The 72,089-nt window shown below is 45.7% G+C and overlaps 2 protein-coding genes and 1 long non-coding RNA gene across 5 annotated transcripts; 1 reads left to right on the forward strand and 2 right to left on the reverse strand.

Moving 5' to 3' along the window:
- Nucleotides 1-14,462: 14,462 nt before the first annotated feature.
- Nucleotides 14,463-49,569, reverse strand: LOC123056944 (uncharacterized). Its single transcript, XM_044480154.1, has 8 exons — nucleotides 48,631-49,569; nucleotides 47,772-47,865; nucleotides 44,172-44,181; nucleotides 15,710-15,806; nucleotides 15,551-15,612; nucleotides 14,952-14,994; nucleotides 14,678-14,740; nucleotides 14,463-14,597 (listed from the first exon to the last, which is right to left on the reverse strand). Exons 1-8 carry the CDS (start codon nucleotides 49,216-49,218, stop codon nucleotides 14,463-14,465), a joined length of 1,092 nt encoding a protein of 363 aa, XP_044336089.1. The 5' UTR covers nucleotides 49,219-49,569.
- A 13,213-nt stretch (nucleotides 49,570-62,782) lies between these two features.
- Nucleotides 62,783-68,301, forward strand: LOC123061766 (protein PLASTID TRANSCRIPTIONALLY ACTIVE 7). 3 transcript variants are annotated; one of them, XM_044485022.1, is made up of 4 exons: nucleotides 62,783-63,010; nucleotides 63,110-63,199; nucleotides 64,139-64,491; nucleotides 67,911-68,301. In XM_044485022.1, the coding sequence occupies exons 1-3, from the start codon at nucleotides 62,879-62,881 to the stop codon at nucleotides 64,469-64,471; spliced, it is 555 nt and encodes a 184-aa protein (XP_044340957.1). In that variant the 5' UTR covers nucleotides 62,783-62,878; the 3' UTR covers nucleotides 64,472-64,491; nucleotides 67,911-68,301. The 3 variants fall into 3 exon arrangements, with proteins under 3 accessions (XP_044340957.1, XP_044340958.1, XP_044340959.1); XM_044485024.1 differs by having other exon boundaries at nucleotides 62,798-63,010; nucleotides 63,119-63,199; XM_044485023.1 differs by lacking the exon at nucleotides 67,911-68,301 and having other exon boundaries at nucleotides 62,794-63,010; nucleotides 64,139-64,492.
- Nucleotides 64,689-65,747, reverse strand: LOC123061767 (uncharacterized). Its single transcript, XR_006429268.1, has 3 exons — nucleotides 65,635-65,747; nucleotides 65,502-65,554; nucleotides 64,689-65,084 (listed from the first exon to the last, which is right to left on the reverse strand). It is a non-coding gene; the product is annotated as an uncharacterized lncRNA (long non-coding RNA).
- Nucleotides 68,302-72,089: the final 3,788 nt, after the last annotated feature.

Raw genomic sequence — 72,089 nt, forward strand, 5'->3', positions numbered from 1 at the left:
GGAGGGCTTCTACATCAACACCATAGCCCCTCCGATGAGTTGTGAGTAGTTTACCACAGACCTTCGGGTCCATAGTTATTAGCTACATGGCTTCTTCTCTCTTTTTGGATCTCAATACCATGTTCTCCCCCTCTCTTGTGGAGATCTATTCGATGTAACTCTTTTTGCGGTGTGTTTGTCGAGATCTGATGAATTGTGGGTTTATGATCAAGTTTATCTATGAGAAATATTTGAATCTCTTCTGAATTCTTTTATGTATGATTGAGTTATCTTTGCAAGTCTCTTCAAATTATCAGTTTGGTTTGGCCTACTAGATTGATCTTTCTTGCCATGGGAGAAGTGCTTAGCTTTGGGTTCAATCTTGCGGTGTCCTTACCCAGTGAGAGCAGGGGTTGCAAGGCACGTATTGTATTGTTGCCATCGAGGATAAAAAGATGGGGTTTATATCATATTGCATGAGTTTATCCCTCTACATCATGTCATCTTTCTTAATGCGTTACTCTATTCTTATGAACTTAATACTCTAGATGCATGCTGGATAGCGGTCGATGTGTGGAGTAATAGTAGTAGATGCAGGCAGGAGTCAGTCTACTTGTCACGGACGTGATGCCTATATACATGATCATGCCTAGATAATCTCATAATTATTCGCTTTTCTATCAATTGCTCGACAGTAATTTGTTCACCCACCGTAATACTTATGCTATCTTGAGAGAAGCCACTAGTGAAACCTATGGCCCCCGGGTCTATCTTTTATCATATAAGCTTTCAATCTACTTTTATTTGCATCTTTACTTTTCCAATCTATACTATAAAATACCAAAAATATATTTATCTTATAATACTATCTCTATCAGATCTCACTTTCGCAAGTGGCCGTGAAGGGATTGACAACCCCTTTATTGTGTTGGTTGCGAGTTCTTTGTTTGTTTGTGTAGGTGCATGGGACTTATGAGGAGCCTCCTACTGGATTGATACCTTGGTTCTCAAAAACTAAGGAAAATACTTACGCTACTATTGCTGCATCACCCTTTCCTCTTCAAGGAAAACCAACGCAAGCTCAAGACGTAGCAGTAAGCAATTTGAGCATCAAAACCCACAACTCTTTGTGTTCTACTCATGCATATACATCTATGCATAGACCTAGCTCATTATGCCACTATTGGGGAACGAAGCATGAAAATTAAAATATTTCCTACGAACACCCAAGATCTATCTAGGAGAAGCATAACAACTGAGGGGAGAGTGTGTCTATGTACCCTCATAGTCCAAAAGGAGAAACGTATATATCGCAGTTGATGTAGTCGTACTCTTTGCGATCCGATCACGATCCAACCGATCTAGTGTCGAACGGACGACACCTCCGAGTTTAGCACACGTGCGCCCCGATGATGTATCCTCCTCCTTGATCCAGCAAGAGAAGGCGAAGAAGTAGATGGGATCACAACCAGCATGACAGTGTGGTGGTGATGGTGGTGGTGGATTCTGAATACCCGCAGGACTTCACTAAGCAAAAAAATAGTGGACGAGAACTATGCCGGGAGGGATAGATGGAGCACCAGCCAAGGGAAATGTATTGGGGTGCCTTTCTGCACCCCCTTCTCTATATTTATATGTGTGGGACAGCTGGGAGTCCATCCCTACTTCTAATAGGAGTTGGCACCACAGGGGAGAGGACTTGGACTCCAAGTCCAATCCTATTCCTACCAGGACTCCCCTTTTTTCCCTTCCCTAACCACATGGGCTTTTGAGGACCTGGTGCGCCTAGCCCAATAAGATCAGGAAGCCTCCCCTCAGCCAATGCCAGCCCTTGGGATGTGGTGGGCCCACTTGTCGACTTCCAGCCCCTCTAGAATCCTCCAGAACCTTCTGGAAGCTTCCCCGTACAATACCGAAAAAACTGCCCCTTTTTCCGGAAGCCAAAATATGACTTCCCTATATAAATCTTTACCTCTCAGCCATTCCGAGACTCCTCGTGACGTCCAGGTCTCATCCCGGACCCCGAAAAACATTTGGTTACTGATGTTTGCTTGAACTATGTTGGTATTTCCCCAAAGAGGAAGGGATGATGCAGTACAACAACGGTAGGTATTTCCCTCAGTGATGAGACCAAGGTTATGGAGCCAGTAGGAGAACCACACAACACAACGTAAACAGCCCGTGCACACAAATAACAAATACTCGCAACCCGACGTGTTAAAGGGGTTGTCAATCCCTTTTGGGCAACGGCGCCAGAAATTGGCACAGAGACGGGATAAAGTTGTAATAGATTGGATAAATAGATCGCAAATAAAATAAAGTGCAGCAAGGTATTTTTGTAGTTTTGGTTTAATAGAACTGAAAACAAAAGCAAAGGAAAATAGATCGCAAAGGCAAATATGATAAGAAGAGACTCGGGGCCATAGGTTTCACTAGTGGCTTCTCTCGAGAAAAATAGCAAACGGTGAGAAAACAATTACTGTTGGGCAATTGATAGAACTTCAAATAATCATGATGATATCCAGGCAATGATCATTATATAGGCGTCACGTCCAAGATTAGTAGACCGACTCCTGCCTACATCTACTACTATTACTCCACACATTGACCGCTATCCAGCATGCATCTAGTGTTTTAAGTTCATGGAAAAACAGAGTAATGCAATAAGAACGATGACATGATGTAGACAAGATATATTTATGTAGAAATAGACCCCATCTTGTTATCCTTAATATCAACGATACATACATGTCGTTTCCCCTTCTGTCACTAGGATTAAGCACCGTAAGATTGAACCAATCACAAAGCACCTCTTCCCATTGCAAGATAAATAGATCAAGTTGGCCAAACAAAACTCAAATATCGGAGAAGAAATATGAGGCTATAATCAATCATGCATATAAGAGATCAAAGAAGACTCAAATAACTTTCATGGATAAAAACATAGATCTGATCATAAGCTCAAATTTCATCGGATCCCAACAAACACACCGCAAAAAGACTTATATCATATGGATCTCCAAGAGACCATTGTATTGAGAATCAAGAGAGAGAGAGAGAGGGAGAGAGAGAGGAAGCCATCTAGCTACTAACTACGGACCCATAGGTCACAAAGAACTACTCACACATCATCAGAGAGGCACCCATGGACATGATGAACCCCTCTGTGATGGTGTCTAGATTGGATCTGGTGTTTCTGGTACTTGTGATGGATGGAATTGATTTTCGTCGACTCCCCTAGGAAATCAATACCAAACAGAGTCCAAACGCAACGAAACTTTTTGTGGATTTTTTTGGACCAGAAGACACCTGTTGGGCCAAAGAAGTACCAGAGGGGTGCTCCAAGGGGAGCACAACCCACCCCAGGCGCTGGGGTGGGTTGTGCTCCCCTTGGAGCACCCCTCCAAAGACTACCTTCAAATCTTTGACCATATCATGTACATCAGCACCAGTACGGTGGCGAGGCTTCGTACGGTGATCCGCCTCACCTTTGAAATGCTTGCCTTTCTTTCTTACGGCATGCCTACTCGGAAGAAATTGATGATGTCCCAGGTACACATTCTTCTTACAATTAGCCAAATATATATTGTTGGTATCGTCCAAACAATGCGTGCATGCGCGGTATCCCTTGTTTGTCTGTCCTGAAAGGTTACTGAGAGCAGGCCAATCATTGATGGTCACGAACAGCAACGCCTTTAGGTCAAATTCTTCCCCCATGTGCTCATCCCACGCACGTACACCTGTTCCATTCCACAGTTGTAAGAGTTCTTCAACTAATGGCCTTAGGTACACATCAATATCGTTGTCGGGTTACTTAGGGCCTTGGATGAGCACTGGCATCATAATGAACTTCCGCTTCATGCACAACCAAGGAGGAAGGTTATACAAACATAGAGTCACAGGACAGGTGCTATGGTTGCTGCTCTTCTCCCCAAAAGGATTAATACCATCTGCGCTTAGACCAAACCATATGTTCCTTGCATCATCTCTAAACTCATTCCTGTACTTTCTCTCAATTTTTCTCCACTGTGACCCATCAGCGGGTACTCTCAACTTTCCGTCTTTCTTACGGTCTTCTCTGTGCCATCGCATCGCCTTGGCATGCTCTTTGTTTTGGAACAAACGTTTCAACTATGGTATTATAGGAGCATACCACATCACCTTGGCAGGAATCTTCTTCCCGGGGCGCTCGCCCTCGACATCACCAGGGTCATCGCGGCTGATCTTATAGCGCAATGCACCGCATACTGGGCAAGCGTTCAAATCCTCATACTCACCGCGGTAGAGGATGCAATCATTAGGGCATGCATGTATCTTCTGCACCTCTAACCCTAGAGGGCAGATAGCCTTCTTTGCTTCGTGCGTAGTCTCAGGCAATTCGGTGTCCTTTGGAAGCATATTCTTTATCATTACCAGCAACTTTCCAAATCCCTTGTCAGATACACCATTCTCTGCCTTCCATTGCAGCAATTCCAGTGTGGTGCCCAACTTTTTCTTGTCACCTACGCAATTCGGGTACAACAATTTTTTGTGATCCTCTAACATGCGCTGCAACTTCTTCTTCTCCAAATCACTTGCGCAGTTTCTCTTTGCATCGGCAATGGCCCGACCTAGATCATCAACGGGCTCATCCGATGCCTCTTCTTCAGCTTCTTCCCGCATTGCTGGCTCAGCTTCTTCCCGCATTACCGGCTCGGCTTCTTCCCTCATTGTTGTATCATCGTATTCAGGGAACCCATGGCCAGGATAGCTGTCGTCATCCTCTTCTTCATTGTCTTCCATCATAACCCCTCTTTCTCCGAGCTTGGTCCAAACATTATAGTGGGGCATGAAACCGGACTCAAACAGGTGGACGTGAATGGTTCTTGACGTAGAGTAATTGTGACCATTCTTACAGCCAGCACATGGACAAGGCATAAAACCATCCGCCCGCTTGTTTGCCTCGGCCGCAAGCAGAAAAGTATGCACTCCATTAATGAACTCGGGAGAGCATCGGTCATCATACATCCATTGCCGGCTCATCTTCAATACACAGCACCGAAAACACCAAATTAATACAATACATAAAGTTCATACATAAAGTTCATACAACACTTAAATGCAACAAACAAATAACTCTCTAGCTGAAGAATTTAAATGCAACAACAAATGCGATCAAGATCGCAACTAAGGTAACAATTGATCCAAGAGCATAATGATACCAAGCCTCACTATGAATGGCATATTTTCTAATCTTTCTAATCTTCAAGCGCATTTTCTCCATCTTAATCTTGTGATCATCGACGACATCGGCAACATGCAACTACAATTCCATCTTCTCCCCCTGAATTCTTTTCAATTTTTCTTTCACTTCCTCGTTTTCTCTTTCAACTAAATTTAACCTCTCGACAATAGGGTCGGTTGGAACTTCCGGTTCAACTACCTCCTACATACAAATATCTATGTCAGCTTGATGGGCATAATTTGTCATAAACACGAAATGCAACAAATAGTTTTAAAAGAGAATATACCACATCTGAATCATAACAAGGATGAGGGCCGACGGGGACGGATATCAAAACCATGGCACTATGTATAACAAACAACATACGGGTAAGATAATTATACGAGTAACTATATACCCAAATCACACAAACATCAATTTTTTATAAAAAAATTCATGAACAAGAGGCTCACCACAAGGTGGTGCCGGCGACGGGACGGTGCAGGCGATCGACGGTGGTTACGACGGAGATTTAGAAGGCACTAAGTAAACCACACCTACATATGCAAACTAAGTGTTATTTTGACCTCAATTTGCATATAAATCAAATACTACCACATATAATTCCTCCCACATTACTAAAACCCACAATTAATCACTATATAAACCAATGCAAGAGCTAATCTAGCAATGAGAGACGGAAGGACAAAGTTGCTAACCTTTGTGATCATTTGAATGGATGGGGGCATGCAAATCTTGACAAAGGGGCAAATTTTGTGATGAACTCGAGAGGAAGAAGGGAAGAACAGAGGAGAGGGAGAGGGGAAAGGGGGAAGAACAGAGTGCTGGTGGACGAAGGGTTTATATAGGACGACCTTTAGTACCGGTTCATGGCACGAACCGATACTAAAGGTGCTGGAGGGGCCCCACTCTGACAACATCCTGCCACCACTCTCATTAGTACCGGTTCGTGGCACGAACCGGTGCTGAAGGTTCGCCACGAACCGGTACTAAAGATCTCCTCCCGCCTAGCCGTCGGAACCGGCACCAATGGACACATTGGTGCCGGTTCTGTTACAAACCAGGACTAATGTGTCTCACATTTGACCCTTTTTCTACTAGTGGGAGGTGTCATACCTCTCAACCCGGGCATGAGCTCGAAATACCAATTTCAGCTCCTCGAACATCTCATATGCTCTATGGTGCTCAAAACGTCTTTGGAGCCCTGGTTCTAAGCCGTAAAGCATGGCCCACTAAACTATCGAGTAGTTATCAGAAGGTGCCCGTCATACGTTCATAGCATCTGCAGGCGAGCCTTGAGGGGGTGCATCACCAAGCGGTGCATTAAGGACATAAGCCTTATGTGCAGCAATGAGGATAACCCTTAAGTTACAGACCCAGTCCGCATAATTGCTTCCATCATCTTTCAGCTTAGCTTTCTCTATGAATGCATTAAAATTCAGAGGAACTACAGCACAGGCCATTGATCTCAACATAAATTTTGCAAAGACTATTAAAAATAAGTTCATGATAATTAGATCAGTTAATCAAATTACTAATGAACTCTCACTTGAATCAACAACCTCAAGTTGTTAAGTGATACATGATCCAAATGAACTAACCCACTTCCGATCATCACGTGAGATGGGGTAGTCATCAATGGTGTACATCTCCATGTTGATCATATCTACTATATGACTCATGTTCTAACTTTTGGTCTCCTATGTTCTGAGGCCATGTATGTACATGCTAGGCTCATCAAGTTTAACCCAAGTATTTTGCATGTGTAAAACTGGCTTACACCCGCTGTATACGAATGTAGAGTCTATCACACCTGATCATCACGAGGTGCTTCGAAACGATGAACTTTTGCAACGGTGCATACTTAGGGAGAACACAATTTCTTGAAATGGAGTGAAGGGGTCATATTATAATACCACTGTCGTTCTAAGCAAAATAAGATGCATAAAAAGATAAACATCACATGCAATCAATATGTGACATGATATGACCATTATCATCTCGTGCCTTTGATCTCAATCTCCAAAGCACCTGCATGATCTCCATCGTCACCGGCATAACACCATGATATCCATCATCATGACCTGCATCATCGTGTCATCACGTGGTCATGTCGCCAACTATTGCCTCTACAACTATTGCTAACGCATAGCGATAAAGTAAAGCAATTACATGACGAATAATAAATTAAAGACAACCCTATGGCTCCTGGCGGTTGCCGTACTCATCGACATGAAAGTTGTGAACCTATTACAAAACATGATCATCTCATACATCAACATATATCACATCACATTTTGGCCATACCACATCACAACATGCCTTGCAAAAACAAGTTAGATGTCCTCTAATTTGTTGTTGCAAATTTTAAATGGCTGCTATGAGAACTAACAAGAACCGTTCTTACCTACGCAAAGACACAACGGTGATAATCAAGTTGCCTTTTAACCTTCTACAAGGATTGCCTTCATCAAATTAGATTCAACTAAAGTAGGAGAGACAGAAACCCGCTGGCCACCTTATTCAAAACAAGTTGCATGTCTGTCGGTGGAACCGGTCTCTTGTGCGTGGACAAGTAAGGTTGGTCCGGGCCGCTTCATCCCATAATACCGACGAATCTGAATAAGATAAGAGTGGTAAGAAATTTGAGCATCAACACCCACAACTCTTTGTGTTCTACTCATGCATATACATCTACGCATAGACCTAGCTCATGATGCCACTATTGGGGAACGAAGCATGAAAATCAAACAAAATCCTACGAACACCCAAGATCTATCTAGGAGAAGCATAGCAACGAGAGGGGAGAGTGTATCTACGTACCCTCGTGGACCAAAAGTGTAAGCGTGTATAATGCGGTTGATGTAGTTGTACTATTTGCGATCGGATCACGATCCAACCGATCTAGTGCCGAACGAACGACACCTCCGAGTTTAGCACACGTGCGGCTCGCTGACGTCTCCTCCTCCTTGATCTAGTAAGAGAATGTAGAGAAGTAGATGGGATCACAACCAACACGACAGGTTGGTGGTGATGGTGGTGCTGGAGTCGGAATACCGGCAGGACTTCGCTAAGCAAAAAACCGTGGACGAGAATTATGCCGGGAGGGAGAGACGGGGCACCAGCCAAGGCCAATGTATTGGGGTGCCTTGATGCGCCCCGCCTCTGTATTTATATGTGTGGAAGGGCTGTGAGTCCAGCCCTACTCCTAATAGGAGTTGGCACCAAGAGGGAGAGGACTTGGACTCCAAGTCCAATCTTATTCCTACCAGGACTCCCCTTTTTTCCCTTCCCTAACCACATGGGCTTTTGAGGACTTGGTGCGCCTAGCCCAATAAGTCCAGGGAGCCTCCCCTCAGTCCATGCCAACCCTTGGGACATGGTGGACCCACTTGTGGACTTCCGGACCCCTCCAAAATCCTCCAGAACCTTCTGGAAGCTTCTCGTGTTAATACTGAAAAAACTGCACCTTTTTCGGGAACCCAAGACTTCTCATATGTAAATCTTTACCTCTCGGGCATTTTGAGACTCCTCGTGATGTCCAAGATCTCATACGGGACTCCGAAAAACATTCTGTTACCAATCATCAAATATCCCAATACTACTCTAGCGTCAACGAATGTTAGGCATGCGACCCTGCGGGTTCGGGAATCATGTAGTCATGACTGAGACCTCACTCTGGTAAATAACCAATAGCTGGACCTGGATGCCCATATTGGTTCCTACATATTCCACAAAGATCTTTTATCGGTTGAACCATGATGTCAAGGATTCTGTTAATGTCGTATGCGATTCTTTTTGTCTGGCGATATGTTACTTGCCCAAGATTCGATCGTCGGTATCTCCATACCTAGTTCAATCTCGTTTTTGGCAAGTATCTTTACTCGTTCCGTAATACAAGATCTCGTGACTAAGTCATTAGCCACATTGCTTGCAAGCTCTTTATGATGGTGTATTACTGAGAGGGCCTAGAGAAATCTCTCTGTCATACAGAGTGACAAATCTCAGTCTCGATCCGTGCCAACTCAACAAACACCTTCAGAGATACCTATAGAGCACCTTTATGATCACTCAATTACGAAGTGACGTTTGGATACACTCTAAGTATTTCTTCGATGCCAGGGAGTTGCACGATCTTACGGTCTTAGGAATAGATGCTTGACATGAAGAAAGCTATAGCAATAAACTGATACGATCAAATGCTAAGCTTACAGTTGGGTCTTGTCCATCACATCATTCTCCTAATGATGTGATCCCATTATCAAATGACAACTCATGTCTATGGTTAGGAAACCTTAATCATCTTTGATCAACGAGCTAGTCCAGTAGAGGCTCACTAGGGACACGGTACTTGTTTATGTATCCGCACATGTATTTAAGTTTCCGGTCAATACAATTCTAGCATGAATAATAAACCTTTATCATGAATAAGGAAATATGATAGTAACCAATTTATTATTGCCTCTAAGGCATATTTCCAATAGTTATTGCCTTTGAATAAATGTGATCACCGCCTGTGATTATTTTACTCTCTATGTTTCACTTAAATAGCTAGAGTAACACAAGTGGCGTTGAGCTGTTATAACTTTCTATGCATAACTTATATCTTGTTGGAAAGTTTTGGGACTTGGTTTGGCACATGTTCTAATGTTATATCTTGGGCTTATTATCACTGGTTAACTTCCTAACTTTAAAGTCTTGCATGCTTAGGATTGTTATTTACTTGATAAGAACATTTAGTTAGAGTCTATTTCAATAGTTGTGGATATTTGACTTTGATTTTGGAACTTTTTAGCACTATCAATTTGTATGTAAAGTAGCTAATGCTATTTGAAGATGAGATAGTGTATTCAATGTTCCACTAAACCTTTTCCTTTCTTTCAGCTAATAAATATAGTTGAGGACTGTAGTGAGAAGCTAAAATTGCATAATTTTGTTTGCATGCGACCTTTGTAGACTAGCATAACTGATATAGCGAAAGCAAAATGATGGTTTTTAACCATCAATATTCTCCCATGGTTAGGCTGGGAGTTTGGGTTACCCAAAAAATGGGCCAGTAATTCGGGTTCTGGAAAATGACACTCCAAATATAGCCAAAAATATAAGAACCCGACAATTCAGGTACTGGTTCAGATTTACCCGATTTACCCAAATAGGAGCAGCACTTCACATCACAGGAGGATGACACTAGGCGGATGGATCCGCGCGACGTTGCACTATTGCACATCACTGAGGCTCAAGGGAGATCATCCGGCGTAGCGCAATGCTGCACCACAGCAGGGAGGCGGGGGCGACGTGAGGGGCCGGACGTGTAGTGGTTTGAGGCTCCCCCGAAGCAAGAGGTTGTTAGGCAAGGTGGGGCGACACCTGTAGAGGAGGTGAGCCATGTTGTCCGAAGCTCGCAGAGGAAGGTGACCGAGAGATAGAGCCGGTGCATGCGCGGCGCTGCGGCTGGTGTTGCATCCGGGACAGTGGTCGTGCACGGACAGAAAGGGGAGATTGGAGCAGTGACATGTGAGGAAAGCGATGGCGGCCATGTGCGATGGCTTGCGGCTTGTGGCTCTCAGGCAGCCAGGTACCCTTCGCCCCCTACCAATGTCGTCCATGGAAGACACCATGCCCGGCAGGTGTTCGGTCAAATAACATTGAGTTTTTTTACCTTCTTGTTGTTTTCTAAAGTAGAAAGATGGTGGGGTACTTAGTGACGAAGAATGAGTTGCTATGCGATGCGTGGAAGACCGTATCTGCAGACTTTGTAGGCATGAGTTGAGGGGGCTCGGTCTTTTGGCAAAACATGCATGCTTCGTTTCATGAGCAAAAGAACTTTGTGACATACGCATTGCTTGTGATTCATCACCGCAATGCAAAGTCGCTAGCGCATCAGCGATACACCGTATCCAACGCAGTCACGAAGTTTTGTGGTGCGATTGCACGAGTTGAGACAATGTGGCCATTGGGCTAGTCAACAATGGAGATTGTAAGTTTTGCTTCTTGTTCTTCACATGTTGGTCAATTCATTGATTGACTGAATGTTTGAACTTGATACTCATCACGTTGTATAGTCTGAACGCGTTGTCGTGTTGTACCACATGACCGAGGGCATGCCAGTTACGCTCATACATGGTTTGATGAAACTTAAGGGGCATGGTCGTGGGACGACATATGCCTATTCTGACGGGAGTATTGTTGAATCTGGAATCGTTGAATTCAAAAAACTCGTTGAACGTCCTATTATTTTGGATGTAATATTTGATATTTGAACTATTTTTTAGTAAGTATATTTGCATGTTACTTGCGATTGAATTGTACTATTTTCTATAATTATTTTGATTATTGCGAATCTAAGGAAAAAACTGAGACAAACATTTTGAAGACATGGTTCGACAGCCGGCTTATATATCCATGTCCGTGGACGGGTCTAAACCGGTCTGCACACAAATACCGTGTCCGTTTTGGGGTCAGATGGCCTTACATAATTTTCGTGTTGGTGACGCCATCACATATTGTAGTGCTTACCCAAGAAAGCATGACAAGATGCATGTATCCACCTCACGTCTGTCCTACCGCCGGACCAGCATCTATTACCCAACTGCACATCAAGCATAGATTGGCATTTTGAACGTGCTTTAACAGTGGAAGTAGCGACGCACTGTCTAACGGACGGATAATGCATGGATCCAACATGTTCGCATGCTCGAATCCAATTATATGAGGAGCCGCGACCGATGGAAGAAGAATCAAAGATGGCGGCGGCGGCGGATGACGGTAAATATGACACGGTCGACAGAGCAAGGCCGGCCCCATCTACGCACGTTTTGCAATCAATGTACGTGCATGTCTAAAGGCAGCAGATCAGTGCGTGGCAGCAGCTAGCGAAAGCAAAATCTTCTACTATGTGGCTCACATCCGTGTATATGGGAACCCACCAGGAGGTGGGTTCTGTATGCATGGACCTCTCGTCAATCTGGGCGCGGCAACCAGGTGAGGCAAAATTTCATGTTTTAACCTTTTGTCAAAAAAATCGAGATCTGACCCCAGTTTGAAACTTTTTTGAGATCTGACCCTTTTGCTACCGCCAGACCTTCAGGCGGTAGGGTTGCACATTCTACCGCCGCAGGTTCTGGCGGTAGGTGTGGCTGACGACCGTTAAGCCGTTAACGGCTGCTTACGGACCTACCACCATAGACCACGGCGGTAGTCAACACAAACCTACCACTGAGATCTGTGGCGGTAGGTTATCATAGTGGCATAAAGTTAACTGCTTTGATTTTGTCTTCAATTTTTTTGCCATAGATATAAGAAACAATAAGCACAATTTCATAGACATAAGAAGTTTGATCACATAACGTAGTTTGATCACATCCAATTAGTTTTGCCATTACGGACTAAGAAACAAGTACCAAATAACATAGTTTGATCACATCCAAATAGTTTCACGAAGCCAACATAAGAAGTTTAACAAGTTCAACGGTCATCGACCACATAAAAGGTTTCATCCATGGGTAGGTCTGTACATCCTACCGCCATCAGACCCGGCGGTAGGATGCCTCCCCCCCCCCCCCACGCCCCCTTCTGTGACCAAAAAATCGAGCAGCGCAGTGGTAGGGTTGCACACCCTACCCCCGAGGTCCTGGGCGGTAGGATCCTACTGCCGAGCGCCCTGGTGGTAGGGTGTGCAACCCTATCGCTGCGCTGCTCGATTTTTTGGTCACAGAAGGGGGGCGTGGGGGGGCATCCTACCGCCGGGTCTGACGGCGGTAGGGTGTGCAGACCTACCGCCTTTGTGTGTGGCGGTAGGGTGGCCCAGTGTGCATTTTTTGCACCTTCTAACTTCTTTTGTCTTCAATTTTTGGCAGACAACATTTAAACAGCATATGTATGACATATGAAGCACACAATGTATGATATATGATGCACACACCACAAATCTATAAATAAGGTAGGTTCGATACATAGAAAATCCATAAATAAGGTAGGTTCGATACATAGCAAATAAGTTATACATAGCAAATTAATGAAACAATTTCACGAGCAAATTCATATGGTTCACGAAGCAAATATGCAAGTTTTTAGTTCAACGACACGGCAGTAACTTCAGTCCTTCCATCCCCTCTTCGACTTTCGGTCCTCGTTATCCTTGGATCGCTTCTCGGCCGCCGTCTTCTTGCGGGCCGTAGGACGTGCTTTTTGAAACGGGGATGGACTCTTCCAATCCTTCTTCGACACATTCCTCTTCTCACACTGGGTTGGCTGAGTTGCTGGAGGTCCATCGTCATCATCGTACTCCTCCTCCTCATTGTCCTCTTCCTCACCATGTTCTTCTTCTGCGCCCTCTTCTTCATCTTCCTCTGCATCATCATCGCCGTCGCTCTCCTCCTCGTCATCTTGAACCGCCCTAGATGACGAGGCTGCATGGCTCGATGAAGCGAGGCTATGCATCGGTGCAGGAGGAAAAACATCCTCGGTGTTTGTAGCGCACCCAAGCAGGCCCACAAGCCGGCGTGCTTTGTTGACGTATTTCTGCAATGATAACGAAACAATATGAACTTCTCGAATGTCCAATGATAACAAAAATGAACTCCGTATTACCTTCACAGTTTCCCCCAACTTGTTCTCACTAGCTTGAGTCCCAGGGACAGCACTAAGCGCATCAGAGGCATGAAATATGCTTTTGTTCAGCTCCGAAGACTGCAAAGTAATAAAATGATTCAATAGCACGAAAAGCTGATTTCATCCAACCGTCGGTTCAAAAGAGGTAAAAACTACATACCACTCTGTTCATGAGGGGTACGTACTCCCTAAACCCGCCTTGAAGCTGTCTGATGCTCTCTTTGTAGGCTTCATTCTCTGAGGTGTCATCGAACAGGTCTTCGGCATCTGCTGTCGTCCACTGGGACCTCAGACACAGACGATGCTTGATGCCATCATCGTACCAGAGCATGTGATCCTCGTACGCATCCCAGTCAATCACTCTCCTCTCCGTGTCTTTGCGTCCTTTCCACTCGTTCCATTGCTTCACGTATCTCGCATGTTCGGCTTCCCAATCCGTGATTGATTGATTCTTCTGCCTACTCATCCTGTAATGCATAAGAAAGAATGTAAAACACCCTTCTTTTATGAATTTAAAGCATCAAAACAAGAACTTAGAATCGATGAGGACGGCTTGTGGTACTCATAGGTGTAGGTCGTAGCCACCGGTATCGCGGACGATGCCGGCTGGTGGTGTGTGTTGCGCCTTACCAAATTGTGCGGCAACACGCTATGGCAAGTGGTACTCCACGGCATAGACACAAATCATGGGCACGATGCACCGGAAGAGAGGCCGGTCCTGCTTGCACGTGCTGTTCAGCTTGAACCCCCACTCTCGATCATCAGTATACGTTCGCCAAGTAACCTATAACCAAACAATGTTAGGATCAAGTGAAAGTGTTATCGAAAAAATGGTAAGCTCAAGTGAAAATGTAGTTCTTATACCTGGAAAGGCGTGAGAGCATCAAGCTCGTTGCTGAAGACCTTGTACAAGGCCTTCGATTCGCCCTGTAGACACGCACCACGTCCCAAGCGTATGCGACGGTCGGGTTCCGATCATCTTCGTCATCTTGGCCATAGTCCGTCCATGCACGCGAGCGCAGCTTCTCCGGACGGCCCACCGGGATTCTCTCCCACATCCAAATGGAGAGACCCCATACACATCCACACATACCGGACGTGACTTTCACTCTCTCGGTCGCATCATCAAGCTACAAACCATGTTCAGATGATAAGATGTCAAAATGTAAAGCAGCACACGTCTGATATTAGAAAGAAAGTGATATTCACTTATTGAACGGTATAGGTAGGCGAGTCTGGCGGCCCCCCAGTTGTACCCCGCATCCCAGTCCTTTAGGAAGTCGAGATACATCCATAGGGCAGAGTTCCCGGAGTAGTCCGGAAACACTACCTCCATGAGAATGTACCACAGGTAGGCCCTGGCGTACTGCTCCACCACTCGGGGCTCGGTCTTCCGGGCACTTGCTCCGGTGCTCGAGGAGCCATGACAACGGTATGTCGGAAGTCCGATTTCTATTAGCCGGGGGGCAGTCGCCGATGAGGCTGACAACCCTCTCGTGCCAATTCTCCCTCTTCACTCTTCCTATGCGAGCACGACCCTCGAGCGGTAGTGTCGTAATCATCGCCCAATCCTCGAGGGTCACGGTCATCTCCCCACATGGAAGATGAAAGATGTGCGTCTCTGGCCGCCACCGGTTGATCAAAGCCGTGAGAGCTGAGTGAACGAGTGTCGGCGGCTTACGCTTGAACTGCAGGACGAAACCCAATAGTCGGGCTCTCCCGAAGAACGATGCATACCGATCATCGTACTCCATCTTAACCGTCGTCTTGTGAGCCCTCATCCGCAGTGGCGGCAGCATCTGTGAAAATCAATAACCAAAGCATAATTAGCATGGACATAATAGTTAGCAACTTGTTTTCATCAATTCGAAAGATTTGGTTTAAAATGGTAATTACCACTCCATTCTCAATGAAACGGGCACGGTGACACTTGTCGAACCTAGGGTCAAGCATTGTGTACTTCGTATCGATGTCGTCCGCAAGAGGTGGCCTCCTAAAAGAATTGCATGAGCATATCAAAAGATTTTTCAACATGAACTAGGGTTCAACATTAACTACGAAACATATCGATGCATAACAAAAATTAATCACATCCAACAGAACCTATGAGTTCAATCTTTGAATAATCATATATCAAGATTATTATGGACATGAACTAAATACAATACATATATCAAGAACTAAATAAAATACTTTTATGAAGATGCAATCACCATGGTTCAAATGCATCATAACACATATTTCTCCAACAACATCCAGCATGCATAATCTCATTTTTTGTTAAAAAACAAAAAAATGAACTAGGGTTCATCTTGAGGATTCATACACTACATATAACAAATATATCAAATATTCATCTCCAATATTCATCATACACTACATCCAATACTTGCATCATAGCATAGGAACATTCATCATCCATCATATCAAAATAAACCATTCAAATCAATTATGAACTAGGGTTCATCTTAACACAACCATACCAACTATTCAATATAGTTCATATCTAACACGATATAACATCTAGAATCAACCTAAATAAATCCTAGGGTTAAAAAAATTCAAATAGGAGAGATTTGAATCGAATAATGCGACGAATCGAAAGGTGTTTGATTAAAAATTATTGGATGGATTGAAAGACCTTACTTTTCTTTCTTCAGGGCCATCTCAATCCACAAAATCCGTCAAGAAATGAAGAAGATCAGAGAGGGGGAGTGGAGGGGATGAGAGAGGGCGAGTTGGAGCAACTGCTCTGTTCTTCGTGGTGGGACGGCTGGGTGGGGGAGAAGGGGGTGGGGGTGGCCGACCCGCGGTTTATATATGCCCACACCCTACCGCCAGAGACTCCGGCGGTAGGTTCAGACATCCTATCGCCGGGTGGAGCGGCGGTAGGGTGTGACGGAGGGGGCACGGAGGCCGTTATCATTGCTGACATGGACAAGTTTGCTACCACCGCAGGTCTTGGCGGTAGGCTGTATGATCCTACCATCGTGCCTCGTGGCGGTAGGGGAAAGGGTCAAATCTCGAAAAAGTTTCAAACTGGGGTCAGATCTCGATTTTGTTTGACAAAAGGGTCAAAACATGAAATTTTTCCACCAGGTGATGAGAAAGCTACATGCTCGCTATAGATGTTTGCACTGTTTTTCACTGTTTTTAGACTGACAAAAATGAAGAAAGAATGATCAAGGCATCTGGTTCACTGGTTTAGTGATGTGATAGGCATCTCTGAAATCTTCGGAGAACTGCATGCATACATTCTAGAACGCGTTGTGTTGTCTTGTGCACTGTAGTTTGTTCAGGGCAACCACACGAAGTCATTCCCTGGCTAATCTTCCCTCTCGCCACCCCCGCGTTGCTTCCCCTGGCGGCGGCGGGGGAACCCTAGCCGCGCCTCCGCGGCCCCATCCTCACGTCGCCCCACCTCCTCACCGCCGCCTGAGGCAGCCGTCGGACAAGCCCGGGGCACTAAGGATGGTGGCGGCGAGGTCTCGGCTACTCTGCCCCTGCGTGGGGAGTCCCGGATCTGGAGCGGCGGCTCCTTTGGCGAGGCACGGTAGGCTCCGGTGAGCAGTCGTGCGGGTGGTCGATCTGGCATCATGGCCGCGCGGGCGGCGGGACCGGTGTTTGTTGGCGGCTGGCGACAGCTTCCGCGACGGCCGGTGTGCGCGATCTGGCGCCTCCCCTCCTCCCTTGTTCGGCGTGCGGGCCAGCCTGGTCGGGCTGCGCTTTTCTTGGTCGCCGGTTCTGTATAGGCGCTGCTAGTGGCGGGGATCTAGTTCAGGTGAAATCCCTGGCCGGCCATGGTCGACCGTGCCGACGGCGACGCCTAGGGCGTCGTTCCCCTCCTTGGAGGCGTCGGTATGGACTGATCTCCTCACTTCCCCTTCCCCTAGGTCTTCCGGGTGAAAGCCCTAACTTTGTTGGGCGACAGTGGCACTCACGGCGTCGTTCCCTTCTTGAAGGTGCCGCTTTGGGAACCTTAGGGTTGGGTGGCGCTTGTGGGTGGTGGGCAATGGTGGTGGTGTGGACCTATCCTAGCATGGATCTACGTCCCTTGCTTGGAGATGGACTCACGTAGGTGGAGGTCATCGTTTGGCGTCATGGTGGTGTCCATAGCGGAGGACCTTCGAAGGCTCGTGTAGGTGGATGTCGACATTTGGCATCGTGGTGGTGTCGACGGTGGAGGACCTGCCAAGGTTGACACCTCAATCTGCTCTGAAGATGGGCCAGTGGAAGATGGCGGCGACGGCAAATATGAGTGCATTGGACCGGTTTATGCCCCGGACCCGGTAGATGGCTCGGTCGGGGCCTCCGGCTTTAGATGTTAGGCTTAGGTAAGAGGACTGAGTATGTTTCCCGGCTTGCACCCTTTCATCATCTGGATAGAAGTAGCGGCAGATGTTGCCAAAATGGCGGATTCAGGATATTGCTGTTCTACTTTGTAAGGTCCTCGAGAATAATCAATAAAATTGCCACATGCATCTTTCTGATGCAGAGGCCGGGGGTCATCCTCATTTTCTAAAAAAACACAAAGTCATCAAATTGTCTGCAAATGTGACTAGTGTGCCCCGTCACTTGTTGCCATCCAACGGGGAAAATTTACGTGAACTAGTTCGGGCGTTCAAGTTCCCACAAATGGAACACATTAACCTACTCATGAAGGGCAGCCAACCAGCTATGCCATGTGGCGCAAGCAGGTTGGCCGCATTGAGAAATATTTTGTAAATTTTTTAGATGAAGGTATGGATTATTTTATAAATGTATTTTTTTCTTTTTAGATGGAGGTGAGGACCTTTGTTATTTTTTAAATGGAGGGTTATGCAAAGTGGCACTCGCTAGTAGGCTGCGGTGGTATTTTTTTTACTTTTTAGATGAAAGTGAGATCTTTTCTTTTGAGATGTTTTCGTACCGGAGGCGAGGACCCTATGTATTCTTTTCAAATGAAAATGTACGCACAACTTCATCTCAAGCGGCGCCACAGGGTGGCGCCCCTGTCAGGACCCCGACTCAATGCCACATCGATCTAGCATGTAACACCCCATATCACTTTGCGGCCTCACGCACGGTATTCCCACGGGTGTCGCCTTACCTTTGCCCGGGACCGTTTGCGTCTTTTGGCACACGTATATGATAGTGTTGCTAGCATCCATATGGTAAGGAGCCCGGGCTGACATGGCTAGTCGTAAACCCAAAGTGGCACAAACTTACAGGGACAGGCATCCATGACCCAACATCGAACGTGTCGGTCATCAGCGAGTAAATCCAGGCTGTAGCACTGGGCTAGCAGGACTCCGGTGAACCGGGCTGTAGCGGGCTAACAGGACTCCGGTATTCATCGTGTGACATTTCCCCGAAGGGACAGACACAGGAACGAAGAAGGACACATGCCGGCCAGCCTAAATGTTCCGGAGCAGTAGCAAGCTACCATGGCTCAGTGGAAACACTAGGAGACATTTCCCGGTAAGAGAGGCTACTAAGGATAAACAACTAGATAGTCAGATCCCACACATACCAAGCATTTCAACAACATACACACAATATGCTCGATATGTGCAGATACAACATGGCATCACAACATGACTCTACAACTCAAGTAATTATTCAATAGGCCCCGAGGGGCGAGATATTACAAACATGGGTCTCATGACCCAACAATCAGAGCATACAAGTCAAAGCACAAGCGGAAGCTTAACATGTCTGAGTACAGACAACTATAAATGAAAAAGGCTGAGAAGCCTGACTATCTACCAGATCCTGCCGAGGGCACAAGATCGTAGCTGAGGTAACAAGCTAAACGTCGAAGTCCACGTGGAACTACTAGTGAGACTGAAGTCTCTCTGCAAAACATAAAATAGGCAAACGTGAGTACAAATGTACCCAGCAAGACTTACATCAGATCTATCTACATATGCATCATTATCAACAAGGGGGTGGAGGGGTTTGACTGCAGCAAGCCAGCTTTGACTCGGTGGCTATCCTGAACTACGACTGCAAGTAACTCTTTTGAGGTGGCGCACACGAGTCCACATATTCACCATATCAATACACCACTATGGATCCGCTCCCATCTCCCTACGAGAACGCCATCCATAGCACTCACGCTTATCTTGCGTATTTTAGAGTATCCACTTTCACTTGTCTATGAACTGTACAAGGGGCCCAAGTTTCCATATCCGAGGAATCCGGCTATTCGAATAGATGATGTTAACCCTGCAGGGGTGTACTTCTTCACACACGCTCTCGCCACTTACCGCCCTGTACACGTCATGTACCTCGGCAACCTTCAAGCGGAAGCCGGGCGAGGGAGTCGGCCACGACCTGACTAACCGAACAAGTCTCTAGTCCAGGTTTATCGCCTATTCGGGTTCCATCCGCAAGGAGATCCGGCCGGGGTGTCGCTCACGGCCCCAAACGATGTGAGCAGGGTTCCCAAGCCCACCATCCGAGTGCCACTTGGTACACCGTGCCACTGTGTCTAGTCTGTCCCAAGCCCACCTGTACCGGGTGCCACTTGGTAGACTACTAACACTACCTACAAACACCAGAAACTAGTTGCAACTCCTGGACAGAGATCATGTTGATTAATAAGTCGAGAGGGGTCGAGTTACCGGAACCCAATGTGTGGTAGTAACTGGTCATGGATCACAAATACAGAACTCAGTTCCTGAGGACGGCTGCAATAAGACAACCCACCATGTACTCCTACATGGCCTCTCACCGCTACCTTTACCAAATCGTGTTCACACACTTAGTTCACCCATAGTAGGACATGTTCACACGCCTCTGATTCATCCCCGATGAATCAGACCTGACTCAACTCTAAGCAGTAGCAGGCATGACAAACAAGCATGAATGAGTAGGCACATCAGGGCTCAAACAACTCCTACTCATGCTAGTGGGTTTCATCTATTTACTGCGGCAATGACAGGTCATGCAAAGGATAAAGGGTTCAGCTACCGCAGCAAGTATCAAATATGTCGTTGTTGTCCTAATGCAGTAAAAGAGAGCAGGAGCGAGAGAGTGGGATTTCATCGGAATGAACAAAGGGGTTTTGCTTGCCTGGCACTTCTGAAGATAGCATTGAGTCTTCATCAGTGTCAACGATCACATCGTCGATACAACGTCTACCGAGGGGGAACAACACCGGCAAACACAGAAGAAACACAATCAATGCAATGCACAATATGATGCATGCTATGACATGGCAATATGAATGTGTTTTGGGCTAATGCACCTAAAACCAGATTAAATGAAGTTGGTTTGAATCCAAGATTCAAATTCAAACTCCATATGTGGTTATTTAAATGTCATTCACTTCATTTGCCCTAAACAGTAGTGATAAGTTGTTCTAACATGCATGAAAATGGTACAGATGGATTCCTTGAATTTTTCTGATAATTTTTCATATATAAATTATTTAATTTGGAGTTACGGTTGAATTTCTATGATTTATTGAAGTTTTAGCTATTTTCTGGAATTTCAGAATTAAATTAAATCCAGAAAATGATTTAATTGCGTCAGCCTGACGCCAGCATGACGTCAGCGAGTCAACGACCAGGTCCAGGTCAAATCTGACATGCGGGGTCCACACGTCAGCGACACAGGGGCTAATCCCGCGTTGACTCGGGCTTTGACCCGCTACGGGGCCCGCTGTCAGTGTCTGTTAGGGTGCTAATGGCAACGCCACGTCAGATACGCCGGCGGTTGGACGACGGCGACGATCAGAGCGGCGGTGGCTCACCGGAGTTGCGCCAGAGACGACGGATCGACGCGCCAGGGGCACCAGAGGATAGCCCGTGCCCGCGCGCATCTAAGGGAACCAACGGGAGGTGCGGGGGTGGACGGAGTTCGCCGGAGGCGAGGTTGTGGCGGCGGCCGGAGTTCGGCGCCGATGGAAACAACGACACCGTGCACGGGAGGAGCTACGGTTAGCATCTACGTGTTCTACCAAAGCTCACGAACCCAACGGAGGCTCGCGCGGGACCAAATGGCCGCCGGAGCCTCGTCGGCGATGAGCTTGTGCGGCGGCGAATCGAACGGCGGCGATTGCCGGCCGTGGCGATGAAGATGGCGGTGATGGCGTGGCTACAGGGCACCCGGCGTCGCATGCGCCGTGGTGGAGCTTCATGGGGTCGGGACGGAGCTCAGGGGTGTGGAGAAGGAGCGAGGGGGTGGCTGTGGCCGCGAGGGAGCTCGTCGGTGACGGCGGCTCCATTCGGGTGAGGAGAACAGAGGAGGGGGAGAGTGTTCCGGGGAGAGGATGAGGACGCGGGAGAGTGAGGGAGAAGTGAGAGGGGGTCGGGGGCTGCGTGGCGTCGCGGGAGGGACCAGGGGAGGAGGAGGCAGCCAGGCAGGGAGGAGGTGGCCGGGGCGCGTGGCCGCACGCGCCGGGCGCGTGCCCGTCCTCCTGGCAGAGGAGGAAGGCGACAGGGGGGTAGCGGTGGCGGGCTGGGCCGCTGGGGGAGCTGGGCCGGCTGGGCTGGACAGGTAAGCGCCACGTAAGCTTTGCTCTTTTTATTTTTTTTGTTTTGTTTTTATTTAATCTTTTGCCACTGTTTTGAAATAAAACAAATTCAAAGACAGTGAAAAAATTCCCCTGAACATTTTATTTAGCACAATGGAATTATACCAAAGCACATAAAAATGTTTCAGTTATTTGAACATATATTCAGTAATATTTGGATATAAGTTCAAATTCAAAAATAGTATTGATTTAAATTCAAAGTCTCAAAATAAATCCTTTTAAAATGTTCATTATTTTTGGTTTGGATCAAAACCCTTGCCAAAAATATTAAACATCTAAGAAGAACATTTTGGAGCAATGAATGAGATTTCTAGGGTTTTTGCCCCTCTTTTATTTAAGTTTTTGAGGCTTCCAAAATTCCCTCAGTTCAAATTTTCAGAATTTAAACATGATGCACACATGAGCTAGCCTAGAGCACTACCAGCAGCTAGGGATGTGACAACTCACCCCCACTAAACAAGAATCTCGTCTCGAGATTCAAGCGTAGGGTAGGATGAAGGGGAAACGCAAACTAGTACAATCTTCACGATCCAGGTTGCACTTCAAATGAACGTTGATTTGAACACCATCTTTGTCTTGTCGTCTTGCTCTGAGAACTTCAGCTAATCATGACAAGAAGAGGAAAGGAAAACTCTAGAAGGATCGGTCTTCTCGAAGGTCGAACAACTCAGGATTAACTCACGGAATGAGACTTAGAACCATCTCTCGGGTTGAGACACGAGATACACATCAAGAGGGGTGGAAAGAAACAGATGACGAAGGTTCACTAGGTGGACAATAATTCCACACTTAAGAAGGTGGTAAACGATTGTCAACGTAGCGAGGAGTTAAGTTGACATGACACCATAATGATGCACCTTAGGAAAGGTGACTCGAAGATATATCCCCTTAAGTGGCAAAAAGAATTACTTTTGATACCGAGATCATTGAAACTCTTTATACCAGCCTAAGGCAATTCTTAAGTGATCGTTTGGAGGGGTTCGGTAGAATGGCATACTCGGACTTGGATGATGTGGATTACCTTGTTGAAGACAACGTAATGGATGAATTTGCTTACCATCGGAAATGGAAAAGACCCATGGTAGAATGGCACATTGGTGGTGCAAGCTGGGAACAAAATGCAAATGCTGGGAATGATTCTGGTAACTGGGGAAGAACCCAACAATAGAGGGTGAATTCACTGTTTGAAAAGGTCATAGCATTGCCGAGGAAACTGAGAGCAAACCCAGTTAGTGCCGATGATAACACCTAGCGCTTGTGCGTGCTCTCAAGAACTTGAGCATTTCCATATTCATCAAGGTTTTACCAACATCCGTGTCAAGGATCCTGGCAACACAACATACCACCATGATGAACAACGATGGACGATGCAGATGCATAGGAAGATAACATCAACTCAGATTTCATCCTAGCGAGGCCAAGGAAACAAAATCTGGATGATCGACCGAGAGACATTTAGCACTCCGCTTCTAATGTTCTCCTTGATGTGCTAGTGTAATCCAATCATTGAAATGGTTTGGTAACTAGACAACAAGTAAAAGGTCGGACTTCAGGAGCAATAGAATCCATAAGGAACAGTTACGGAGGTAAATCCTACGAAATCCTTATGGGGAGGTGGCCAACTTCCTCAAACAAGATACTACAATAATAGGTCTTCCGGCTGGGTGTGTTGGCCACGACATCCATTTTACCGGTTATCAAGGGACCAATATTATAGTTCTTGGGAAATGTTCCAACCGTCATATCTGCCTGAGATTCAGATCTGGTTGGTGTCAGGATATTCCAGACTCATCGAGTCTAGGAAGAAAAATGAAAGTTTGCAACACAAATCGACGAGATGACGTTGCGAGATTCTCGGGAAATGAACTACGATAGCAAGCTCCAAAACATGAGCTGGTTCTGCTACAAACATGTGAACATGTTGTCCCAGACAAGCACGACCACATGGTAGTCTTATAATAAACACTACCGAGTTCTGGTTGGGAACCATCATCGAGGATATCAAAGTTCTTGATTAAGCCCGGGTTAGCTCTTAAAAAGAACTCCTTCTCCTAGAACAAATCAGTCAGTGGCTTGGTGTGCTAGGATACACATATGGAATGAAGATGATCAGTCTATCAAACCACAGAATACTTCGCACGTGCATAACTGACTTTGGATGGTTCCAGAGGAGGTAAAACATGCTTTCTCGAATTCACGGCGGCAACTTACATCAAATGCACGTGAATCAAAGGAAGTCACTTCTTCCATCCAAACATATACCTCAGAGACGAAACTCGAAGGCATTGTTTACAAAGTTTCCAACAATAGCTTAATGTTCAACAAAATCATGGAGGAGATAAGGATGTTGTCAATGGGCTCAACAACAATTCATCCGGGTTCCCTTTTTAAAAGGAATTCCATAGTTAAGTGAACACGGTGATAGCATTGGTCAGACCCAAAAGATATAATGGTGTATGCTCGAGGGATCAACCACGAGGAAGACAACATTACTAACATCGTTGGTTCTGACTTGATTTGACGATAGCCCACACTCAAATCAAAGGATTGATAAGACGATAGGTCCAGCAACTGATCACAGGGGCCAATCGATGAAGATATCATCTTTCTTCAACACACACCACACAAGAATATCCCTTTGGAACGAACTAAGTCAGGCAAGCTTTTATCTTCCAACCCTCCAAGTTGTTATTTAGCTTAACCAACTAGCTCAGGGATATCTAACACCGATTCTTGGAGAGAAGGTGGTTCACAAGAAACCAACTTGATCACGAGCTCAACATAGCGGTCAGGTGACAACCTGGTAATACTTCCGAGAAGATCTTCGGAGATCACGAACCACCGATGTGTTACTAAGCTCGAGAACAATCTTGCTTTTCAGGGCAAGATGATATGATCAAATGAGCGAGGACTTGACAAAATCCTAACTCATCAATCAAAGAGTGCACCAGGAAATAAGGGCTAGGTAGCACGATCAATCTTAGAATGGTGATTCAATAACCAACATACTAAGAATAAGATTATCGTCCATTTAACTACCAAGCAACGAGGTTGCTGGGAGTATTGATTTCACACATCACAATTCATTTGTCGGTATTCCGGTTACATCAACACGAGGGCCGAGGAATGACTAATGATGGTGAGAAGTATCACTACGTCAAAATTCATGAGAGTTGGTGCAGTTCTCATGACAATTCTGACATAAAGGGGGTAATACTCCAAGGTAGAACAAAACCAAAAGTTGGATTGGCATTTGATCTGCGGAATACAACTACTTTGACCCAATCCTAGATATGGATGAGGTACTGGAGTTTGTTTCTCCTATTCATTCTGAAATAGAATGGCTTGGCGGACCACAAGGGTAATAGGCATCGACGAACGAATGCACGCATACTCTTGACTATCAATTGATAGACGAGGGTCAGAAGACAACTAAAGAGGGACAACTCAAAGGAACATATGATTTTCTGAGTTGTGGATGCATGGTTTAGCATGTAGAACGAATTCCACATATTTCTTCCGGATAACCCATGCAGAAAGGTAGAACTGGCAGAGTCACAATGTAGAATCGAGAACCCATCGAGAGCACTCTGATTGTGATCTTTCGATCAGCGAGGAACATCTGCCATAAGCGGTTCATAGTATTTGGAAGAAAGGAATACCACGAACATCGAGGACTAATGCAAAGGTTACTAATAACCTAAAGGAACGAGCAAAACTATCAACATGAAGCAAGTAGGGTGAATCTCGGGTTCAAAACCCAGGGATAGAATACCTACTACTAAATGGCATCACGGGATGCTTTCGATAATGACGGCCAGAGTCATCACACTGGAACATAAATCATGGCTAGACTACTAGATGATCCCCTGAGACACCTAGGGTCATAATAGTAACTCCAACATAATGTCAAGGCAATAGAATACCTCAACTCAACAATTAGTGTGATTGAGCTGGCATAAAGGAACATCGAAACCAGAGGGAAAGGATTTTGCAAATGCATCAGACTATTTAGAAACCTGGAATGACTCGGACAGCATAACGGCTGTAAATGCTCAAAAAGATTTGAGACATTCACAAAAATGGTGGCATAACCACTCAGAAGCACAATATCACGGTTTCGAGATCAACAATTAACATACGGAAGTAGTAGGAACTGAACTGAGACTTAAATCCAACAATCTTATAAGTCCACTGATTAGCAACACGTGATCCTGATAGAAAGAAGAGATAGCCTAGTTCTTAATCCCCGTAGGAAAGATAGGATGACTCAGATCAGAAGACATAAGGTATAAGGAGTAAAAAGAGCCTTACGTTCCATCCCACAATCAATTCCCTTATATAACTAAAGAATTTCTAGACTCAACTTCGACCAGTTTGGCTTGGTAATCCTACAGGCAGTCAAGCTCTGATACCAGCGCTGTCAGGACCCCGACTCAATGCCACATCGATCTAGCATGTAACACCCCATATCACTTTGCGGCCTCACGCACGGTATTCCCACGGGTGTCGCCTTACCTTTGCCCGAGACCGTTTGCGTCTTTTGGCACACGTATATGATAGTGTTGCTAGCATCCATATGGTAAGGAGCCCGGGCTGACATGGCTAGTCGTAAACCCAAAGTGGCACAAACTTATAGGGACAGGCATCCATGACCCAACATCGAACGTGTCGGTCATCAGCGAGTGAATCCAGGCTGTAGCACTGGGCTAGCAGGACTCCGGTGAACCGGGCTGTAGCGGGCTAACAGGACTCCGGTATTCATCGCGTGACATTTCCCCGAAGGGACAGACACAGGAACGAAGAAGGACACATGCCGGCCAGCCTAAATGTTCCGGAGCAGTAGCAAGCTACCATGGCTCAGTGGAAACACTAGGAGACATTTCCCGGTAAGAGAGGCTACTAAGGATAAACAACTAGATAGTCAGATCCCACACATACCAAGCATTTCAACAACATACACACAATATGCTCGATATGTGCAGATACAACATGGCATCACAACATGACTCTACAACTCAAGTAATTATTCAATAGGCTCCGAGGAGCGAGATATTACAAACATGGGTCTCATGACCCAACAATCAGAGCATACAAGTCAAAGCACAAGCGGAAGCTTAACATGTCTGAGTACAGACAACTATAAATGAAAAAGGCTGAGAAGCCTGACTATCTACCAGATCCTGCCGAGGGCACAAGATCGTAGCTGAGGTAACAAGCTAAACGTCGAAGTCCACGTGGAACTACTAGTGAGACTGAAGTCTCTCTGCAAAACATAAAATAGGCAAACGTGAGTACAAATGTACCCAGCAAGACTTACATCAGATCTATCTACATATGCATCATTATCAACAAGGGGGTGGAGGGGTTTGACTGCAGCAAGCCAGCTTTGACTCGGTGGCTATCCTGAACTACGACTGCAAGTAACTCTTTTGAGGTGGCGCACACGAGTCCACATATTCACCATATCAATACACCACTATGGATCCGCTCCCATCTCCCTACGAGAACGCCATCCATAGCACTCACGCTTATCTTGCGTATTTTAGAGTATCCACTTTCACTTGTCTATGAACTGTACAAGGGGCCCAAGTTTCCATATCCGAGGAATCCGGCTATTCGAATAGGTGATGTTAACCCTGCAGGGGTGTACTTCTTCACACACGCTCTCGCCACTTACCGCCCTGTACACGTCATGTACCTCGGCAACCTTCAAGCGGAAGCCGGGCGAGGGAGTCGGCCACGACCTGACTAACCGAACAAGTCTCTAGTCCAGGTTTATCGCCTATTCGGGTTCCATCCGCAAGGAGATCCGGCCGGGGTGTCGCTCACGGCCCCAAACGATGTGAGCAGGGTTCCCAAGCCCACCATCCGGGTGCCACTTGGTACACCGTGCCACTGTGTCTAGTCTGTCCCAAGCCCACCTGTACCGGGTGCCACTTGGTAGACTACTAACACTACCTACAAACACCAGAAACTAGTTGCAACTCCTGGACAGAGATCATGTTGATTAATAAGTCGAGAGGGGTCGAGTTACCGGAACCCAATGTGTGGTAGTAACTGGTCATGGATCACAAACACAGAACTCAGTTCCTGAGGACGGCTGCAATGAGACAACCCACCATGTACTCCTACATGGCCTCTCACCGCTACCTTTACCAAATCGTGTTCACACACTTAGTTCACCCATAGTAGGACATGTTCACACGCCTCTGATTCATCCCCGATGAATCAGACCTGACTCAACTCTAAGCAGTAGCAGGCATGACAAACAAGCATGAATGAGTAGGCACATCAGGGCTCAAACAACTCCTACTCATGCTAGTGGGTTTCATCTATTTACTGTGGCAATGACAGGTCATGCAAAGGATAAAGGGTTCAGCTACCGCAGCAAGTATCAAATATGTCGTTGTTGTCCTAATGCAGTAAAAGAGAGCAGGAGCGAGAGAGTGGGATTTTATCGGAATGAACAAGGGGGTTTTGCTTGCCTGGCACTTCTGAAGATAGCATTGAGTCTTCATCAGTGTCAACGATCACATCGTCGATACAACGTCTACCGAGGGGGGAACAACACCGGCAAACACAGAAGAAACACAATCAATGCAATGCACAATATGATGCATGCTATGACATGGCAATATGAATGTGTTTTGGGCTAATGCACCTAAAACCAGATTAATGAAGTTGGTTTGAATCCAAGATTCAAATTCAAACTCCATATGTGGTTATTTAAATGTCATTCACTTCATTTGCCCTAAACAGTAGTGATAAGTTGTTCTAACATGCATGAAAATGGTACAGATGGATTCCTTGAATTTTTCTGATAATTTTTCATATATAAATTATTTAATTTGGAGTTACGGTTGAATTTCTATGATTTATTGAAGTTTTAGCTATTTTCTGGAATTTCAGAATTAAATTAAATCCAGAAAATGATTTAATTGCGTCAGCCTGACGCCAGCATGACGTCAGCGAGTCAACGACCAGGTCCAGGTCAAATCTGACATGCGGGGTCCACACGTCAGCGACACAGGGGCTAATCCCGCGTTGACTCGGGCTTTGACCCGCTATGGGGCCCGCTGTCAGTGTCTGTTAGGGTGCTAATGGCAACGCCACGTTAGATACGCCGGCGGTTGGACGACGGCGACGATCAGAGCGGCGGTGGCTCGCCGGAGTTGCGCCAGAGACGACGGATCGACGCGCCAGGGGCACCAGAGGATAGCCCGTGCCCGCGCGCATCTAGGGGAACCAACGGGAGGTGCGGGGGTGGACGGAGTTCGCCGGAGGCGAGGTTGTGGCGGCGGCCGGAGTTCGGCACCGATGGAAACGACGACACCGTGCATGGGAGGAGCTACGGTTAGCATCTACGTGTTCTACCAAAGCTCACGAACCCAACGGAGGCTCGCACGGGACCAAATGGCCGCCGGAGCCTCGTCGGCGATGAGCTTGTGCGGCGGCGAATCGAACGGCGGCGATTGCCGGCCGTGGCGATGAAGATGGCGGTGATGGCGTGGCTACAGGGCACCCGGCGTCGCATGCGCCGTGGTGGAGCTTCATGGGGTCGGGACGGAGCTCAGGGGTGTGGAGAAGGAGCGAGGGGGTGGCTGTGGCCGCGAGGGAGCTCATCGGTGACGGCGGCTCCATTCGGGTGAGGAGAACAGAGGAGGGGGAGAGTGTTCCGGGGAGAGGATGAGGACGCGGGAGAGTGAGGGAGAAGTGAGAGGGGGTCGGGGGCTGCGTGGCGTCGCGGGAGGGACCGGGGGAGGAGGAGGCAGCCAGGCAGGGAGGAGGTGGCCGGGGCGCGTGGCCGCGCGCGCCGGGCGCGTGCCCGTCCTCCTGGCAGAGGAGGAAGGCGACAGGGGGGTAGCGGTGGCGGGCTGGGCCGCTGGGGGAGCTGGGCCGGCTGGGCTGGACAGGTAAGCGCCAGGTAAGCTTTGCTCTTTTTATTTTTTTTTTGTTTTGTTTTTATTTAATCTTTTGCCACTGTTTTGAAATAAAACAAATTCAAAGACAGTGACAAAATTCCCCTGAACATTTTATTTAGCACAATGGAATTATACCAAAGCACATAAAAATGTTTCAGTTATTTGAACATATATTCAGTAATATTTGGATATAAGTTCAAATTCAAAAATAGTATTGATTTAAATTCAAAGTCTCAAAATAAATCCTTTTAAAATGTTCATTATTTTTGGTTTGGATCAAAACCCTTGCCAAAAATATTAAACATCTAAGAAGAACATTTTGGAGCAATGAATGAGATTTCTAGGGTTTTTGCCCCTCTTTTATTTAAGTTTTTGAGGCTTCCAAAATTCCCTCAGTTCAAATTTTCAGAATTTAAACATGATGCACACATGAGCTAGCCTAGAGCACTACCAGCAGCTAGGGATGTGACAGCCCCAACCACTAGTCATCCTCAAACTTGGGAAGGTTCGAGCAGCCACCGGATACGCCAATTCAGCCCATGGATTTCGAGTCACTCGACTAGTCGATGACTAGTCGACGAGTCGCAGTTCCAGGGCCGACTCAGCCTCTCGACTCTACTCCTGGGATGAGTCGAGTGACTCACAACTAGTCGCGGTTTTTGGGTCAAACGATTCGAGGCAGCGCTGGATCTGGAGCACTCTCCCGCCGCCGTGATGCTGCTATGCTGCCTCGCTGCTGCTGCTACGCCCTCTCCGTTGCGCTGTTGCTGCTGCTGAAGCTGAAGCGGCAAGAGGAGCGGGCTGGGAGGAGGAGTGGTGGCAAGAGAGCTACTGCGGGGGAGTTGAGAGATCCATCACTGGGAGGAGGAGTGGTGGACTGGTGGCAAGAGAGTGGCAGCAGAATGTGTGGCGACTGTGGTGAGGGAGGAGGGAGTGTGGATGGTGGATTAGGTCACGGGAGGAGTATATAGCTACTAGATGGGCTTTTGGGCCACATGGAAGTGCCTAACTAGTGGCCCATCTCTTAGTTGGCCCTGGTTATTGCTGCTGGTGGTGTGCTCCTCCCCTCCTCCCCTGGTTGTTGCTGCTGCTGTGCACTTGTGCTCCTCCCCTGACTGCCTGCTGCTTAACTCACGTCCACTTGTCGCCATGTCGACTCGTCGAACATGAGTCTAGACTAGTCACGATTAGTCTAGAGTCGCCCCCCCCCCCCCCCCGAGCGACCCGTCGACTCATCGACTCAAAAACATTGATTCAGCCTCGGACTCCACCACAAACCTGTTTTTTCTGTGAGCAATGCTCAACCTACGCAAATAGTTCTATGTAACGTAATGAGTCAGGTGGGTAAATATGATTGGGGATAAGGGGAGGATGAACCCACCCCTTGAAATTCTTTTGTGTGGGGGGAGCAGGGGATGTGTGGGGAGCGGGGGGTCATAAGGGACGAACATTTGATGGATATGGTTGGACGGCAGCCTCCTGCTTCGCTGTCTGTAGACACTTTTTGACGTGTCTGTGAACATTTGAGGACATTCGTTTTGGTGAATCCCATTAGAGTTTCCCTTAGCAGTATTGCCATATTTTCTCTACCCCTTTCATCATTCGGCCTACATATTGTTGCCAATTTTCTGTGTTTCCATTTCTTAAAACTACAAATAATAGGCTAAGATCTCCTTTCGTTCATATGAAATGAGTATCATAGAAAATGAAATTTATAGAAAGTGATATGGTATGTGAGGGAGTCCTGGATTAGGGGGTCTCCGGACAGCCGGACTATATCCTTTGGCTGGACTGTTGGACTATGAAGATACAAGATTGAAGACTTCGTCTTGTGTCCGGATGGGACTCTACTTAGCATGGAAGGCAAGCTAGGCAATACGGCTATGTATATCTCCTCCTTTGTAACCGGCCTTGTGTAACCCTAGCCCCCTCCGGTGTCTATATAAACTGGAGGGTTTTAGTCTGTAGGACAACATACAATCATACCATAGGCTAGCTTCTAGGGTTTAGCCTCTCTGATCTCGTGGTAGATCTACTCATGTACTACCCATATCATCAATATTAATCAAGCAGGACGTAGGGTTTTACCTCCATCAAGAGGGCCCGAACCTGGGTAAAACTTCGTGTCCCCTGCCTCCTATTACCATCCGCCTAGACGCACAGTTCGGGACCCCCTACCCGAGATCCGCCGGTTTTGACACCGACATTGGTGCTTTCATTGAGAGTTCCTCTGTGTCGTCGCCAAAAGGAAGGATGTCTCGTCTCATCTTTAAAGATGGTACTACTGTTAGGGGAGCTTTGGTTGTCGGCCAAACTCTCCGGCTAGGCGGTTTCATCATGACCGCCTGTTCGGCCGCCGCGCCGACGATGACTTCTCGGGTCATCGAAAACAGCCTCCACGTCAAATCGGCACTCGCCGAACAGATGGATCCAATGGAGCTCGCCTCCTTAAACGAGCTCTTAGATCGCATCGCCGCCTTGGGAGTCGCTACGGACTATGATCGGATTGGGCTTAAACCCGATCAAAGGGAGATTAACTCTCCACCGGTCACCCATCATATTGCAGTGGTGGAGGAACAATGCGGCGACCTTTCCTCCATCTTGAGGACCAACTATGTCCGGATTCCCGAGCTCTCTGAGCCGGACGCCCGTTCGCGGGAGGACAACATCCAATCCCTGAACTTAGAGTCAGGCAGCGGGCCAGGATTATCGGGTCACACCCCGGAACCGGAACTTCCAAAATTGGAAATTCCTCGGCCCCTGGATCCCAGATCAGGTGAGGGTTCGGATTCAATTCCACCCACCCACCCAAACATAAGCGATCTTTCCCACATCAGGCAAGAGCCCCAGGAAACAGTACATCACTATTGGGCCAGATTCCTCCTTGCGATGAACAAGGTTAAGGATTGTCGCGAGGAAGACGCAATCCTATTTTTCTGCAATAATTGCACGGACAAGGGAATCCTTAACGCCATAAATCGCCGTGAGATAACACGCTTCGCTGACTTGGCGTCCATAGTACGAAAGTACTGTGCGATGGAAAGTGCCTGGAAAACCGAAATAAACTTTTGGGATAATCCGGCCCTGAATACAAACCCAGTCCGAAACAAAAGGGTGCATTATCACAATACACCCGGGTCAACTACCAAAAAACAAAAACCCTCTACAGGGTATGGAACCATACTGGAAGGATGGCTCAACGGACCCTGCAAAATTCATAGTACAGTGGACACAATACCAACGCACAGCCTTAGAGCATGTTGGATACTCCGGCAGGTGGCCAAAAGTTGTGAGGATCTACTTCTCCCAAATACCACAGAGCACCATCCCGTGGATAACAATACGGTGTTAACGGTCTTTGAGACCTTCGCGTCAAATAATAGACGCAAGCGGACACTCCGCAGCATGGCCGAAATCTTCCACGTAGCGGCAATAAATTCATGGAGTGACACGGCTATTACCTTCAATGCCAATGACGAACCTAAATTCCGAACAGCCCGAGCACCAGCCGCACTGGTCCTCAGTCCAATCGTGGACGGCTTTCGACTCACCAAAGTACTCATGGACAGCGGCAGCGGATTAAACCTCATCTATGAGGAAACTCTTCAAAAGATGGAAATAGACTGGAACCGCGTTGAGCAAAGTAGCACAACCTTTAGAGGAATCATCCCCAGTCGGGAAGCACGTTGTGCTGGGAAAATCACACTAGATGTGGTATTCGGCACGCGGATAATTACAGGTCCGAAGAAATTACATTCCAAGTGGCCCCGTTCAGCAGTGGTTATCACGCTCTTTTTGGACGGGAGGCATTCACAATCTTCCAGGTCATACCCCATTACGGGTACATGAAGCTCAAAATGCCCGAGCCCAACAGAATCATCACTCTCGCCGGCAATCCGAACATAGCACTCCGCGCCAAAAACAAAATAGCCGCATTAGCCCTCGAGGCATTATCCGAAGCCCTCTCGGCCGAGGAATTAACCACGCTACGCTCCACAGTGGATAGGGACGACGTGATACTCGACAAGAGATCCAAGTCCACCTCTTTTAAACCAACGGATGAAATAGTCAAATTCCAAGTCCACCCAACGGACCCTACAAAAACAGCCTCCATCGGGGCACAGCTAAGCCCCGCTGTGGACGCCGCACTACGAGAGTTCCTGCGCGAGAACTGGGACATATTCGCCTGGCATCCCTCAGACATGCCAGGAATCCCAGGCAGGCTGGCCGAGCATAGCCTCAATATCCTAAAGGGATTCAAGGTGGTCAAGCAAGCTCTTCGGCGTTTCTCCGAACCTAAGAGACGGGCCATGGGAGAGGAACTAGCCAAGTTATTGGAGGCCGGATTCATCAAAGAAATAAAACACCCGGACTGGCTAGCAAACCTGGTGATGGTACCAAAGAAGGACAAATCCTGGCGCCTTTGTGTCGATTTCAAAGACCTCAATAAAGCTTGCCCAAAGGATCCCTTCCCCCTCCCACGCATCGATCAAATCATTGATGCTACCGCAGGACACGAGTCATTGTGTTTCCTCGACGCATACTCTGGTTACCACCAAATCAAGATGGCAGAGCCCGACCAAGCCGCAACGGCATTCATCACACCATACGGTCCCTTCTGTTTTAACACAATGCCTTTTGGGCTCAAGAACGCCGGCGCAACATATCAGCGCATGATTCAGACATGTCTGGAGAAACAAATCGGCAAAACAGTAGAGGCATACGTAGACGATGTGGTTGTTAAAACCAAACACGTCGACTCTTTGATAGACGACTTGAGGCTCACATTCGACAACCTCCGAACATACGACATCAAGCTCAATCCGGAAAAATGCGTTTTCGGCGTACCAGCCGGAAAGCTCCTGGGTTTCATTGTCTCCAGTAGAGGTATCGAAGCTAATCCGGCCAAAATCCGAGCTTTGTCACAGTTGGCTACACCAACAGACCTCAAACAAATCCAGAAGTTAACTGGATGCGTGGCGGCTCTAAGCCGCTTTATCTCCCGCTTAGGAGAAAAAGCTTTACCCCTTTATCGCCTTCTTCGGCGCACCGAACACTTCGAGTGGACGGACGCTGCCACAGCCGGATTGGAAGAAATAAAGGCCATTTTGGCAACCAACCCAATCCTGGCCGCGCCAAACATTGGCGAACCAATGCTATTGTACATTGCGGCAACTCATCAAGTTGTAAGCGCAGTGCTCGTCGTCGAACGAGAAGCTGCCGGACATAAATTCCCTCTTCAAAAGCCGGTATACTATGTATCCACTGTCCTCACTCCATGCAAATCACGGTACCCACATTATCAAAAGATAGCCTATGCGGTATTCATGGCGTCCCGGAAGCTACGACACTACTTTCAAGAGTGTTCGATTACGGTAGCCTCGGAAGTGCCACTTAATGATATTATAAACAACCGCGACGCTACGGGCCGGATTGCCAAATGGGCCATTGAGCTCCTCCCGTTCGACATAACATACAAACCCCGACGAGCCATTAAATCGCAAGTATTGGCCGACTTCGTCGCCGAATGGACGGAGGCCGAACTCCCTAAAGAGTACGGCGCATACTCCAACTGGATCATGCACTTCGACGGTTCTAAAATGCTGGCCGGTCTAGGGGCTGGCGTCGTCCTGACATCCCCTACCGGGGATACCGTTCAGTACGTACTGCAAATATTGTATATAGACTCCAACAATGTAGCCGAATACGAAGCTCTGTTGCATGGTCTTCGGATGGCAGTCTCCATGGGCATTCAACGCCTGGAGGTGCGTGGGGATTCAAACCTCGCAATATCCCAAATAAATGGAGACTTTGACGCCAAGGATCCGAAAATGGCGGCCTATCGAAACGCCGTCCTAAAAATGTCAGCTCGGTTCGAGGGGCTCGAATTTCACCATGTGGCTCGAGAAAACAATCAGGCGGCGGATGTCCTCGCCCGCATCGACGCAAAACGCGATACGGTCCCCCCAACATATTTTTGGAAAGGCTGTTCAAGCCATCCGTAGTATGGGAAGGAGACACCGGTAACAATAGTCCGGACCCGGCCAAAATGCCCGATACCGAATACTCTGACACAATCGGAGGCTCTGCCACCGAAATAACACCTTCAGCCCACGTAATAATGGCCATTATTGCCCCGTGGACAGAACCATTCCTGGCCTACCTAACTAGACAGGAACTTCCGGAGGACCAAAATGAGGCACGCTGCATAGTGCGGCGATCCAAGGCCTACAGGGTCCATGAGGGAGAATTGTACAAAAAAGCACTACCGGAGTCCTTCAAAGGTGCATCTCCGAAGAGGAAGGGCGGAATCTTTTGGCAGAAATTCACGCCGGACTCGGCGGTCATCACGCCGCAGCCCGGGCCCTTGTAAGCAAGGCCTTCCGCACAGGATTCTATTGGCCAACAGCCCGGGCAGACGCACAGGACTTGGTCCAACGTTGCGCCGGTTGCCAGCTCTTTGCAAATCAAAGCCACATGCCACCCACCGCCCTCCAAACAATCCCCATTACATGGCCCTTTGCGGTCTGGGGGCTTGACATGGTTGGACCCCTTAAAGGGGGAACCCACAAGAAAAAATACTTACTGGTCATGGTGGATAAATTCACCAAATGGATAGAGGCCAAACCTGTTAAAACAGCCGAATCCGGACCGGTGATAGACTTCATATCCGGGGTTGTACACCGTTATGGCGTCCCCCACAGCATCATCACTGACAATGGCACGAACTTCACGGCCGACGAGGTAAAACTCTGGTGCAGCAAAATGGGCATCAAGCTCGATTATGCTTCAGTCTATCACCCACAAACCAACGGTCAAGTCGAGCGAGCAAACGGTCTTATAATGAGCGGCATTAAACCCAGATTAGTGCGTTCCTTAACGGAGTCTGACACGCACTGGGTAGAGGAGCTCGACTCCGTACTCTGGGGGCTGCGGACCACGCCGAATCGTAGTACCGGATATACACCGTTCTTTATGGTGTACGGCGCAGAGGCAGTCTTGCCCTGTGACATAATTCATGACTCACCTCGAGTGCGCATGTACGAAGAAAGAGAAGCCGAGCTCGATCGGCAGGACAGTCTGGACACCTTGGAGGAGGAGCGCGACGTAGCCAAAGCCCGTTCCGCATTTTATCAGCAACAGGCTCGCAGATACCAAAGCAGAGAAGTACGGGCCAAAACTTATAACGTTGGCGAACTAGTTCTACGCCTGCCGGATAAGAAAAAGAACAAGCTCGAGCCCAAATGGGAAGGTCCCTTCATTATTGACCAAGTTCTGACCGGTGGAGCGTACCGACTGCGGGATGCATCGACTAGTCGACTCGAGCCGAACCCATGGAACGCGGCCAGGCTCCGAAGATTCTACGCCTAGCACCGGACTCTATGTTAGTCCCCTCCCTTTGTCCATTTTCTGCATATACATCATCTGTCTTGTTTCCCTTTCTTTCTTTCTCTTATTATTTCTCTAGGCCTTCAAGGGTCACCTTGTGCCTCGCTTGTACATTACAGATGCGCTAGCCGCACTCTTCATACCTGGGGGCTTCTTTCACAGAAGCTTAAATTATTTATCTGGGCCTCACGCCCAACACATGTGTTATACTTCCGCATGTACCTTTTTTCACCATTATATGCATCGATATGACTTAAGTTTTGGCCAAGCTGGGTTGCCTGGCTCTTGTATTTATGCCCTACGTTCCCGTTAATTCGGCTAGGGCATAAGGGGAGCACCTCTGCGATTGTTACTGCCGGGTCAGCCGGATGTGTACCTCAGACTGGGTGAAGCCGAAAGCTAGCGTTCTTAAGGGAATATTCGGTCGGTGAACAAAAGATGATTTTTATTTATTGTCCATATCTGCCCCTAGATACTTTTTCTGTGTTTCTTATCGCAGTCCGGACATGCACTTTAGGGCATGCTTACCCAGGGAAAGGAACCCTTAACGGAACTATTCTCCCTGGAAGATGTTTCTTACTACACATGTAATATAACATAACTAGTTGGGCACTTGTCTGATAAAGCACTAATGACCCCTACGCCTGGTCTCCACGCATACCCCGGTTTTATATAACTGAGCAGGTATTCGGATTCACTCCGGACTATTGAACCCGGAAGTTGAAGCGAAAAGGTCCGCAATGAAAAATGATCTACAATCCGACTAGAAGGCATTATACATGTCACTTTAATTACATAGTCATGCAGACTGACTAAATTCCTCCTCTATACCATCCAACAGGCGGTCCAGCTGACAATCCTGTTGAGAATACTTTGCGGCTAATTCTACTTGCCCATAAACTAAGCTAACGGGGATCTCTTTTCCGCCGGGCCCCACAGGTCCGACCTCGGCCATGTGATTTGGGTCTGCCTTGGTATACCGCGTCTTCACCATGGCCCAGGCTTCTCTGGCACCCTGTCGGCAGGCTGATATCTTCCATAAACGGAAGCGCCGCCGTGCTCCCTTCAGCTTCTCCGCAAGCTCTGCAACGCCTTCTGGCAGGGAGACGAACGGCCACAAGGCCTGGGCAACTTCCTGCATCACCTGCCGAACTTGTTCGTGCAGATGTGACAGCTCGGACAGAAGATCACCCGCAGACCCGGGAATTTCCTCCGCGGGATGACCCGTCAGCATACCTACAGACATAACGCTGTTAGACAGCTTCTTCGCCGAATTCCTATAAAAAGGATTCATTCAAACACTTACTAAAAATGCCGCGACGAAGCCTCTTATTCTCCTTCTCGGAGTCCGCAAGCTGGCCCCGAACGTCTTTTAGTTCCACGTTCAGCCTAATGTTGGCGTCTTGAAGATTGTTTTTCTCCAGCATAATCTTAGTCAGCAAGCGTTTGCTAGCCTCTAGCTGTCGCATAACATGTTGGTCCCCCGGACTTTCTCCGGACTCATCTGCAAAATCAATTGTTAGATCTGCAGACACGCCGCACACTATATGGTAACCACCATTCTTTAAAGTAAATGTTACCAGCGGGAGGCTTTTTTCTTTTCCTGCAATGCGGCAAGAGCAGCCCCCAGTTGGGTCTTGCATTCCTCCAGCTCCTGGGACAGCCTAGTATTCTTCTCTGTAAGAACCTGCACATTAAAGATGATCCTTAAATCAGTTCTGCTAACTGTTTCAAGTCTCAGGGGCTACTGATACATATAAATCGTCAGATTTACTCACCTGTACATCATTTACATACTGATCCGTGGCTCTGGCTAGACCATCTTGAGCAGCACGGAGGTATGCCTCTCCAGAATTGAAGGCGTCGAACGCCTCTGGTGAGAAACAAGCATCGCGGAGTACGGCCCGGCGGCGCCTATGATTCATGGCGCTTTCCACTTCTGAGTTTGTAGCGGATAATCTATCCGCATCCTCTGTAGGGGGGTTATTCGGCGCCTGCCCCATATCGGCTTCCGCCTCTATGTCCGGTCTTGGCGCCTGGCTGGTGGAAGCATGATTAGTAATATCGCCAGACATATTCCGGCGAGCGTTTTTTCTGTTAAAGAAACAAGGGCGTCGTTATATTTCAAAAAAGACGATAACCACAGAGCGGAATTTGTTATACCTTTGCGCCGGTGTCTCCGTCCTGACCGCCTTCCTTTTTGGCCTACCCGGCCTCGGTGCCTACTATTGGCGCATTGCCGCGGGTTCGGCAGGGCGTCCCGGATGCCTTCCCTGTAAAATGCCATGTGTATATGGTGGGTGAAGTGTCTAAAAGGGGATCCTAGTTTTGGAGTTGGGATTTTTGGTTTTTCTTACGTGTGATGTAGGGAGCAGTCCGGGATAGTCGACCGTAATGGCCACCATGGCATCGTCGCAGCTTAACTGATAGAACTGCCGGTCTATCAGCTCCACGGATATAACCGAATCTTCTTCGAGTCCGGAGTCGAGGGCCCGGTTAGGGTCCTTCGGTTGTGTAGAAGGGCTGCTGACCTCCTTTATGGCTTTTCGCAGTTCCTGCCGCAAAGTGGCAAGGTGAATACTTACGACAAAGAATGCGGGAAAATGAGAGCAGGGGGATATAACTTACCCAGCTTGGAGGATTGTACATGGAGAATCCATCCCGTGGCTTGATACGGGTGAACTCCTCCTCCTCACCCTTGAACAGTTCGGATAGAATCTTCGCTAGAGCGGCAGCATTGCCCTGACCCTTACGCCCGCAGCGGGTGGCGTCATCCGCCCCATTATAACACCACAAGGGGTGCCCATGATATTGAAGTGGCTGCACTCCCCGCATTATGCAAATCGACATAACTTCGATTATTGTCAATCCTGATTGAGCCAGTGCTTTGATCCGGTTCATCAGATAGAGGACTTCTCCGTTGTCTTCCGCCTGGGGGCTCCGTGGGCGCCAACTTCGGCGCTTCTTCAGAGGAGCATTGTTGAACTCAGGAAGACCCCGCCGAACAGGGTCCGGAAGGGGGACGTCCTCCATATAAAACCATTCTGAAGGCCAGTCTTCGGACGGCTTCTTCGGGGTACCGGACAGGTATCCGGTATCGGCGATGCGCCATATTTCGGCTCCGCCCACTTGATAAAGTGATTCCCTCTGTGTGCGAGGGACAAGGCAGAATAGCCTTTTCCACAGCTCGAAGTGAGCCTCGCAGCCCAGGAACAACTCGCAGAGAGCAACATAGCCGGCGATATGTAGAATGGAGGCAGGGGTGAGATTATGTAATTGGAGGCCGTAGAACTCCAGGAGCCCGCGGAGGAACAGATGAATTGGAAATCCGAGTCCCCTTAGTAAATAAGGAACAAGGCAGACCCGTTCCCCCATGGAGGGACAAGGAAGGCTCTCCGCTTGCGCCCCGCCATTGTAGGTGGCGAGCCCGGCTCGAACGGGCACCATATACGCCGGAGGGAGAAATCCCTTAGTCTGCAGCTCGACTAATCGACTATGCGGGACTGAACACCTCTCCCAATCACCGGGCTTAGGGCTACGGGGGCGGGAGGAGGAGCTGCGGAGGTCGGCCATGCTGGAATGGATCTTTCCGAAGCACGCTCTGATGAATTCTCGCTGGGGGAGGATGATATGGATCGGATCTAAGAATCCCCATCCCTTTAATAGACAATTTATTTATCTGGCTAGGGGGGCGAATGTAAAAACGCCCTGGCGCCTCGTATTCATTCGACGCGTGGGAGATAGCCCTTATTGGGCACAGAAGCCAAGAGGTTCAACATTTATGGAGCCGGACACTGCTTACGAACACTTGAAAGTTGGAGAAGAACCCGCCTTGCAATGCCGAAGACAACACTGCGCGCCGGACTCATCGTCATTGAAGCCTGGTTCGGGGGCTACTGAGGGAGTCCTGGATTAGGGGGTCTCCGGACAGCCGGATATATCCTTTGGCCGGACTGTTGGACTATGAAGATACAAGATTGAAGACTTCGTCTCGTGTCCGGATGGGACTCTACTTAGCGTGGAAGGCAAGCTAGGCAATACGGATATGTATATCTCCTCCTTTGTAACCGACCATGTGTAACCCTAGTCCCCTCCGGTGTCTATATAAACCGATGGGTTTTAGTCCGTAGGACAACATACAATCATATCATAGGCTAGCTTATAGGGTTTAGCCTCTCTGATCTCGTGGTAGATCTACTCTTGTACTACCCATATCATCAATACTAATCAAGTAGGACGTAGGGTTTTACCTCCATCAAGAGGGCCCGAACCTGGGTAAAACTTCGTGTCCCCTGCCTCCTGTTACCATCCGCCTAGACGCACAGTTCGGGACCCCCTACCCGAGATCCGCCGGTTTTGACACCGACAGTATGCATCTCAAATTCTATGAATATAAATAGAAAAGGATATATCAATCGGTTTACATATTAGAATTTTCTTTTAGAGTGAGCTAATGTTTCTTTTCCCCTTAAAGGATAGAATTTAATCTTGTATAGATTGCAAATTAAAGGGTTAAAAAATCTATAAAATACTATCACATAGAATTCCTATAAAACTGATGTAAATCAAAAGAGATCGACTACGATGAGCTTAGATTGGCCGACGTAATGTTAGATGACTTAAGGCCCCACATGCCAGTAACTCTAGGTCATCCAATCTGCGATGGACTATGTCACATTCCAAACCCGGTATATTGACCGTGGTTTGCGACGGTTGTGGCATCCGGACTTCTGTGGCAACGATGATGGTGGGAGCGATGTCGGTGACGCGGCAAAGGTTGTGGTAGTCGACTTTTCTCTGGCATGTCCATGGTACTGCCTCGTTTGTTTGTTGCTATGGGGTCGAAGTTGCGGCAGCGGGCCCTATGGTGTACGATGACTAATTGCAGGTGGCCCGTATAGTAATCTTCCTTGGCACCTGCTATGCCTGGATTTGTCCTCAGAGTTCTCAGCCAGAGTCAGAGATGTGTTGTCTGGCCGCAGGTGGCTGAGCTTTTGTGCAGATCTCCATGTAGCCTCACACGTCTGCTATAGTGTGGGTTGAGTCGACGATTGCTAATGGCGAAGTCGGTGTCGTTTTCTCAGAGTTTAGGGATGACAATGCCGCCTTCAGGGGAGAAGTGACGACGATGATGCCCTCTTTGGAGTGGTGTGTGTGTGTGGTTTCTTATGTGTACCGCTCAGCGTTGTGATGGTTTTCGCTTGGTTCTTCATAAAAAGAATTACGAAGAAAACTTCCGATGTATTCAGTAGTTGTTAAGATAGTACAAAGAAAACCAAAAGTAAAGAACGCATTCAGATCCGTAGATCACCTAGCGATGACTACAAGCACTGGAGTGAGCAGAAGGCGCGCCACCGTCAACGCCCCACCCTCATCGGAGCCGGACAAACTTTATTGTAGTAAACAGTCGGGAAGACGTTGTGCTAAGGCCTCATATGACTAGCGCGTCAGAACAGCAACCGTCACGGATGAAGAGACCCGTAGATCGAAAGGATCCAACCTATAGACACAGAAACAAAGACTGGACCGTCTCTTCATAATTAACTGGACAATTTGATTCTCGGTTGGTTATTAACTGAGCAATTCTTTTCTTTTTAATAAATGCATGTCGAGACAAAAAAATCAGTATATTTTGACGATTCCGGCTAGGGATGGCACCCGCAGGGTTTGGGTATGGGTGGAGCCACCCCATACCCTTACCCATCCCCTCTGAGCTTACCCATACCCATCAATGGGTATAATTTTTTTTCCCATACCCGTTACCCGACAGTGTATATGGGTACTCATAGGTAAAATTACCCATGTTTGCAAAGCATCAGTTTGAACTACTCATAGTCATAAAAACAACATATAATTATAATTTATAAACAAGAATAGATTATAACAACAACAACACACTTTTAAACAACATCATATTTAATAAACAACATCACTTTCTTGTAAACAACAACACATCAAAACATCATCACACAATCGTATATTTTGAGTTCACAAATTCATGATAAAGTGCAGAGATAATTTTGAGTTCATATAGATCTTATATGGGTACATGGGTATGTGGGTATGGGTTACATGATCTCATACCCATACACATTCTACCCGATGGGTTTTTACCCGCAGGGTACGTGGGTACCCATTGCCATCCCTAATTCCGGCAAGGGCAGGATGATGAAAATAACCATCCTAGTCACTGTCCGAACCAAAACAAAGGTGTGTCACTGGACCAAAGTCCAGGTTCATTCACTGTTCCCGGCCAATTCGAGGCTCCCAGGCCCCTACAATGTTAATCACCCCTGTCCTTTTCTTCACGTGATATTGGTAGCACACAGTCCGGATGGTTCATACTATTGATGACTGCCATAGCATAGATACGTTAAGCACCTTAATTTGGCAGCTATTCAAGGGTCGTCCCCGTCGGCAAACACATTGGCGCTTAGTTCGTACTACATCAATTAATCAGCCGTTGTTATTTTGCAGAAACTGGGTGCCTGCCTAAACATCCATGCCACAAATCTAGCACCTCACGAGAACTAGAACAAAGGCAGTCAGTAAGGTCATCTTCAACACAGACCCTCGAAACACTCATATTTGTCCTACACTCATATTTCCTCCGGTCTTTTTTACTTCGCGTATAGATTTGTGTAAGTCAATTTTTTTTTGCAAACTTTGACAATATATAAAAATATGAACATCTACAATACTAAATATATATACTATGAAACTATATTTCATAAGGAATCTAACAATATTGATTTGGCATCGTGAATGTTGATACTTTTTTATATAAATTTGGTCAAAGTATAGATACTTTGACTTCGGGCACAACTTATATGCAGACTAAAACTGACCAGAGGGAGTACATTATTGGATGAAGCCCAAGGGCAACAGTGTGTGGGATGACTTGTGTCGATTCTGACTCGATCATTGAATTCGAAAAACTTGTTGAACATCCATTTTTTACTATCTACTATAGAGCAACCACCTACAATCCTTTATTCCATAATTTTTTCCGAGACCTATTTAAACCCGCTTCTACTAGGAGTTGAACTCATGACCTAGGGTGCTACTAAGGTTTCTACAACCACTAAGGTTGAACATTCGATTATCTCGGATGTAATATTTACATTTAAATTACTGATCTAATAGTGATACTTGCATGTTATTTATGGTTAAATTTGTTGGGTTCTACGGTATGGTGCGTCGACTGCAAATTAAAAAATTTCTACCCAAAGAACATCTAGGAACATGCTACAGAGATGGATCATGGATCGTTACCATGCAGTGGAAGTAGATTTGGGGCAGCGTGTCTCCGGAATCGTCTCCTCCTCGTCGATCTCCCACGTAGCTGATCGAATCCCGCGAACAGGTTCGCCAGAGCGGCGCAAGTGCACCACCTCTAACGGTATCCGCGCGTGCAGGAGGAACATCGTGCGGCGGACTGCTAGGTCCGATCACACAACCGATGACGAGTGGAGGTGGCTAGTTACAACACATGCAAAAGCCCTAACGACCGCACCGAAGCGATCAACTCAATAAGTGTGCCGCACCTCCACTACATATAGGCATCCGTCGCGGGCTCAACACCTGGGCCTCGCACGGATCCTAAAAGCCCAAAAGCTGTTCTGCCGGGGTCCGAGGCTGAGTAGGATCACATCTAACTAGTGGAGTCAGATCAGGCCTGACAGATTCCTTCTCTTGAGCGCGCGATCCCTTAGGTTCAAGTTGGCTTGGTCGCAGGTCAGATCACCTCCACCTGATTGGTTGGTAGTGGCCTCTAGCAAGGCGTGCCGACCACCAAGCAGACTATGAAGCCGGTTGGCGAACCTGTACATCACACTTTCATTCCCTTTGCCACACGATATATATTGTCAGGCTCAAGGCAAGTCTGTAATCCTTGTGCTAGCCCAACCTCTTTCTCGTTCCAATGATGCCAACCCAAACTGGATTATCTCATAATCCCTGTCGCATGGCCATGCTTATCCTGGTCGGATCACACGAGGGGCCCAGAGTATATCTCTCCTGATCGGTGGGGCAAATCCCATCTTGCTCGACCATGTCTCGCAGCATGGGTCTGGACAAGCCCGAAAACCTACCTTTGTAACTACCCAGACACGGAGTAGTGTTTGGTCGGCCCAAACCAAGTCTTTCACCATCCCAAGTACATGTGTCAGCTCAAGTCTTACGACATAGAACATATGTTGCACTAGAGACTCACAGATGACATATCACTGTGTCTCACAGTTGGGTCTGTCCGACTAAAAAGGACCTTATCTCGACTTGGATCTGACTATGTTGGATCTGACCAGACCTTTCCAAGTCAATATTATCCGGTTAACATCCAATGCTCAACGGCTAGTGAGACCGAGCCATCTACCGTGTCATATGCTAGTCTAGTCAGCTGCGTGTCCACACAGCCCTTGCGACTAGGGACCTTTTAGGACAGTCATCATACAATGCATAGTCCCACAAACAAGTCATGTACTTGTTGATATACTGTAACGCCCTCGATGCGGCTATATCTCCCACATGTCGAAGCACGACTTAGAGGCATAACCGCATTGAAAGCAATGTCACAAGTGAGGTAATCTTCACACAACCCATGTAATACATAAGGGAAAGAGATACATAGTTGGCTTACAATCGCCACTTCACACAATACATGAATAAAGCATTACATCAACCAGTTACAATCAAGGCCCGACTACGGAGCCAAAATAAAAGAAGACTACCCCAAATGCTACACAGATCCCCGATCGACCCCAACTGGGCTCCATTACTGATCGACTAGAACGAAACAACACAAAGGACAAGATCTTCAAAGAGCTCCTCCTTGAGCTTGGTTGCGTCACCTGCATGGTATCGTCGGCACCTGCAAGCTGGTTTTGGAAGTATCTGTGAGTCACGGGGACTCAGCAATCTCACACCCTCGCGATCAAGACTATTTAAGCTTATAGGAAGGGTAAAAGGTATGAGGTGGAGCTGCAGCAAGCGACTAGCATATATGGTGGCTAACATACGCAAATGAGAGCGAGAAGAGAAGGCAAAAGCATGATCGAACAACTATGATCAAGAAGTGATCCTAGAACAACCTACGTCAAGCATAACTCCAACACCGTATTCGCTTCCCGGACTCCGCCGAGAAGAGACCGTCACGGTAACACACGCGGTTGGTGTATTTTAATTAAGATCAACTTTAGGTTTTCTACAACCGGACATTAACAAATTCCCATCTGCCTATAACCGCGGGCACGGCTTTCAAAAGTTCAAATCCCTGCAGGGGTGTCCCAACTTAGCCCATCACAAGCTCTCACGGTCAACGAAGGAAATTCCTTCTCCCAAGACAATCCGATCAGACTCAGCATCCCGGTTACAAGACATCCTCGACAATGGTAAAACAAGTCCAGCAACACCGCCCGAATGTGCTGACAAATCCCGATAGGAGCTGCACATATCCCGTTCTTAGGGCACACTCAGATGAGACATCCTACGAGTAAAACCAACCCTCAAGTTGCCCCGAGATGGCCCCGCAGTCTACTCGGTCGGACCAACACTTAGAGGAGCACTAGCCCGGGGGGGTTAAATAAAGATGACCCTTGAGTCCGCGGAACCCAAGGGAAAAAGAGGCTAGGTGGAGAATGATAAAACCAATGTTGGGCATTGCTGGAGGAGTTTTATTCAAGGCGAACTGTCAAGGGGTTCTCATTATAACCCAACCGTGTAAGGAACGCAAAATCCGGGAACATAACACCGATATGACGGAAACTAGGGCGGCAAGAGTGGAACAAAACACCAGGCATAAGGCCGAGCCTTCCACCCTTTACCAAGTATATAGATGCATTAATTAAATAATAGATATTGTGATATCCCAACAAAATATCCATGTTCCAAACATGGAACAAGCTCCAAACTTCACCTGCAACTAACAACGCTATAAGAGGGGCTGAGCAAAGCGGTAACATGGCCAAACAATGGTTTGCTAGGACAAGGTGGGTTAGAGGCTTGGCTCAACAATATGGGAGGCATGATAAGCAAGTGGTAGGTATCGCGGCATAGGCATAGCAAAAGAGCGAGCAACTAGCAAGCAAAGATAGAAGTGATTTCGAGGGTATGGTCATCTAGCCTGAAATCCCGCAAGGAAGAAGAACGAGTTCATGAAGAAGACAAACGGACATAGTAGAACGGGTCCTCACAAACGCGACGTTACCGGATCCAACCTGAAGAAGCAACATCAGAAAGGAGAACACAACATAGTAAACAACCACCACATAACATGGCATGATGCACAATCAAGTATGATGCATGTCCGGTTTTAATATGCATGGCATGGGAAAGTGCACAACCAATCCTACAAATTAAGTGGAGCTCATTATGCAACTGAGTTGCATATTGAAGAAAACACCACATGACTTATTTAGTTCTCTCTCGTTTATGTACCCAACAAGGTTAAATGTTGTTAGCATGGCAAGAGGTGAAGCATGATGAAACTATCTAATCTAGGAAAGTTTAAATGAGGCCGGAAACAACGAACAACAATTCCGGAAAATCCTCATATGCATATATTAGGTTTGGTACTGTTCTGCCCTAAACCTTATTTTATAGTTGTTAAACATGCAAAATGATGCCACCATGTTAAACTATGCATTTTTCTACCCAAATTACATATAAAGATTATTTAAAACCGAGCTACGGTTAATTAGTTATGAATTAAAGCATTTTAGCAAGTTATTTAAGCAAATTTAAACAAACAACATTTTAAACATTTTAGACATGGATGAAAGTGGCAAATTATTAATCTACACAAAATTCTAAACAAGTTTCATATATAACTTATTTTAATCCGATGCACGGTTTGTGAGATATTAAATGCATGAACATGAGGGTCTTTTTTGTAAAACAGCAAACTCTGGATAAATAGCTAAATTCGCAGGCAGGAAAAAAACAATGAACGGGCCTAATCTGCTAGGCACTGGGGCGCTCACCAAGGCCAAGGCCCAGTCGATGGTGAGGTGGACCGGTTGGGCTGCGATCTGGCACGGGAGGAGGCGCGCTGGGTCGGTCTGCATTGGTCCAATCGGGGAAGGGTCAACGTGAGCGCTCTCCTCGCTCGCTCGATCTGGCAGCGGTGCGAGCAGAGGCACGAAGCAGGGGAACTCAGCGACAACGAGGAAGGAGGCAGGGGCGTCCTGGGTGGCCAGATCGCCGGCGGCTTGCCGGAGTTGGCCGGAGCAACGACGTGGTGGCGAGGTCGAGGCGCCGTTGGAGAGGTTGGAGGCGGCCATGAGCAGGAAGCGGCAGGGGAAAGGTGCACCAAGGCGGAGGCAGTGCAGCCTAGCGTCATGGAGAAGGACTCCGGCGAGGGGACTCCGGGACGGCTCGGATCCGAGCGAGGAAGGTAGCAGAGGACGGGAGGTGAGGCGGATGAGCCGCTCCGGCCAAATCCAATCCATGGCGGCAGCACAGGCGAAGGTCCTGGTGGTGGCATCCATGGCGTGGCTTGGCGGCCTGGGACGGGAGCAGCACGCAGGGAGGTCCGGCGGGCAGAGAAACGTGTGAAACAGGTCGGCCATTGCTGGATCCGGGCAACGGTGGCCGCGGACTAAGCTCGATGGCGGCGCTCCTCCAAATCCACGGCAGCGGCGGCGAGCTCCTGCGAGAGGAACGGGAGGGAGAGAGAGGTTAGAGGAGAAGAAACCTCGGGAAGGAGGAGGAAGGACAGGGAGGAGGCCGATCCTGGTGGCTGGGTTCGCCGGCTATGACGACTCCATGGAGGGAGGAGAGGGGATCAGGTGCGGCTGCGCTGAAAACCAGGAGGGGGTCAGAGGCTTCTTGGGTTGGGGAATGGATCCCGAGAGATTTGAGTGGGTGGCGGCGCATGATGGGATGGATGGGACATACGGGCTAAAATATAGGGATTAGTCTAGGGTTGCCACTATATATAGCAAGCCGGATAGGTTTAGGGGGTATAAGGTCCCTCCGATCATAATGGGACGGACGAGAAAAGTAGCTTAGGTAGCCCGAATAAGGAAACGGTGATATTTTGTAGATGTTTGGGGATGTTACGGATCCAACGGTGACGACTGTCCGGGTCGGGTCCGGGACCGACTTCGGACGCGCGCGGGAGGAGGGCCGCGGGCTGATGAGAGAGGTTAGGTTGGGCCTGGCGGTAGGTAGTAGACTGTGGAGAGCGGGTTGGTCTGAGAGGAGAGGGGAGAGATGCAGCCCGGCACGATTTCCGGAGACCAAAAACGTCCGACGTTAGACCGGCTATAATGCCGCTATAGTTTAACGGTTGAGTTATCAAACGAACTCCGAATGCGATGAAACTTGACAGGCGGTCTATCTACACTATAATAAGACCACACGTCAACTTTCAACCCAATCTGAGAACATTTTCTGGCCACTTATAAAATAATATTTCGAACATGCCACGGGCGCGTGCAAGTGTGTCTGGGCTCAGAACAGACAACGGAAGGAACGAGGAGACCGGGACAGATGCAAGTTTTTAAAACATGATGATGCAATGCACAAGATGATATGATAAGATGCAACACGCAAGCAAATGACATTGCAACGACAGCGAATAACTGGAAGACACCTGGCGCATCGGACTCGGGGCGTCACAACACTCCACCACTACGAGAGGATCTCGTCCCGAGATCTAGAATGGCATCGGAGGGAAAAGGAAGAGGAAGAGCAGCGGTAAAACTAAGTTCCTTCTTTGACAAATGAGTGAGACCAAAGAACCTTGAAAAGGTTTAGCCATTTGAGAAAATAAAACAACGAAGATGCACAAAGTAGAAAACACTCCGTTAGAAAAAAAAGAAAACAAGGAAGAACAATTCGTATAGCACTCCGGTTGAGAAGAGATGCAAGACTTGATAACATGAAGGAACTTGAGTAGATAACACAATACTCCGGTTAAATAGATAAGCATGAAATACGATCCTGACAAAACAATAAGATGGGTTGAATTGAGCAACATCACAATGCCTCCGGATCAAGGAATAAAAGGTAGATCGTCAGAACAAAAGAACGGAGAAGAAAAAGGCAACTTCTAGCACAAATGGGCTTGGAAAACATCCTTGAAAGGGAGGATTGCACAGGGTTGTTGGGAAATCAACAACGAAAAGAATAAGCTTGTAGTGGGCTTATGAAAACATCTCAAAACTTAAGGTGAAATTTTGCCACTAACGAAAACAATAGATTGGATTGATATGAACAAGAAGACGATAAACTTATTTCGCCGGGAGGATAGATGAAGAACTTGGGTCATTTATAAGCACCATAAATAGCAACAAACCTTAGGGAAGGCTTTAGGTGAAACATGACACAAGATAACTCCAATGAAGAGGTTGATGGATTTAAAATACCTCATTCTTAACAACATGTGAATCATGAAACATGAACTCAAATTATGAAGAATGGCATAACACCACCTCAAATGATAAGGTTGGAAGAATTGCACTTTGAAATGCAAGATAAAGAATACTTGAGATCCTCTAAAAAGAATCTCGATGAACACTTCGAGAAGGAATTAAATCCTTGATGAACCACCATGTAAAGCCTCCATGAAGAACTCCGGTAACAAAAGGATGATAAAAAAAGGGAAAAGAAGTTGAAAACATAAGGTGAAGCCTTGCGATTATTTAGATGGAGCTTCGCGACGAGATAAAACGGAAAACTTCGGAACTCCGGAAAAGAAAGATGGAACAATTGAAACCGAGAATTTGAAGAATCTCCGGAATAAGGAATTAATCACTTGGATGAACAACAACAAAAAATAAGAATTCTGTTATGCTTATCCTTCACCAATTTAAATTGATGGCAAGCAGCGGATTTGGTATACTACTTATTCTCGTAGAAAGGATTAAGGTAGATATAGCACAAACTTGAGAAGGTCTTCAATGATCCACCGGAAGGATTGAAACAACGAATAAATTGATATGATAATGAATGGCGAGAACTCTTGGACGAACCACCGTAAAAATTGAAAATGAATGAAGTAAAGGGATGAATCACCGGTAAGAATTAGCAAATGAACGAAGATTCTTAAGGGGATGAGAACGAAGAGATCACGAGCTGATTAGAGAAAACTTGAATGATGGACCGGTAAGATTGAGAATGATAACTGACAGCTGAGAATGAATAAACCTGAATTGATGGACTCCGGATAACAAACTGAGAAGACTCTTGAATTGCTTCGGATGGGTGAAACGAGTTCTGACAATCGAAAACAATTTAAGAGAGGATGGCGACAAGCTAGGATCATGAATCTTCAAGAGAACGGATATGATATGGAAACATCACCAAGAATTATTGAGGCACTCCAGAATGAAGAATGGAAAGGTTGAGCCAACGATGAAAAGAATTTGAAAGATCTTGGAGAAGGCATTTGACTGATGATAATTCATTCTTACGTCAAACTTTGAGATGAATTTGAAAATAGCTCTGGTAAAATTAGAAGAGTCAGGTAAGATCCTGGGAAAAGACCTGTGGGTTAGGGCCCACTCAAAAGAAACACCGTTGAAATGATTTAAAAGAGAGGTTGCACCGGTTGAATTAAATGACTTGAATGAGATAACATCCTCGAAAGAGCTTGAACGAATGTAGAGTGGAAACATGAATCTTCGAGATATCTTGAGCACTCCGGAACAATTGAATAGTGAGAAGTGGATGATTAAGAGGTGCACCGGCATGAGAAAGCATTAGAAACGAGGGAAAAAGGATATGATCAACACCAAAAGCTAGATTTGAAACCACCGGAGATGAAAGGAATGAAGAATGACGAACTTGAATCTCCGTTAGCATATTCCTGAGAATCACCGGATAAGAACATTGAAAGAGAGGAGTAAAGAGGCTTCACACACATAAGATGGATACTTGATAAAGAATTCCGAGTCCTTGAAGAAACAAGGGTGGGCGGGTGGGAAAACAAAGGCAGCTTGGGACGGATGAAACGAACACCGTTGAGAAAGCTGAGATTGAATCTTGCGGATGTTGAAGTGATCGGATCCATTTGAAGAGAAAACACGCCGGTTGAAAATGATTGACATGACAATCTCGATTATCATGAAGGATTGGTATTCACATAGAAATATGAGAACACCATTTAGGGAAGGTATGGAATCAACACTTGACTTCGAAGTAACTCGAATACCACAACTGAAAAAACAAAAAAACAAAGGATTGGCTTGCAGAATAAGCCGGAACAAACATATGATAGAGATTTCGTTCGAAGTTTTCATGGTGGGGCCTACATGGGCTCGATCATACAACACCATCATGTACAAGGCAGTGCACATGACATACGAAGCGTCCCCGAGTCGGCATAGCCAAGGACTCTTTAAGACACAACGAGACCACTGTAAAACCAATCATGGATACGCGGACCACTAGACGTCGAACCCCAATTTCATATCATACATATGTCGGAAAGATATCCTAAGAGCTACTTGAATTCCCACTTATAAACTCCCGAAATTTTCCGGTTATGCAATCAGGTGTTGGGGATACAGGGGAAGCATAATATCTCACCCAAAACTAGCAAATCCTACATCCAGCTGTATCCATCCTTCAACACATAACCAAGAAACCTTCGGAAATCATTTACCTCAACCTTCGAAAAGCATCCGTTATACGAGTTATGGCAATACTCCCGAACTCCCGCCCCAGTACTGGGTGGCGTCGAGGTTATCTCACCAACAACTGCATAAAAGAGATTTTCGATGTCGGCGAAACTCAGGTATTCCAGAACTGCAACGATAAAATTGTGACGACAACACCTCGGAGCTCAACTCCCCGGGACACTGCCACAACCCCTAAATGTCAGGAGGCACCAAGAACAATGTTCTCGTCACAAAACCATCGGAACGATTCCAAGATACCCGCGTGATCCTAAATTTTTTAGTGAAATTTGAGAAGAGAAGAGTCAAAACTCTACGTCAGGATGCCTCACCAGAGCGACGAAGGGACTGAGGAGTAAAAAGAATCCTAACTCTCCGATATATATAATCCTAAATGACTCAAAACATTTTCTAGACTCAACAACGCCAGCGATTCGATCAAGCAGGGGGGCTCCTAAAGTCGGGGAAGGCTCTGATACCAACTTGTAACGCCCTCGATGCGGCTATATCTCCCACGTGTCGAAGCACGACTTAGAGGCATAACCGCATTGAAAGCAATGTCGCAAGTGAGGTAATCTTCACACAACCCATGTAATACATAAGGGAAAGAGATACATAGTTGGCTTACAATCGCCACTTCACACAATACATGAATAAAGCATTACATCATCCAGATACAATCAAGGTCCGACTACGGAACCAAAATAAAAGAAGACTACCCCAAATGCTACACAGATCCCCGATCACCCCAACTGGGCTCCACTACTGATCAACTAGAACGAAACAACACAAAGGACAAGATCTTCATCGAGCTCCTCCTTGAGCTTGGTTGCGTCACCTGCACGGTATCATCGGCACCTGCAAGCTGGTTTTGGAAGTATCTGTGAGTCACGGGGACTCAGCAATCTCACACCCTCGCGATCAAGACTATTTAAGCTTATAGGTAGGGTAAAAGGTATGAGGTGGAGCTGCAGCAAGCGACTAGCATATATGGTGGCTAACATACGCAAATGAGAGCGAGAAGAGAAGGCAAAGCACGGTCGAACAACTATGATCAAGAAGTGATCCTAGAACAACCTACGTCAAGCATAACTCCAACACCGTGTTCACTTCCCGGACTCCGCCGAGAAGAGACCATCACGGTTACACACGCGGTTGATGTATTTTAATTAAGATCAACTTTAGGTTTTCTACAACCGGACATTAACAAATTCCCATCTGCCCATAACCGCGGGCACGGTTTTCAAAAGTTCAAATCCCTGCAGGGGTGTCCCAACTTAGCCCATCACAAGCTCTCACGGTCAACGAAGGATATTCCTTTTCCCCTGACAATCCGATCAGACTCGGCATCCCGGTTACAAGACATCCTCGACAATGGTAAAACAAGTCCAGCAACACCGCCCGAATGTGCCGACAAATCCCGATAGGAGCTGCACATATCTCGTTCTCAGGGCACACTCAGATGAGACATCCTACGAGTAAAACGAACCCTCAAGTTGCCCCGAGGTGGCCCCGCAGTCTACTCGGTCGGACCAACACTCAGAGGAGCACTGGCCCAGGGGGGGTTTAAATAAAGATGACCCTTGAGTCCGCGGAACCCAAGGGAAAAAGAGGCTAGGTGGCGAATGGTAAAACCAATGTTGGGCATTGCTGGAGGAGTTCTATTCAAGGCGAACTGTCAAGGGGTTCCCATTATAACCCAACCATGTAAGGAACGCAAAATCCGGGAACATAACACCGATATGACGGAAACTAGGGCGGCAAAGAGTGGAACAAAACACCAGGCATAAGGCCGAGCCTTCCACCCTTTACCAAGTATATAGATGCATTAATTAAATAAGAGATATTGTGATATCCCAAGAAAATATCCATGTACCAAACATGGAACAAGCTCCAAACTTCACCTGCAACTAACAACGCTATAAGAGGGGCTGAGCAAAGCGGTAACATAGCCAAACAACGGTTTGCTAGGACAAGGTGGGTTAGAGGCTTGGCTCAACAATATGGGAGGCATGATAAGCAAGTGGTAGGTATCGCGGCATAGGCATAGCAAAAGAGCGAGCAACTAGCAAGCAAAGATAGAAGTGATTTCGAGGGTATGGTCATCTAGCCTGAAATCCCGCAAGGAAGAAGAACGAGTCCATGAAGAAGAAAAACGGACGTAGTCGAACAGGTCCTCACAAACGCGACGTTACCGGATCCAACCCGAAGAAGCAACACCGGAAAGAAGCAAACAACATAGTAAACAACCACCACATAACATGGCATGATGCACAACCAAGTATGATGCATGTCCGGTTTAATGAGCATGGCATGGCAAAGTGCACAAGCAATCCTACAAATTAAGTGGAGCTCAATATGCAACGAGTTGCATATTGACGAAACACCACATGACTTATTTAGTTCGATCTCGTTTATGTACCCAACAATGTTAAATGTTGTTAGCATGGCAAGAGGTGAAGCATGATGAAACTATCTAATCTAGGAAAGTTTAAATGAGGCCGGAAACAACGAACAACAATTCCGGAAAATCCTCATATGCATATATTAGTTTTGGTACTGTTCTGCCCTAAACCTTATTTTATAGTTGTTAAACATGCAAAGTGATGCCGCCATGTTAAACTATGCATTTTTCTACCCCAATTACATATAAAGATTATTTAAAACCGAGCTACGGTTAATTAGTTATGAATTAAAGCATTTTAGCAAGTTATTTAAGCAAATTTAAACAAACAACAATTTAAACATTTTAGACATGGATGAAAGTGGCAAATTATTAATCTACACAAAATTCTAAGCAAGTTTCATATATAACTTATTTTAATCTGATGCACGGTTTGTGAGATATTAAATGCATGAACATGAGGGTCTTTTCTGTAAAACAGCAAACTCTGGATAAATAGCTAAATTTGCAGGTAGGAAAAAAACAATGAACGGGCCGAATCTGCTAGGCACTGGGGCGCTCACCAAGGCCAAGGCCCAGTCGATGGTGAGGTGGACCGGTTGGGCTGCGATCTGGCATGGGAGGAGGCGCGCTGGGCCGGTCTGCATTGGTCCAATCGGGGAAGGGTGAACGCGAGCGCTCTCCTCGCTCGCTCGATCTGGCAGCAGCGCGAGCAGAGGCACGAAGCAGGGGAACTCGGCGACAATGAGGAAGGAGGCAGGGGCGTCCTGGGTGGCTAGATCACCCGCGGCTTGCCGGAGTTGGCCGGAGCAACGACGTGGTGGCGAGGTCGAGGCGCCGTTGGAGAGGTTGGAGGCGGCCATGAGCAGGAAGCGGCAGGGGCAAGGTGCGCCGAGGCGGAGGCAGTGCAGCCCAGCGGCATGGAGAAGGACTCCGGCGAGGGGACTCCGAGACGGCGCGGCAGCGGATCCGGGCGAGGAAGGTAGCAGAGGACGGGAGGTGAGGCGGATGAGCCACTCCGGCCGGATCCAATCCATGGCGGCAGCGCAGGCGAAGGTCCTGGTGGTGGCATCCATGGCGTGGCTTGGCGGCCTGGGACGGGAGCAGCACGGAGGGAGGTCCGGCGGGCAGCGAAACGTGTGAAACAGGTCGGCCATCGTTGGATCCGGGCAACGGCGGCCGCGGACTAAGCTCGATGGCGGCGCTGCTCCAAATCCACGGCAGCGGCGGCGAGCTCCTGCGAGAGGAACGGGAGGGAGAGAGAGGTTAGAGGAGAAGAAACCTCGGGAAGGAGGAGGAAGGACATGGAGGAGGCCTATCCTAGTGGCTGGGTTCGCCGGCTGTGACGACTCCATGGAGGGAGGAGAGGGGATCAGGTGCGGCTGCGCTGAAAACCAGGAGGGGGTCGGAGGCTGCTTGGGTTGGGGAATGGATCCCGAGAGATTTGAGTGGGTGGCGGCGCATGATGGGATGGATGGGACATACGAACTAAAATCTAGGGATTAGTCTAGGGTTGCCACTATATATAGCAAGCCGGATAGGTTTAGGGGGTATAAGGTCCCTCCGATCATAATCGGACGGATGGGAAAAATAACTTAGGTAGCCCAAATAAGGAAACGGTGATATTTTGTAGAGGTTTGGGGATGTTCCGGATCCAACGGTGACGACTGTCCGGGTCGGGTCCGGGACCGACTTCGGACGCGCGCGGGAGGAGGGTCGCGGGCTGACGAGAGAGGTTAGGTTGGGCATGGCGGTAGGTAGTGGACTGTGGAGAGCGGGTTGGTCTGAGAGAAGAGGGGAGAGATGCAGCCTGGCACGATTTCCGGAGACCGAAAACGTCCGACGTTAGACCGGCTATAATGCCGCTATAGTTTAACGGTTGAGCTATCAAACGAACTCCGAATGCGATGAAACTTGACAGGCGGTCTATCTACACTATAATAAGACCACACGCCAACTTTCAACCCAATCCGAGAACATTTTCAAGCCACTTATAAAATAATATTTCGAACATGCCACGGGCGCGTGTAAGTGTGTCTGGGCTCAGAACGGACAACGGAAGGAACGAGGAGACCAGGACAGATGCAAGTTTTTAAAACATGATGATGCAATGCACAAGATGATATGATAAGATGCAACACGCAAGCAAGTGACATGGCAACGACAGCGAATAACTGGAAGACACCTGGCGCATCAGACTCGGGGCGTCACATATACATCATTAATAATGTCCAAGGACTATTTTTATTCATAAACACATAGAAAATATCATCATACATAATTGCCTTTAGGGCACATCTCCAACAAAATTGTGCTATTTTCTATATTTATTTTGGGTGTTGCAGGCATAAAGTAAAAAAAACTGGGGCGGACATTTAGGGATAGGCTTGGATGGCGTGTCTGCGGACTGGTCAATTACGGTGTCCATTTTGAGGATCAACGTTGGAGATGCCTTAAGTTCTCTTTTGCTAACCCTCTCCAAATCCCTAATTCTGAGCTGTGTATTTTGTTGACATATGTTACCGTTTAATCCCAACTATCAACATTTTCAAATATTGCAAGATCTAGAAAGTTGTTCAAAATTTCAGATTTCAGAAAGGCACTTTGATACCTTGTATTGCAAAGCATGTTGACTATTATTTGTTTGCAACACACTAGTAGAAAATACAAAGTTCTCAATGATTCTAGCTTCAAGCCAACAATATCATTTTCACTGGATAATTTGGCCACCCATTGGTATTGTTGAAAAGTAACTTGGGCTAGAGTCATTATTTGGACAGACTCGCTAGGATGGTGGCGAAACATAGGAAAAGCATCAAATGCATGTGATATATGTGTTATCGCCTTCTCATATTGGTACCAGACCAAGTAACAACGGAACAAGAAGAGATCAAGATCAGAACGAACATGGATAGTGATAAAAGGCAAATAATTACTGTTGTGACAATTAAGCTTTGTGATCTGTCTAGATCATCATAGTCTAGACATGCCTTGTACCAGTAATAGTGGTATTTAGGCCCAAAGTGCCCTTCTACTCCCGATCTCAAATGCACCCTTATAAGCAGTAAAATAAAAAAAGTAAAAAAGAATCAAAATATTCTGATTTTTTAAACAACAAACGTTGCTTACTTTCCTGCCTACGTGTATTTTGGCGATGAAATCACACCAGTGGAGGTCTGAGCAAAAGTAACAAAATCACCTCTCCAAAATGCTTTCAAAAATATTCTTTTTGGATCATCAGTATTTTCTCCCCAACATTAAGAATGTTTTTTCTTCATGAAATCTTCCAGGTATGTACAACATTCAACAATGTTCGTCGCCAAGAAAATTCAGTATTTGTTTATTTATTTATTTACTATTTGTGTCGATTTTACTGTTCACAATGGTACATTTGAGCTCGGGAGCTGAAACGCCGTGTCCTAGGCAAGGATGTGATTCGCAACGCTAACTAAGGACAACTTGTTAAGTTATACTTCAACACCTAAACCCTGAAGTAACTGGCAAAGGAGCAATTCTCATAGTTCGAATGGCAAGAGAAATCATTCAACACTTGCATTTTGAGTGTGATGTGGCATGCTTTGTTTAGGGATTGTGCATATCACTATGAATATTAAACCCCCCACTAATATTACTCATATTCTGGAACCTTTGGTTAGAAGACAATAATTGAGGCATGCACTTAGAAATTTCAGTTAAAATGTCTGTATTGCATGCGCCAGCTAGTTCTCCGAAAAGCTTAAACTGATGATGAAATATGGGCTATGCATTTATACTTCAATACTCCCTCTCATGTGTGGCTCTTCCGAGGCTAAGCATGAACTGGAAGTGGACTGTAATTATATTTAAATTGCATTAGTCAAGTCTTGAAGTCAAGACCTTTAGTCTCTGGTACCATGTAAAATTGGATGCATCAATCAATTCTTTCGAAAGCTCAAACTGATGGGAAACGGTAAGCTTGCATTTATATTTCAAAAGTGTCATTACATGTTGGTAATTTAGTTATGCCCTAACGATGCTATTTTTCATAATAAAAAATTCCATATCTCATTCGAAGGCGTGCAACTTATTTAATCTCGGGCACCACTTTGAGAGGTCGGAGTTCCAAAAGAATATAGTGCTAGGGAGCAAACATCTAGAGGCAATAATTTAAAATTTGGTTGCTATTGGTACATGACACATTGTAATGAATTGGACACCCTTGAGTTGGCCATACTTGACTTATTAATATCTTTGCTTAGGCCTTGCAATGTGCCAGTTCTGGTTGGTTGGATGCACTCATTAGGCAAAGGCCAGCCACAGTAAGATATTTGCTTCCAAACAACAGAAGACGCACGCCCATAATTTTATGTTAGATGGAACAACATAGTATTATAAAACGAGGTTTCAGCTAGACATGACAATTCAATTTAAGCATCCAATTAATGATTTGAGCATCGTTAACTCACTGCTTCACTAACAAGGAATTGGACTGTATTTTTCACCTAAAATATGAAGCAACTTTTTTTGCCTCATATCATTAATTTAGAAGAGTTTTGCTTGATTAATAATTACATAAAAATATGTTAAAACCAATATTACATCAAATAGGCACCAAAGCCAACCTCCACACTTGCAGAATCCCTCCCACATATCAACGCACTCTGCAAATGTTATTGGAAAAGGTCCAAAACAAACCTTGAATTTGTAGGTGAAAGCTAAATTAAACCCTGAACTCTCAATCCCTGAAATCAGCACACCAAACTCTCTTATCCCGATCTATTTCAAACCTTGAGAGGACTTAGCCGGTATTTGCTGAATTGGGCCGGCCCATTAGCGCAGTCGCTCGCGCGCGCACACTGCTCTGGTTTTTCTTTGTTTTTTTCTTTTTCATTTCATTTCTTTATATTTTTTACAAACCTTGAGAGGACTTAGTGTCTAATTTTTTCTTCGTACCCAATGTACATTTTTAACGCACACATAAAATATTATTTGATATTTTCAAATACATTATGTAATTTTTTAATTACATGTTTCAATTTTTTTAAATACATGGTAATATTTTTCCAAATACATGTTTACATTTTCTTAATGACAATAAATATTTCATAAAACTACATGAACACTCTTTTGCATGGTTCAGAATTTTTTAATTTGTATACACTTTTTTCAAACACATGCCACGTATATATTCTGTTAAGTGTAAGGCACATTTTTTTACAACACGCAAACATATTTTTTCACATTGTACACACATTTTTTTTGAAAATGTCACAAACACATTTTTTGAAACTCGTGAACATTTTTAAAATGTTACATTTTTTCGAATATATGAAACATTTTTTGAATCACACAAATATTATACATTGTATAAAAATTTGTTTGAATTGGTCCATACATTTTTTTAAAAACTAGTGATATTTTTTAGATGTCACAAAATATTTTATTTTAATTTGTTCAGATTTCGAAATTTGTTCCTGTTTTTTTAATTTTTCATGTCTGGTGGGCCGGCCCAGTCGAGTCCTTAGCCAATAATCCGAAACATTTTCTGAAAACATTATTTACAAAATTCCAAAAACATTATTTATAAAATGTGACACAATTTTTGAAATCCGAAACATTTTCATAGCATGTGAAAGCTGTTGAAATTCTGAACATTTTTTGAGAACTCTTTTTTGAAATCACAAACAGTTTTAAAAACACAAATAGAATTTTTAAATTCCAGAAAAATAGAAAAATACAAAATGAATTGTATTTGTGCGAAAATTAGAAACAGGAATATTTTTAACTTCTGAGAAGTTCACGATTTCTTGTTGTGTTATAGTGGGCCGGCCCAGATTCTTGTCCCTTAGTGTAAAGGTTATCCCGGACGGGATTATCTTATTCCTAGTGTGGCAAACAGGTCTAGGGTCCAAAATAGACCGGGATTACAAGTTCAGAGTGCCAATTTTCGGGATTCAAAGTTTAGGGTTTGATTTAGCTTTCACCTACAAATTTAAGGTCTATTTTGGACTTATGGCAATGTTATCACCCTCGAACTTCGTCAGAACTCCTATTATGCACCTGTTGCGGCGGAATGTCGCTAGATTATGCGTTGGGCTGAGCCCAATTGTGTTCTCTTGCCTCTTTTTTTTGTCTTATTGTTCGTCTATAAAAAATAGTCGTCTTTAATGACCAAAAAAATCAGCTAGTAGTTTTTTGATAGATTTGAAAAGGTTCATGAATGCAAATTTTAGAAATATTCACAATTTTGAGTTTATATTTCTCTCTGAATATTAAAAAATGTGTATAAATTTTAAAACTTCATGAATTTCTAAACAATATGTTCACATTTTAATAAATGATCTTGAAATTCAAATAATTCATAAAATTGAAAAACAAGTTGTGAATATTTTTTAAATAATTTTTGTAGAAAGTTTTCAATCAAAAATTCAAGATATTTATAAAAAATCATTTTGTTGGAAAAACCTGTGCTAAAATAAAGTAAAATTTAAAAGGCAAAAGGAAAGAAGCTCACGAATTAAATGTTTTTAATTGTAAAATATTGGTGTATCCCAAAAATGTTCACAAATTTTAAAAAAGAGTGTCCTTTGAAAATTGGTTTATTTTTAGTTTTTTGTCAAAGTACCTAACAACAATGCATGCACCACACTTTATTTATATGATAGTTGCAACTAACCTCAGATTACAAAATAAAAAATGGCGACATATTTTACACACGTTTAGGCTCTTGTTTTGCAAGTAACAAGCCTACTCCTATTTTGTTTGAAATTATATCACCAAAGAGTTACAATGATCAAGTAATGGGGCAACTGCCGAGTTTGGGGCGAATTCGAATAGTTGGGGGTGGACAATAATTTTTTTCAAAAAAAATTCACGAACTTTGAAATTTTTTCATCTTGTACGAGGAATTTTTTAAAATTAAATAAAAATGCTTCAATGACTGAACACGTTTTATAAAATGTATGAAACTTTCAAAAAAAAGTGTGTGATATGAGCCCAGTTTCTGACGCTCTGTGCGTTTCCCCAGCATTTTAACGCACGGAGCGTTGGGGGCTCTCCTCCAATGGTCTGTCGCTGGGCCCTTAGGGTTTATTTGGGCTATCCTGGAAGCACACATATGGGTGCCATCCCTCAAAAAAAAAAAGCAGCGCTTGTCGTGCCCAAACGGCTCGATAACTGGATGAGGTAAGAAACAGCCTCGCGAACATCCTGGTCCAAAAAATGGCCATGGCAATGGCCGCTTCCTTCGCCGCCCGCCACCACCACGGGCACCTCGCCGCCGGCCTCCCCTCCACCCCTCAATCGGGCGGAAGGACTAGCCGCAGCGCTGCCACCATCTCCATGAAGGCTCAGGTGGAAGCCCGACCCAGGCAACCTACTTCCCTTCCCCTTTTCTTCTCCTCCTCGCCCAACTGACGCAATCCTTATCATGCTGTTTCCATTATCTCGTAGAAAAAGCAGAGCAGTGAGCCTGGAAGTGGGAAGGGGGGCGGGGACGGGCGAGTAAGCGGTGGGCGGCGAGTGTGGCGTCGCCGGAAACTGGTATACGCAACAGCCGAACAAGGCGGTCTCCTCATCTCTGCGTGGTTGTTTCTGTTGGAACTAGGACGGTGAATAATCGAAGGACGAGCTTGCTGCCGAATAAAATACGATTGGGCCTAGAACTTTTGCGTCGTAGGTTGGGCATAGTGATGTTCAGGAGGCCCGAGAACCATCATTCGGCGTCCATTACCATGTAGTAAAACATAGGATAAATGGTTGGCTTGTGTTCATCGAAGTTCAGTACAGGGATACGGATACATATAGCTCTGCTTGTAGCAGTCACAGAGCCAGACGCCCACTGAATCGTGCATCGTGGGCTAGTTACAGCCCTACAGGCTAAGACAAGTCACAGAATAACTGAACGTGTGACAAGCTAATGTAACAGTACAACACTGAATCAAGGTGTACACTTAACAGGTTTAATCGCTTGCACACATTAGGCCCTTTGGTTGTTCCGTTATGATAAGTTATGTGATGTATTATCGGTTTCGCGCAGGCCCTTTGGTCATGCTGGCTCATGACCTTGCATTGAATTGCAGGTTGCTTAGAACTGTCAAATAAGAAGTTAGCGACTGTTATACTGCAGACTTCTTTCCCAACCGATTTACGCCGCTGACTTACACTATGCTTCTTCTAGACAGTTGGTTCATTGTTATAGGAAGTAGGAACGAGCTGCCTTCTTTTCCTTTTAGGTAAACTGTGTCACATGTTCAGCACTGCTTGGCCATTTCCGAGCAGTTATGCAGGTATGCAAGCAGCTGTATATCACACATTTGTTGTTTACATAGACATAAAATTGCCATGGGATAAAATCAGATGAAATGGAATAGTGAGCATTGTTGACATGCTTTAGAAATTTCACATTGTTTCCTTATTTCCATGTTATTCGCTAGCGTCATAGTGGCATCATGCTTAAAAATCCCCTTTCGTTTTTGGCAGACCAAAGAGGATGACATGTTGCGTTACAAGTTGGATCGTATCCCTTTCTTAGAAGAGAAAGTGAGAAAAGTAAGGGAAAATGGGAAGCTTGTGTGCTTGGATATCAACCAGCTCATGTTATCTCAAGAGAACAGATTCGCATTCACAATGGAGGTGGCAGAAGAAGCTAACGCCTATCTTGAGAAGCACAGGCATGAGTATGGATTGAAAAAACCTATACTGCATGTGCTTAGCGATCGTATGAATGAAGCTGGATTTTCTCGGCCAGAGGGTTACCTTTATCCTTATCCTATCAAGCCTGGGCCTTATTTCATAAAAGAAGAAGGGAATTGAATAGAATCACATGCTCTATAGTAAGTACATCTCACAACTCACTCTCCAATTACTCTTTACTGCCTTCTCTATGCTTGAATTATTATCCTCGGTTGTATATGTGATGAGTGCGATGAGTGTGCTTGTACACAAGCATGCCCTAGTGTGGGAGATTCTGGTTCTAGTCAGAATTGAGAACAAACCAGAAGAGAACAGAACAGCTTGAGCTCACAAGAAATTATTATAACTGCACCAAATGGCATCATATATAACCCTCTGCATCATGTATGCATCTGTAGCACTTAGTGCCCTTTAAAATGAACAAGTCTCGACTTCACACGGCTAGACTATTAGGGATAAGAGTAATATCTATCCCGCTCTCTGATCTATTTGGATATATAAACCATACTGCAGGGAATTTGAAAATCATATAGGCTTGCTACCGCGATTGACTGGTCCCTCATATGACCCGCTTTCATGTAGTAATACCTCCACACGGTCATATGCAGGGATATGTACGAAGGGTCTTAGTTCTCTAGCCATTCCTCCCGGGCCTTCTGCGTGGATCATGCCTAGAGTTTGCACCTCCATAGTCATAGTCCTGAATCTCTGTGAGAATCTTCCTGCTGTGTCCCTGCATTTAGAACACAAAGAACAAGAATACATGGAATTAAGCATAGAATGAAAATAGAAGTGTTATTCTGTTTGTCTGGCATTTGTAGATTTGAAGCATAAACTGTAGATACGTTTCTTTTAGTGAAGCATAAGTTATCTAGCAAAAGTGACCAATTGTTAGAGGAAAACATAAAGAGCTACTCCCTCCGTTCCAAATTAGTTGACTTGAATTTGTCTAAATACGGATGTATCTATACTTGTTTAGTGTCTAGATACATCCGTGTCTAGATAAATATGGGTCGAGTAATTTGGAATGGAGGGAGTAGAAAGTATTAGCTAGCACTCACATATATGTCTATGGAATGGAAATAACGAAATACAATGAGCATTGCCTTAGATGGCTATGTCAAAAACTTTGAGAACAACATAGGCAGACCTTTATGAACTTCGGGGGAAGAGCATTATCAATTTCTACCACTATGGTTTGGCCTGCATGAAAAAATAACTTGTTGTATTTATATTTATGACGGGGTAAAATACTGGGGAAGAACAAATAGCAAACACCACACCTGCAGATGCATTGAAGAGAGCAATTAGAAGGATGATGGTGAGTATGAAAGTGGGCTTAGGCATGTTGTTCTCCGCTAGCTGCTAAAGGAGTGTTATTCCCTGGAGGATTGTTGGCGAGAAACTATTGTCTCTGCGCCTTTTATAGATGGATGATGGGTCAAGCTGTAGGAAAGAGAAAAAAGGTTTTAACTTTGGATATGGTCTACCAGTAATGATTGTTCAACAGTATTATGCTGAAACTTGATATCCCACAACACAAGGTCAACTGCATTTGGCTCAAGCTACTTTAAAACCTAAGCTGTGGGTTCTTCTTTTAAAATATATTTGTGTTAACTGCACCATATCCGTAATGAAATGTCACATATAGCTTTGAATGGTAGATAGCACTAACTAGACTTCAAATTGTTCGTAGTCTTCGTCTTGGTCAGCTATACATGGAATGATGGCTTTACTCTGCAAAAAGATTGTCATAATTAGATTATGTCCTAGCCATTTCATGAGCTGAGTATTCCACAAAATGCCAATGGCATAGTGATGACAAGGTTCTATCTCTGTATGTTATAATGGTGCCTGTTTGGTGAAATATAAAACCTTTAATGTTGAAGGAGTGAAAATCATTTAGCTAAAAATTGATACAGTGCACCACCCACTATCAACTGGGAACTGCTGAGCGAATGGGGCAGGCAACAGTAAGTGGGGTGAGTGCATACCGACAGCTGTCACAGTGTGCTAGAGGAGAGTGGAGTGAGAAAAATACAATGGAAATGCAGGGAACTGCAAGTGCAAGCGCAACAGTGCTCCCACTAACGGATCCATCGGTCAAAAGGAAAAAAAGAACTTGCCCCCTGTCTTGTGGGGATCACATTTGAGACCTTCACTAGCTGGCAATGTTCATAAGATTGGCGTATGCGCATACATTTTTTGTTGATTTGCCTTGCTATGCATCGACCATGTCCTTCTGCTACATATGCCCATTTACCCGCTCCTTTTATGGTTGGTTCTGTGACCTAACCACTCACATATCCACTGTGCGACTAGCTTTGTAAATTGACAGGATCACGGCCAACATGCAGGTGTGTTGCTGGCCGCTCATTATGTCATCCTAGGCAGCGAGCACCTCTGTGAAGTTGACCATGTGTTTGTTGGTTTGCATTGTTGTGACCTGTGAGGGCCAAATGCATGCAACAGGAGAGCAATTGCAGAGTCACTGCTTTTTTATCCTACCATAGACCAGCCACTACTTCGTTACTGTCCCAAGTGCAGTAGGATTTTAGAAATTGACAACCCCACTACTTTGCTACTATCATGTATGACAGCACATACTAAAGTCTTTCTTGAAACAACATAACTACACATGTAAAGAAGCTACGGCATGACCTGCCTGAAATGTCGACATCCCACCAGAGTGCACGTGTGGCCGTGCAAGGGTCACATTGTGATTGCACGGAGATGATTTAGTAGTCAGCACAAGGTCCAATTTGAACTAGAAGCCTTAGCCAAAATCCTTGTACCTTAGCACAGCCTTTTAGTCAGGAAACAAGAAACTCTGAAACATAGGAGGGAATACGGTGCTAGAGCAAATTGATTCACGTTATTTTTAACTCCAGGAAAAAGCATGGCGATATTTCATATGCTTACTGTTGCACAATAGTTTCATAAACATGAGGCAGCGAAATGTATTCTAAAATATGCCGAAGGTCCTAAATAGTGAGGAGCATTATCAGTGATTCGTTGGCACTTCCAGAAGCATCCTTTCTACATGATATTTTGGAGCTATGAAAGCAGCTTTATTTTCTTGTCACTTTTGTTTCATAACATTTATGTTATAGAGGTGTATTTCTGATCAACGAAGCAACTTTTTCTTGATTAGTTGTTCGCTGGTTTGTCTTGTGTAATCTCTGTTAATCAAGAATCACAGGTTATATATGCAAGGATTGGTTTCAAAGCAAAGATTTATACGTGGTTGTGACATAACACCTTTTGATGCAAACATTTTTTTTTCTATCATCCATTTCGGATACAACCTTGTAGTTTAGCGCAGGCTGCAAAAAGTCGGTCCATAGCTTCTACTGGTCGGTGCTACTTTCTCTGTGTCCGTAATTCTGATAGCGAAATAGCAGGAGTTCAGTATGGCCCACTTAATTCTTTCTTTATGTTTTTCTTATTTGAGGCAATCTTTTCGTTATCAAGAAATCACTGGGTGAAGTTTAGCAAGCAACATCATTAAGGCACAATGCATGCTTAAGTTCTAACCTTTCATCATTTCATTTTGCAGGACCAAGGAACACAAGTTTGGGGGGTTCCTAACAGAATGGAGCGGTCTGGTCTGCAGGGCTCCTAGTTTTTCTTGTATACACTACGCAGTTGAGAAGGAATTTGAAAGCTCTGGAACAACTTACAAAATCAAAATGCTCAGATAAATCAAAATCAAGATACGTTTTGTCCCGGGAGCTCTGAAGATTTGCACCCAGACCTCCATGTTAGTATATAACGTGAAGCGAAGGTAGCCTGTTGTTTCTTGACGTCGTCTGTGTTGCTTCAGTGCTGTCACGGGATCGGAATGCTGAGGTTTGCTGAACAAGATCTCCTGGCCCATTTTATTGTTGTCTTGAAATATTGTATAGATATTGGGATATTTACGATAATTTACGTCTTCTTTCGATTAACATGGGCGTCAGCCCCGGGCTCCATTTCATTGAAACCAAACGAGACAAGGTTCATTACATAACCAAAGAGAAAGGCCCCCAGCCACCGGACAGAGATGCAATTTTCAGGAGTTTTTTTTTTTGGAAATGGAGGCGTACCCCCGGCCTCTGCATCATAATGATGCATGCAACCATCTTATTAAAAGTTTGCAGAGTATTAAAGTCGTCAAAGTATTACAGCTCGCAAGCAGAGCGAATAAAAAAAATAAATCAAAGTTCATGCTGACAATCACAACCGGAATGGCAATAAGAAGGATAAGCTTCCTAGACTCCTATCCTGTTATGCGACCGGCATCCGACCTGCAAGAAAGTTAAATTGTGTTGTTTGTTAAATATTAAATCATTTCTACAATTCCATATAGCCCACAAGAGCGCACATATTTCAATCCGAATACGAGCCGCCATAGTATGTTCGACCCCAGTTAACCATATTCCAAACAACAATGCAATGTCAACTGGAGGAGTAATGTTGAAGGCTATATGAATCGTTCTCCAAAGTAATTTGGCTAGTGGGCATTCAAGAAATAAATGTTGTATTGTTTCATCATGATCACAAAAGCAACATCGTGGACTACCTACCCATCGCCTCTTAATTAAGTTGTCCTTTGTAAGAATTACTTGTTTGTGGACAAACCACATAAAGATTTTAATGCGCAAAGGAACCTTAATCTTCCAAATATGCAATGATCTCGACACTGGGCCAGAATTAATCAAATCCATATAGAAAGATTTTATCGTAAAAATCCCATTCTTAGCTAGTTTCCATTGCGTGGAGTCCGGTTGGTCGGAGAGTTGAATGTCTATCAATCCCCGAACCATATGCATCCATGCATTCCATCGCTCACCAACTAGTGCTTGTCTGAATTGAATATTTAAGGGGATCGTATGTAAAACTGTGCCTACGTAATCCTCCTTACGTTGCACAATGTTATACAGGGTGGGATATTGTACGGCCAGGGGCGTCTCTCCTAACCACGTGTCCTCCCAAAACCTTGTTGACATCCCATTGCCAACCAGGAATTTGACCCTCCGAAAGAACAGGTCCTTTACTCGCATAACCCCTTTCCAGAATGGCGAGTCCGTTGGTCTCATGGTAAACCTGAGCGAGTGTTTTGGACTGAAGATATTTATTACGCAAAATCTGTGCCCACGTGCCCTCCGTCTCTGTCTCTAACCTGTAGAGGCATTTGCTCATAAGGCACTTGTTCTTAATTTCTAAGTTCTCAATACCGAGACCGCCCTGTCTTTTGGTCGGCAAAGAATGTCCCATCGCGCGAGATGGTATTTCCTCTTGGCCTCATCTGACTGCCAGAAGAACCGAGATCTGAAAAAATCAAGTCGTTTCCGTACCCCTTTCGGAATTTTGAAGAACGATAGTAGAAACATCGGCATACTAGTCAGTACTGAGTTAATCAGCACTAACCGACCTCCATAAGATATTAGCTTACCCTTCCAGCAGCTAAGCTTTTTTTCTATTCGATCTTCGATACATTTCCATTCTTTATTGGATAACTTACGGTGGTGAATCGGTATACCTAAATAACCAAATGGTAAAAACCCAATTCACATCCAAACAATTGTCTATATGTGCCTTGTTCGTCTTTGGCCTTCCCTAACCAGAACAACTCACTTTTGTGAAAGTTTATCTTTAAATCATACAATTGTTCGAAGAGACATAATATAAGTTTCATACTACGCGCCTTAGCAATGTCATGTTACATGAATAGGATGGTGTCGTCAGCATACTGTAGGATGGATACTCCTTCATCAACCAGATCAGGAGCTAACCCCTCCACTTGCCCATGTTGCTTGGCCCTGCCAATAAAAATGGCCAACATATCGGTCACTATATTAAACAAGAGAGGAGACATGGAATGTCCTTGTCTCAAACTCTTGTGTGTCTAAAAATAATGACTGATATTATCGTTAACCTTGATGCCGACACTACCCTTCTGGACTTGAGAACCCACTTGGTTCCGCCAGACCTCGCTAAATCCTTTCATGCGCATTGCCTGCTGTAGGAAAGGCCACTTAACTTTATCATACGCCTTCTCAAAATCCACTTTGAAGATAACCCTATCTAGCTTCTTCGAATGAATTTCATGTAGGGTTTCATGCAAAACGACCACCCCTTCAAGTATATGTCGCCCTGGCATGAACACTGTTTGGCTCGGGTGTACCACTGAATGCGCGATTTGTGTCAATCTATTGGTACCCACTTTTGTGAAGATTTTGAAACTCACGTTAAGAAGACAAATTGGCCTGAATTGTTCAATTAGAACTGCCTCTTCTTTCTTTGGCAATAGCGTAATCATGCCAAAGTTAAGATGAAACAACTCTAGATGACCGTTAAAGAAATCATGAAACATAGGCATAAGATCATCCTTAATAATATGCCAACATTTCTTATAGAATTTGGCTGAAAACCCATCTGGTCCCGGTGCTTTATTCAATTTCATTTGTGACATTGCATCCAAAATCTCTTTCTCAGTAAGCGGTGCAGCTAAAATATCGTTCTCTTCTCCCTGGAGCCAAGAAATATCTCCAATTACAGATTTGTCTAGTGCCACCGTACTTGCTTCCGGATGGCCAAACGGTTGTTTGTTTGTAGTAATCAGAGATATAAGCTTTCAGGTTCTCATGCCCCATAATTGCCCCCTCATCTTGTTTAAGCTGAATAATTTTCTTCTTCCTATATTTGCCATTCGCAATCATATGAAAAAATTGTGTATTGCATCCCCTTGGACAACCTTAAGCACTTTGGCACATAGTGCCCATTTGAGCTCCTTTTTTCTAAGAAGCGCTCAAAGGGATTCTTCAGAAGGAATCTAGTAGTACGCTTTTCCCCATGTAAGAGGAATATATATGAGATGGATGAAATTGTTGATGTATTGCTTGAGCCTCGTAGGCGTATATTACTACTAGAAAAAAGGCTACTAGAAGCACGAGTAAAAAGGCTACTAGCAACGCGGGTACCCGCGCTACTAGTATCGCACTACAGCTAATAGTTAGTAGTTGCGTAGGTGCAAACCCACGCTACTAGTAATGAAATAGTAGTAGCACGGCAGGTTTTTCCCCACGCTACTACTAAAAAGTTGGTAGTAGCCCGGTTTCAAACCCACGCCATTAGTAGTAGCGCGTTTGGTTTTTCCGACACTACTAACTAATTAGGAATTAAAAAATAAAAGCCACCAATTCCATTCTATGCATACAATTCCAACAACTAAAACAAACACATATTTGCTATAAACCAGCAGCATTACACATCATTACTAATCCAAGATTTATAATAAACCAGCGGCATTAGAGCACATCCTGTAAGAGCATACAGAATTGTCATGGTTTTCAGGCCTTCAATTAAAACACCTACACTTCTTGCCAAGTCACTTACTCCCAGCTAGTGCAAACACAGTTACAAGCAAACCAAAATGCATAAAAACACCAAACAACGGCATCTCTCCAAATGATCCGCTCCCTCTACATCATTGCAAGCATCTTCACGATAAGCAAGTCCCTAGGAAAAAGTCAACTTAGCATGTGCTCCCTCTGTCAACTCTCCAGAGTAGATTTTATCCATTGCCCTGGCCATGTTCAAGAAACACTAAATTAAGAATATTTCTACTCTAAATATAGGAGGCACCAGGACAGAAAACAAAAGATGAGCAATATCATATGAGCAGAATAAAAAGGAGTTTGGACCATAGCATGGTTAACAATAAAATATAGTGCTCTAACAAAAGCAAGAGTGC

This window comes from Triticum aestivum, chromosome 3A, assembly GCF_018294505.1.
Source record: "Triticum aestivum cultivar Chinese Spring chromosome 3A, IWGSC CS RefSeq v2.1, whole genome shotgun sequence".
Classification (NCBI taxonomy): Eukaryota; Viridiplantae; Streptophyta; class Magnoliopsida; order Poales; family Poaceae; genus Triticum; species Triticum aestivum.

Bases quoted from the DNA above. Each gene is read 5' to 3' on its own strand.
- LOC123061766 (XM_044485022.1), top strand. From the start codon at position 62,879: ATGGCCATGGCAATGGCCGCTTCCTTCGCCGCCCGCCACCACCACGGG. The intron at 63,011-63,109 runs GTGGAAGCCCGA...ATTATCTCGTAG, and splicing joins CCATCTCCATGAAGGCTCAG to AAAAAGCAGAGCAGTGAGCC. The intron at 63,200-64,138 runs GTATACGCAACA...CGTTTTTGGCAG, and splicing joins TGTGGCGTCGCCGGAAACTG to ACCAAAGAGGATGACATGTT.
- LOC123056944 (XM_044480154.1), bottom strand. From the start codon at position 49,218: ATGGCCGACCTGTTTCACACGTTTCTCTGCCCGCCGGACCTCCCTGCG. The intron at 47,866-48,630 runs GTGAGCGCCCCA...TTGCTTCTTCAG, and splicing joins TCGACTGGGCCTTGGCCTTG to GTTGGATCCGGTAACGTCGC. The intron at 14,741-14,951 runs GTTTGTAGCTTG...GCGTGTCTACAG, and splicing joins CATCTTATCATCTGAACATG to GGCGAATCGAAGGCCTTGTA.